Source organism: Aythya fuligula, chromosome 14 (assembly GCF_009819795.1).
Source record: "Aythya fuligula isolate bAytFul2 chromosome 14, bAytFul2.pri, whole genome shotgun sequence".
Lineage (NCBI taxonomy): Eukaryota > Metazoa > Chordata > Aves > Anseriformes > Anatidae > Aythya > Aythya fuligula.
In genome coordinates, this window is record NC_045572.1 from 11,200,205 (window position 1) to 11,254,521 (window position 54,317).

Here is a 54,317-nt window from a genome sequence, read left to right on the forward strand (position 1 = left end):
AGAGGACGCTACTTGTGACAGCCTCTCCAGGCTATAGGAAGAACTACTCTGTTGGTGTAAAGCCCCTAGGAGGTGTTGGCCAAACTGTTCCCTAAATGGCAGGTGTGCCCTAATGGAAGGGCAGCACCTGGGGCTCTGGGTGAGATTTAAGTCAGAGGTGGAAAGCTGATGAGAGAGCACCTGCCCAGACAGCCATTATTGCGGGAGGGATAGCTTAATTCCAGTTAGGTCCTAAAGCAGAATTCAGTACAGTAAGGCACTGCAAAACCATAGCTCTTAAGCTAGGACAGTTGTCTGCTGAAAAGGGACAGGTTGCTTATTTTCTTGTCACTCCATTGCTTATATCCTCTGCTTGCTAAGTATGCCCTGTCATTTACAATGCAAATGACCTGATTTAAATGGTCTAGTTAAATCTTGGAGCTGTGCTGATGAAAGACAGCACAAGAATATGACCATGCAAAGCATCTTTTCACTTAGGTTCACTTAATCTGGTAAATGCTGAGGCTAGAAGTGAAAAATGAAACTCACAGAGAAGTCAAGTTCACAGATGTCCTGGAGTTATTCTAGCATCTGGAGAGCTGTTCTTTATTCAGATCAGGGGCACTCACTTTCCCACATCTCTTCAGTTTCCTCTTTGTTTTTTGATGCTTTTGAGAGCTGTGTTTAGTCTTGCTTATTAATCCTGTTTGCTGCAGTGATGCCACAGGGAGCCACCGCCGCTGGCATGAAGAGCTTTCAGTCTAATTTGAAACAAGATGTAACAAGGGAACACAACCCAGAGTGGGAGGCAGAGGGTGTAATGAGATCCCAGGTTTGATAGCCTGTGTGTTGCACAACATGGTGTGTTTGAGCGCCTTGTTTGCAAACTTTGGGTGTCTTTTCTAAATTTTAGGGAATAATATCAACCTGAAGGTCAAGAGCAATACGAAAAGAGTAACCGTGTTTTGGTTTCAACTGGCCCTGAACTATTAATTTGCCTGTATTTTTGGAGATAGAGAAGTGCAGCAGAAGTGTTTTTAGATCTAGGGCACGAAGAGTTTAAGAGTGGTGCTTATGGGAGAAATTACCAAAAGGAGCTTCCAAGGCCACCAGTATAGCTGAAGTTGAGTAGTATCTTGCAGAATAAAGCAAGAGTAGCCAAGGCAAGAGGCTGCAGCTCTGGGAAACTTTAAAGGTGAGGAGGGCAGCACACTGGTTTTAATGAGAACACAGGGAGTTATTAAAGGAAGGATGAGGAATAAGCAAGGATGGATCTCATCAGCTGCTTTTAAAATGTGGGACGTGGGAAAACTGGGGGGAAAGTGTTGGCATGCATCCCAGGCTGCACTGATTTATTTTTAAGCAAGGAATCTATCATTATGAGATGCAGAGACTTAGAGCAGCTGTTCTCAGTACAGGGATGCGAAAGTCCTTGGGCATCCTGGGAGTGAAGTGAAAGTGGATCTTTCGTCTCGGTCTTTATTCCTCCACAGTAAAAGTTGATGAGTCCTTCCCTGTCGAAAGTGAAGTGCCAAATATTTCCCTTTGATTTATTCCTTTTACAACTAGCTTCCTTCTGCCCTTGCGGCTTGTTCTGGTTGAAAATGTCTGCAGTTGCCATAGTTCTGGGGATTTGGCAATGATGGTGACTCATGAGGTTCAACCTTGTCAGCTCAGGGCAGCCAGCCAGCAAGAAGGCCCTCGGTAGCTCGGAGTCAGGAAGCAGGGGTTGCTTCAGGAGCTGTTGTACTCTTGAAGGGTGTCTTTGGGCTCCCCCCTTCAACCTGTAAAACAGGTGCAAGTGGAATTGCAGCAGGAGGGGATAATGAGAGCTCCCTTGGGTGGAGGACAAGGCACAAGTTTGCCAACAGAGACCATCTAGGGCAGATCTGATGGGCTTTAGGGTTGGATCCTCATATCTCTTTCCAACCTTGGTGGTTGGAGCTCAGGTAAAAGCAGAGTGTATGACGTTGGCAGGTGGCAGAGAGAAGGTGCTGGGCCCCAGCTGTAGGCTCTGCTCTGGCTCCCAGTCCAGCAGTATTTTGCTTGGGTGCTGGGTTCAGTTCTCCCAGACACCAGGCGAAGAGATTATTTCTACCATGCATAAAAAGATTGCAGGGTTTGGCATCTGCTTTGAGGCTTTTGCTGGCAGGCTTAGTAAAGAGGCTTAGGACTGCTCAACCCAGGGAAGTAAATCTGCTGCATCTCTCCTCACATAATGGAGAGCAGGCTTCAAAGGAGGAGGAAAACCTTTGCTTTGTAGCCTGTGTACGTGTTTGGTCTCGCTGATCCTCAACCTTGTCTCTTTGCACTGGTGTAACAGTGGGGAAAAGAAATAGAAACTGATATGTCTAGGAATAGATCCAGTGGGTGGGACACCTCCAGTGCTGGCTGGGGGAGGCTCTTCAAAGAGCGGGGATGTCTGTCTCCTCCTGGGCTGCGGGCTGCCAAGGGGCAGGGCTGCGGTGCTGCACTCACCTGCATCACACGCGGCCGCCCGAGGGGGATTTTTATGGAGCAATCATGGTAATTAGCGAGCACAAGTTTTTCCACGTACCAAACATTGTCGAGGGCAGTCATTCAGCCCTGTGCTTGTTATTGCACTGAGTGTTGGGCAGGAGTGTCCTGGGAATTTGTCACATCCCAAGGAGGAAGGGGGGGGAGCCCCATCAAAGTGTCCTCGACTTGCTGATGTTGGCTTGCCACCCTGAAACAAAGGGCTGATGAAATAGCATTAGCCAAGCTGGTCGCTAATGAGGGCAGAACATCTGGAGCCAGGATTTGTTTATACCTCTTTGTTTTGTCATTGTTGGGGAGACAGAAGAGGAAGTGTCACTCAGAATATAAATCGTGACATTCAAACAAAGGGCTGACATCTGGGTGTGATTTTGGACTTCATGTGTGCGGGATCTCCTGAGGTTTAAGCCCAAAATTTTAGCCCAAGATGTTGGCAGTCCATTCTGTTTTCAGAAGGTTCAGTGTCACTTCAGGACGGGGACTAAGGAGGCATTCCAACCTCCAGGCTGCAGTTGGCATGTGCTGAAACCTGGGAATGTCCACATCAACTCCGACACTTCAGCAGCTGGGGGGAGCAAACCCCAAACCTGAGTGCTGGTCTGACTATGGCTGGTTGTGGATATTGAGGGGAATAAACAGGGCGAGCACAAAGCAATTCTTCCTGTGATAAAGCTTCCTGTGGCTTGGGGACTCACCAGCCAGAGGCTGCATCTCCATCATCATCATGTTTAATAGCCACTGATGGACCAGTCCATGAGTTTAATTGACTTTTGACTCCCTTGATGTGTTTGGCATCCACAACATCCTGAGGCAATGAGTTCCACAACGCAATTAGATTGTATGGGAAGGGGGAAAAAACTTCCTTTTGTTTGTTTAAACCTACTATACGATAATTTCATTTGCTATCATTTGTTTTGAGTGCTGTGAGTAATCTTAGACATCTCCTGTTCATTTTCTCTGGGCATTCCTTATTTTAGACTGTCATACTCCTATTCTCTTTGTAGCCTGCCTTCCACTATAGGTGTTCTGGTAAGTTTAATCCTTCTCTGGACAAAAGCCCTTCCTACCTGTGTTCCTCTAGGTGGCCAGGGCAGGGGCTTTCTGTGGCTTCCTACAGCCCTGCTGTAGGAAGCTGCAGAATTATCATAGTAATAATTTTTCTTTTCTCCCTCTTAATGGTTCCAATCAGGTGCTAGATCTTTCTGGCTGCTGAACTCCGGCCTGATGTCTACTTGTGGCCTTACCTACAATATCTCCATGATAAACCCCTGAGGGAGCTCTAATAGGCAACTAGAGTGTAGCTAGCTAATTTCCCCTTCTACATCTTTCAATACTGAAATTCGTCTGCCATTTTCTTGTCCAGCCACTGTGTCATGAGTGACTTATGCTTTTCTCTTGGGTGATTTGGAGCTTTGAACTTTTCTGAATCATTCCAATAGTCCCCTTGCTAATCCCCTTTTCCGAGTCATTTATAATAACTTGAGCTGCGGAGATTCCTGTTGGGTCCCACCTCCACTGGGACAGCTGTCCTGTCATTACTGCTTTCTTTTTTAACCACTTCTTAACTCACAGAAGCTTCTCCTTTACTCTATGGTACCTTAGTTTCCTAAGAAGCCTTTAGAGGAGGGATCTCAAGATTGGATTAGAAGTAAAAGTCAGTTGTGTCAAACAATGCCATTGTCTATGCTTGGTGGAACTCTCATGTATGACAAGACAGGACTTTCCTCCCCAAAACCTGTCATGAGTCTTCCCTGGTCTGTCCTTTCTCTGTCCTTACTGCATTATTCTGTTTGTATGAGCTTTTCTCCCTTTACTGCAGAAGTGCAGTGCAGAGCTTGGGCTGGATGATCATTTTTTGAGTTCCTTCAGTGCTGCTGAAGGACTTAGTCCCTGTATGTGACCCTGTGTTAATGGGATTTATCCATTTATTGTGAATAAATAAGTTAATTTAGCTTTTCTGCTATGGTGTTATCTTCCTTGGAGGCTCCCTTAGCCCTCTGATCATGGACACTCAAATTTGTTATTAGTGCCTGTGACTTGAAAAGTTCTGCTCAGAATATTTGTAGTATATTTTGGCACAGCAGGAGGCTTTATATTTTAGATTGTTTTTAATTTCATTATTTGGACAGTACTTCTTAGCCTTGTCTTAGTGCTGTTTGTACCATTTTCTGCTAAGCACACTAACTTTTTTTAGAAAATAAATCCCTTAGGAGATACGTACTTACACTAATCGTTTCTTCAAATGGTCTTCTTGCCTCTGGGGCATGTTTTTTCCCTATTGACTCTTCCTTTCTAACTAACTTTAAACAAGTGTCTGTATTTTTAGTCAGCTTCCTGTTTTTAAGTGAAGCTTACAGTAGCAGGGTTGTAAGGCTTCTTCAGGACTGTTGGTTTTAAGCATGTCACTAGTGGCTCCTTGCTTCTTGAAATCCAAGGAAGTGGTGCTCCTGGGTGCTGCTCAGAACATGCTGAAGAAGTGACTTAATGCTTCAGAGGTCACTAATTGCTGCTGGAGAAGCAATAGCTTCCGATCTTAAACTTGGACATCTTTCTGTCCTGTTACTTACACCATCTGTATGCGAAGATGGATATCTTCCATTGCTTGTGCTTGCTTCCTGATATTTTCATCACAGCCTCATCTTAAGTTTCGTGGTCATTGCCCTGTTCTTGACGGGTGATGGAGTAACCTTAATATTATAATGTCTGGGCATGGGACTGCAATCCTAGGGACTCTGGCACTTGTTGATACAGTTAACTTGGTTGTGCTCTTTGATCAGCTCTCCTTTAATGTACAGCTCAGCTCCTCCACCTGCCCAGCCTACTCCCATTCCTGTATAATTTGTTGCCACTCATTACCATGTCCCGCTGCTTATCTTCCTTCCACCAGATTTCTAAGGTGCTGGTTATGTTAATAGTCCCATCTGAAATCAGGGCACTGCTGTTCACTCATCCTGCTTTTAGACCATTGGCACTGGGATAGAAATGCGTACATGGTGTTGTCTTACTCTGTTCTCTGGCTCTGCATGCCTGAGAGGGCTGTTGTCTGCTGGGGCTGCAGTCTGCTGTTTCCTCCCTGACTGTTTTTGGCAACTCTCCTATCCTTTTATTCAAGGATGCAAAATTTTCATGACTTCTCCACTGGAGACTGCGTTTTCCCAAACCACATGTCTTGTCAAACTCTTGGCTCTCCTACAATATTTAGTTTAAAAGACCTTCTTTATGTGCCAGCAGCCTTGATCTATTTTCATTTGGATTTAATATTTAGATCCTTGCCGCATGATCTGTGCCTATTCAAGCCTGTCCTCAAGGTACTATTTCCTGAACCTTGCGATGTCTCTGGATTTTTCCACAGGGCACTGGAAGGAGCTTTTCTGAGCATGTAACTGAGTTGGTCCTGGCCTTTAGCCTGCTAGCTACCAGCTAAATCTTGCCTTCAAGATTGTTCTCCTCCTCCATCCTGTGTTGGTGGAGACCATGTGGACCACACCACAAGTTCTTCCCCAGCTCACTGAGTAGGGGGCAGTCCAGATGTGAGACCACCCTCTTAGCATTTAGCAGGCAAGTGATGTTCTACTCCTCAGCTGTTTCTATTGCAATAGCCTTTCTCATCCTTTTCACTGAATTCCTCATCTTCAGAGGGATGTCAACAGAATGGATCTCCTTCCTCAGGCAATTTTGGAACTGCTGGTCTAAATAAGTTTTCCCCAGCATCCTTAAAGGTGTCACTGTTGTGTCTTAGTCCCAGCAAGCCTCTAGCCTGATCGTTCTTGCTACGAGGCATGGCACTTTATCTTTGAGGTCTGTGGGCTTTCTTCACCATGTACAGACCTGGGTGACCTGCCCATGGCCAGCCATAACTCGTGCACCTTGCTGTTCAGCTGTGCAAGTCTAACAGCTCAAATCCTCAGCATTCATCCTCAGCTCAACCCTTGTGATACCATTAGGAGGGACTGAATGGAATGATCTGAAAAGGGTCTTCAGATGCCCACTAAACAGACTGGATAAATTATTCACATGAATAATATCATGATCAGATGTAAACACTTGGACGTTTTTATTTTGATAAGGTTTTGGCACTTGTCTCAAGGCTGTTGAGGCTGTTGCTTTTTGAGAGCTCCTACAAACATCCAGCACAAAACTACAGAGATGTCTTCCATGCTGGGCAAAACGTGGTTGTTTGTCCTGTTGCTCAGAGGCAAGGTGAATTCGTGTTCTGTCACTTAGTGATTCAAACACGCACCTCCCTCCATTCCCACTGCATATGCAGGATTCCTTAAGCAGAATTTGCTGTGCGTTTTGGGCAATTCCATTATTCATAACCTTACACCTGGCTGAAAAGTACCCCAAATGCAATGGAAGCATTAATTCTGAATGTGTTTTGAATGTTAGTGATTTGCTATCTAAACTACACATTGATCTGGCATATTATGATTTTGTGAAATATGAAGCACAGAAAGATTAAGAATGTAGAAAACACTATTTGACCTAACATTATTTTATCCGTTTAAGTTTATTTTTCCCCAGAATTGACAGTGAACAGTGTGTGTACTAACACCGTTATAACCATGATGAAATGTATACCTGTTCAGTTAGGAGAAAATATTACAACAAAAAATTCCCCAGGTCTCTTAGTAAATGAGACTTATTTGTTTATTAATTAAATCTCTAGCCTGAAGATATGCTAATTATCTTAGATGTCAGCCTAATCTCTAGGAGAGCATCTTCAAAAGCATGTGGAAAAAAGCCCAGGGCATATGGATGCAGTACTTTTCAATTTTATTTTCTTACCTTGAAAACAAACAAATTCCAGCTAACTGCTTTCTTTTGGAAGCCTGGTGATGGGTGCAGCTCTTAGGGTGGGATTTAAACCAGTTAACTGTAGCAAGAGAATTGCTTTGAGTTAATTCTTGTTTCAATGGGAGCAGTGATTTTTTAAAACCTTTTTCAGCTTGTGGATTCCTATGGTTCTCTCCAGGAAGGTGAAATTCCCACTGAGTGTACTATTATGGAGCTGGTGGGAAAGGCTTTACTTTGCCTTTTGCAAACCTTGTATCAGTAGTCCAAAGACATGTAAAGTTGAGGCAGAAAGCCACTGGATAATACTGTATTGGTAAAACATTCAGACTAGACTGAAAATTTGCAGGTGATGCAGGATGTCCCGGACCGCTGCTCTTCTGCACAAACCTGACACCATTAAATGGAGTAACCCCTTGTTGCCAGCCTGACTTCACCTAGGTGCAGCTTCCAGACTTTGCATCCTTTATTCCTCTGCCAGACCAAGGAGCCCATTAGCTGTGACAGGCCAATCAACCTTTTCCTAATTGATCTAGTGATGTGGTTACTAGTGACGACAGGCAGATGAACTTGATGACCCAGGAGGTTCTTTCCACTTCTGCGCTCCATGGAGGTAGTGCAGTGTTTGATGCCAGGGTGAATCACAGGTGTATCTGTCCTACATCTTTGGAAGCAGGCTCCATGGCATTGCCGACAACAGTGATTAACAAGGCAAAACGTGTTCCCTAAAGCCAATACACCAGGTAAAACAGCCAAACGTGTAGGGCAATGAATACAAGAAAATAGCTTTTTGGATGCAGCATCTGGTACTGAGTCAGTCTGCAGCAAGTGATGGGTGGACAGCTTCTGGAGAGATAAGGACTTGCTCAGGGATGGACCTCTGCACCACCAGCAGTTGGGTGGTGTGATTGTGCTGCAGAAGGACAAGCAGCAGCAGAAGCCATGTAAACATGTGGGAAAAAAAAAAATGATGCAGAAGGGAGAGAAATGAAAAGGGCTCTTCAAATGCAGGAGACTTACCTTGCTACAAGCAGAAATTTCTAAAAATGAAGGGGGGATTCCTGAGGTAGCAGCTCAGTTGCTGCTCCCTGTTTCTGTCTGGCAGTGGCAATGTCTCCTTTTTGGCTTGTAGCTGTGTGTACAGGTGTACTCAAGTGCAATAGCTCATCTGTGGCATCCTTTGTCCCATGCCTTGTTCCTACAAACGGTGCAAATGCAAGAATTACAGAAACTTACTAAATCCTATTTGGAAGACTCTGTTTCTGCAGCCTAAATGTTGGATCATGGCCTTATTTTCAGCTGGGAAACAAATGGCAAATGGAAGCCCAGTACTGGAAGGGATCACAGGCTCAGATTCCAGAAGTCTGCCAGCAAAGACAATATTGCTATTGGTCTCTCACCAACACAGACAAACACATAGAGCACACTCAGCCAAGACACTGGATGTTTTAATACAAAGGTGAGTGCCCACAGGAGCTTGGCTCCATGGTTGGATAGCACCCATATGATGTTTTATGGGTGTAGCCCTTCTGCCAGGCACTGACTGGTGAAGAACAAGGCCAGGTCATGTTCTAAATGTTCCTAGAAAAACTTTGAAATAGCTTTGACTTGGGTATTTCCCTGGCCTTGTTTCAGCTCTGGGGTGCTGTTGGTGTTCGCCAGGTGCTGATCCCAGTAGCGAGTTTTCTAATTGATCCCCACTGGTGAACGTGCTCCTGCCACTGCTGTCATTAGGCATTTGTTAACCTCTCTGCTTCTCCACCAGACTGGTGACCTGGTTGCAATGGGATGCTTATTAAGTTGGACATGGGTACACAGGCTAGTGTGTTGTGTGGAATGGTGTTATTAAACGCAAGGGAAAAGCCACAGGTAGTTAAAGGTAATCAGGTAAACCTCAGGGCTCTGTGGTGAGGACATTCCTGCTGCAGGTATAACAGAACTGTGTGTGGATGAGTGCCCATGGAAAAGAGTGGTTTATAACAGTCCCTTGGGGAAAGTGGTTGGGTTAAATGTGTGCTGAGCTGCCATGGAGTGCATATGCTTGACAAGTTGACAAAAGCGCTCTGATTTTCTAGTGGTTAGGAGAGTGCTTTGGACCACCAAATAAGATGAAAAAGCCTGAAAGGTCCAGGAATTCTTTAGGAAAAGTTCTTTCCCTATCTTTGATGGTGTAAGTGGGAGGTCAGAGACATGGAACAAAAAAGAGCCAACAGCACAGGTACGGTCTCTTGTGCTGTTGAGAAGGAAGATGGCTTATTCCCTTCTCTGTCTTCCAGAAGAGGAGATGGATGGAAAAAATAATAATAAAAAAACACTGCCATGGCAATCAGCTGTGTCTGCTGGAGATGTTCTGGAGATGTTGGAAGGTACCCGTAGCACAGCAGATGACCAGTTGGTGAGCATTTAGCACTCCTGCTGCGTGGTCTGATCCATGCCTATGCCTGGGGGAGCCCAGAGGCAACCTTCATCCTACCTGCAGGATGGGCAGGGCCTGAAGTGTCCTGTATATGGTGTGCCCCAGCTCACTGGCCACATGGACAGCTTGTTGGGATGTCTCCACAACATTTATGTGGCTCAGATCAAGCTCTGTACTCAGCACAAACAGAACTGTCTGGCCAGAAGGTATTGTGTGGAAAAGTTCTGGCTCTCCAACACAAAGGAGAGCTTTACTGTGGGATGCTAATGCCAGAAGTCTCACATCTGCATGTATGCTAGCTGGAAATGCTCAGTGTCCTAGTACAGTTGCTAGAAAGGGCCTGGTGAACACTCCCAACAGAAAACAGGGATTATTTTTCAGTAGCAAGCATATTAGCTGGGAATCAGGTACAAACTTGCAACTTTAAATACCCACATGAAACCCAGATTTTGGCACATGGATACACAGCTGAGTAATGAGGATGGAATGAAGATTTCTTTGTGTTAGACCTGATGTGATTCCTGAAAATCCTGGTGCATTTCTGATGCTTTGCCTCTCTCCTAAAGTATCAAGGACTGTGCCATCAGCTTTGGCAAGGATGAACCAGATGTGATTGAAAGTAATGATGCTATTTGACAACATGCCTCCCTTTTCAGCTGTTTAAACCTTTATGCACCTCACAAAGGAACAAGTTTTGTCTTACCCAGGTATTGCCACACCATCATCAGATTGGGGAAATGTGGCACAGTGTCTGAAATGCAAGCTATGGGTGCCTTGAAGATGTCTTGTACCTCTTAATTTCAAAACAGGGTTTTCCACAACATGCAAATCTGTGTAATTTGTGTGCTTTCACCTAAGCTGGAAGAATACAGAAAGACAGAAGATTATGAAAAATCCATAGGTCTCATGCACACACTTCACTTCTTCAGATGTGACTATTTTTCAGAGTAAAATTGATAGTTTTCTTTGGAGAACTTTCAAGCAGTTCTAGTCACAAACCATGGCATCAGGTACTTCTAGTAGTGTCACTATTGTCTTCCCCATCCTTAGTCTTTTGTGTGTATGGAAATGCCGTATTCTCAATTACCTCCTACAAGGGAAAGAAAGGGGGAGCCTTCCTGCAGGTTCCCCCAGAGGAACGACCAGTGTTGTGATGGATCACGTGCATGGCTAAAAGTAGTGGCACTGGCATATGGTGGAGATCTGAGTTTCATGCTGCAATTAGCAGAGTGGGGTGTGGTGATACTATAATCTGAGAGCAACCAACACCCACACAGGGCATGTTTTGGCCTCCTGCTGTTGCTGTGCTGATGGGTACTGGCACTTAGGCCACCACACCCTGTGGCCAATTCCAACATTATAGAGCCTTTGCCACTAATAAAACATAAATAATAATTTTGTAGAGAGAAAAACACCGTGTTCTTGTCCCTCCTTGTTCAGGTGGGGATGGCTGGTGATGAGGGTTGCTGGAGGACATGGAAGAGCCTGGTCCGCTCTGGAGGGCAGCTTATTGATACCCCTCAGTGGAGCAGTGCTTATAGGGTCCAGCTGGTAACAAGGGAGGGGGCAATGTTACTCAAATGGGTTATTTCATGTTGCATAATCCTTTGTGAGCTGCGCTTGTGGGCTCGCTGCTGCTGTTCTTACTGTCCACAGGAAACTAATCTCAGGATGGATTTTTCTTCCTCTGTTGAAATTCTGCTGTTTCAGCAGCCCACTGACAGTCATTGTCTTTTATTTCCATATGTGAGCTGAAGCCAGAATCAGAAACATCCTACTTTGTCTCCAAACAATGGGGTTGGGATTTTTTTTGCATGATGACTTCGGCTTTTCAGCCGGTGTGCTGTGCTTCGCTTCTAGCTGTGGCCCATGGCTGGTGCTCAGCAGAAGCTGGAAAATACCCACAATGAATCCAGGCAGTTATGCAATGCTGCACATGAAGTAAAATTCCTTTCTAACCCCTGCAGGCGATCAGTTTACGCCCTGAATGATGAGATTTTGATTACCCTTATCTAAGCTACAAATACTGTTAACGGCCACGAAATCAGCTAGCTCTGGTAGGGCCCATCAAAGTGCAGATCTTGGTGGCCTTCCGAGCCTGCAAGTCCTTTGCAGCTCCATGGGATGTCAGGGTGGGAAGTCCTTTCACTGTGCAGCTGTTATTTGCTGAGGCCTTGTAGATCAAAACCCAGCTCCCACCACTTCCAGCACAGCCACTTTTAATGAGCGAATACTGCCCTGGAAAGCGTTGACATCAGGATCCGCAGGCTGCTTCCCCAGAGCTGGCAGGGAGAGCTTGTTGCTTCCATGCTGGATCTCTCCTGAATGCAGAGGCTGGTTCCAGCATCCTGTTGCCCCAGCCCCACATGGTATTGCTTATAGCTTGGGGAGCAGTTTTGCTCTCTCAAGGAGCCCACTTCCCAGGGCAGCTTCATTCTTCTGCGAACAAAAGCTGTTGAGCTGTGGGGAGGCTCCTGGCTGGAAGGTGGGACCTTTCTGTGGGCCAGGCTGAGACTGCTGCCTCAGTCGAGGCTGGGTGGTATGTTAGATGCTCCCAGATGCATCTCTCCCTTGGTTTTCTGTCATATTTCACATCAAGAAAGACAAATATTAAAAGCATCAAAGCCAGCAATGAGGCAGAACTCCTTTGTACCTTCAGCCTGGTAGGAGGGGAGAATTGATTAACTGGTAGGTTTTCAAGGCCAAGAGAGATCAATAGGACCAGTCAGCCCAGCGTGCTGTGCAAATCAGACCATAGATCATACTAGTGATTCCCACACCAAGCCTGTCTGAGAGATAGCATTGTTGTTTTGACTGGTGGGAGGATCTCTCACACCACAGGGATGAATACCAGTATAAGACCAGAGATGAATAGTCTGAAATAGGTGTGACCCAGAGGATAATGTGGCCTTCTGCATCTTAATATACCCATCTGTGAAATGCAAATAATAACAGGGGAACCTTGTAGGGATTCATTAGTGCTTTGAAGATGGCATGTGTTACACGCTGTTATTGTGATCTTCCAAAGTTAGCCTCATCCCTGCCTTTCAGACATACACCTCTCACGGTTGCTCACTTCCTGATTCATTTCCCCCTCCTCCCCAGCATCGTCAAGCCAAGTCAGCAGTGGCAGAGGCCTGTCCAGAAGAGTCAGCCACATGTCATGGTGGCTCATGGCCTAAGAAGGATTGCAAAGGCAAGGCTGGCTCGAGCACAGAATGCTGGAAGTTGCTGTGATTGTACTGCAGACGTGACGCGGGGACCTGGTGTGTGTCACGACCTTTCCGCGCTGGAGTTTGTGCAAATGACATGTAAGAGTCCATAACCAAAGATGCTTTTTGCAATTTTAGTGTTGATCGGAGCTAAAAGGTAGATTTGGGCAGGAAAGGACATGGTGACAAGGAAGGGCATGACTGATGAGATCCTGGGTCTGGAGGAGGATGCAGTAGGTGCTGGGTTTAGACAAAGCTGTTAGAGGCTCTCTGTGCAAAGAGGTTTATACAACTGCAGGTCCAAATTAAGCTCATCCTTATTCTTTCCCTTTGAAGCAGTGAGTCCACTTGACACACAGTTTTTTGTTGGTGAAGCTTACTGCCGTGCTCCAGATGTGCTTCTGAAACATTTTGCTGAAGCTCTGTGCACTCTAGGATGTGCAAGACTTGCTCTGCAACCGAAATTCTCAGAGGTGGATGGAGTCAGGAAATTCCTGTCATTCTCCTCCTGGCCTCTAGCAATTCACTCTCCTTTGTGATCCGCTCCAGAGGGAATAGTGCTCCAGGATGCTGAGAGTTAACACAACTAGCCATTGCAGCAATGCAGCCAGGTGGTGTGCTGCTGGGCTGAATTGCATACACAACAACAGGGTTGGAAATGAGAAGCTACTTGAAGGAAGTTTCACTGGGTCGGGCTGGTGGGTCTCAATTTTGGACTCATAAGGTTCATCCTACTCAAAGGAAGAGGACTGTGGTATAGATCTTGGGTGACTGTGCTGTAATTTGGATTTCAGAATGACTGAGACTTGCTTCCCTGGAGGTCTGGGCAGAGCTTGCCTGAGAGCTGTGGCAGCAGCAGGTATGAACAAGGGAGCGCTGAGGCACATAGCTATTGCAGTCTGGAAACTCAGACTCCGTTAGTTTGGGGCTGACTGGCTTGTTGGCTGATCAGCTACTGGATTTCAGCCATAGAAGTGGGTGCAAGCTAAAGAGGTTTGTCTGCTGTCATAAACCTTGTCTTGCATGGGATGTGTGCAGGTGAGGTGCCTCCCAAATTGTGCTGAGGAGATGGGTAAGACTCGTGGCTCTTGCAGCACGGGGTGGGTGAATAACCGGGTATCCCTGGAGGGGAGGAAATGGTACTGATGTTGTTGACAGAAAAGATGAGTCCTTTTCCAAGGCACTAAGCAAGGCAACAGGATGCAAAGAATGGGGACTCTCTCTGTGCGCAACACCCACATAGCTGCAGCCCAAAAGACTGTTAGCTTGCAATGTTAGTGTGGCAGCATGGTGCTCTACCCTTTATTTTCTATTTGAGAGCTGCAGATGAGCCCAAAGGAGCTGCAAGGGGCCTCTTGTGCTGAGAGGCTGATTAAAAATAGGAAAGTGCCTTTGAAGTCCTTCGGTTTTGAAATATCTCACTCTGGAGGTGCAACTCATGTAGCACTACTGACGTTGAGAGCTCTGGACTCTGCTTCTCTGGGAAGCAAAATACCATCTACTCTACATTTCCTTTGCTAAATATGCCAAACAACCATGTCCCTTCTCGTTTAGCCCTGAGGGTTGCTGGTTTGAGAGAGATGTAGTGGTGGGCTGGAAAAGAAGTTTTAGAGAAACAAGCATCAGGTGTTGCTGTGGACAGAGTTGCTCTGAGAATGGAAGAAGGGAGGGAGGTAAAAAGCATGCCAATCAGGACAGAAAAGAATATCTCTGGTGGGAATAATGGGTAGCTCTATTAAACATCGGATTATTTCACTCCTCATGTTATTTCTTGCTGGGCATGAAGGAGTTTATTTCCCTGGAACGTGAGAGCAGCAGAGGGCAGGTGTCACAGGTTGCATGCCCTAGTGAGAAGGGGGTGCCTGGAGAGGTGACAGAGCACGAGCTGCCCAAGGGAGCACCCTGAGACCAGTGAGGCTGTGCTAAGGTGAGCTCGGCTGGTGCTCAGCAGGAAAAGCAAGGAGCCCTAGGCTCTGCAGGTGAGCAGGGCTAGCAGCTCATGGAATCGTGTGTTAGTTTTTCAGTTTGATCTGAGGACCCAGCAGCGGCACTGGGCAAAGTCCCCTTTTGTCACTGGGAGTCACAGTTACGGTGCTGGAGTCACAGAACTGATCGCAGGGATGTGGGGCTTCCTGTGGAAAACAAGAGGCAAACTTAGCGCTGCAAAGGGGACAGTCCCCGGCAGAATACCAAAGTAGATGAAATGTGGGCTTGTTCTTGTTGGGGTCACTTTGTTCTTATGTGGTGCCTTTAGAGATCTGAGCCAAAACACTGCATTGCTCTGGGGTGAGAATGGGGCACTGCTCCTGCTCCATGCTCTCAAACATGGAGCATGCCCTTGGAGCTGCTTGGGGTGGAGGCTGGCATCTGACCAGTGAGGAACTACCAAGGCAGAGAAGTTGAACAGTTATACTGTCAGGGACTGAAACATCCCCAGGTGATGCTGAACCCATCAGAAAGGAGGTGATTCCATATACAAAATGGGATAGTGCCATGTCATGAAAGGAAGGAAAATGATGAAAGGATAAGGCATTTAAATTATTTGTTTGTGAACTATTTGGCTGTTTATTGGACTCTTTCCTGAACTTTTTATGGGCTCTGAATGAGGAAGAGGTAAATGTCTCTGCCTGTGTCCTGCCCACGCTGGGGCTGTCCCAGTTTGATTGCTGTTCTGTTTTGTCCCTAGGATTCCTTACAGCCTGTTGGATTTCTGCCTCACAAGTTTGCCTAAATTTCACATTATTCTCCATCCCCATCCCCTGCATTTTCCCAGTTGCTCCTCCATGATTATTTTTATCCCATTCTCCAATTTTTCTAGCAGAGTGCGTAGGAAATTGGACTCTGTGAGAGCTGTCCTACCTAGCACCGTTTTATACGCTCTTTACTTCTCTTCTAAATTTGAAATGGAGAAAAGAACAAAAGGGTCTTTGCAGCATCTCTTGCTTCCAGCTGCTTTCCTCAATGGCACATCGCTCTTCAGATGTTTGGCATTATCTTTAAATCAAGATTAGCAAGGTGCTGTACCAAATTCATTGCTAAAAGATCAGGAACATCTCTTCTACAGCAGATTAGATCCTGCAATACAAAATCCCACAGAAATTAGTGGGTTGACTGGATTCCAGTGCAGGATGGAGACTTTATTGTGTAAATCCATCAATAAAGGCAATCAAGTGAGTCAGGCAAGGTTTGTTTAATACTCTTGCTGTCATCCTTCGTTATTGTGACTGGGTTTCCTCTTGTAAGTCAAGTACACAGGACCAAATCCTTCAAATCCTATGGCTTTGTAGGATTCTCCCCATCCCCTCACATCACTTTTCATACCATTGATTGTTTTTATTATTTTTTTTTTTTCAGGAGATTGTAATTATGTGGTAGTAATTAGAAGTAAATCTTTCTCTTTTTTGGAGAGATTTAGTACTGAAAGTGGCTCTGGCTTTGGTCTCGATGGACTTTTGGGGTATTCTGGCCTTCTCCCACACATTGGTGTGGGTTTGGCTGGTGGATGGGGTGCAAGGGTGCGAGGATGGGAGTGAGATGCAGCAGTCACAGGGTTGGTCTGGAGTTGGGGTCTGGGTCTCTTCCCTCTTCCTTGACCTGAGGTGTGTTGTCAGGGCTGCAATTTGTTCTCACTTGGCCAGTCTGACCGGGTGCAGGACCCACAGTACCTCCTTCAGGAATGAGGTGGTCAGCCAGCTGTCTGAAATCAGGGCGTTCTTTCACTTTATGGGAATGGAACTTTTAGTGGAAAAAACAATCTTTAAAATAAAACCCATCTAAAAATGCATCTCCCTTACTACCCTGTGACTGACTCATGGGAAGACACCTCAGTAGCCAAGAATGTCTTTTGTTTTTGTGCTCCAGAAAGGCTTCCAGCTCTATGTAGTTCTAAATTACCGTACATTTTGGCTTTTTCCATCATAGTTCTTTTCCAGTTTCTCCCAAGAATTTACTGAGACATGCTATATCAGGTTAGTTATTTTCTTTTCCTGTTGGTCTCCCCTCTAATTCCATGCCCAAATACGTGTACAGAAATGATGTCATGGTTCAGGGCAACACACAGCTCTTCCAATCTACCACTAAGCATCTGTGTGACCTCGGGCAGTTTCATTTTCCAAATTCACCACTGTGAACCTGCATATGACTTAATTTTTTGACTGGAAAAGCAACATTAGGGATGACCACATACCAAATTAGGACTTTCTACTCGTTTGGCTTTGGCTCCAGTTGTAAACAGTAGCAACTATTCTGATTTGGGAAACATGTGGCAGCAATTTATTATGAGAGTTTATACTTGAGCTGAGCTGCGTTGGCCTCTCTGGCCAAGTGTATACGTCATGCGAAAATATGTTTTCTTCCTTCTTCAGATGGAGCTGACTTGCCTCTCTGGTGCGGCCTCTGCCTGCTTGCCTGTGTTCAAGTATCTTGCAGCTCTGGTCTGCTGGATTGCCATTTATCCACCTTCAAACCTTACAAATGACTTTTCTCTCCAAATTCTCCTATTCTTCCCAGTGAACAAGCTGCACAGCTTCTTCCTGTGTAAATCATATTCCAAAACTTTGACGTTAACCTTATTTTCTTTTCTTGCATCTTCTGATAAACTCTGTCCCCTGGAACAACCACCTTCATTATTTCACCTTTTCTTTGGGAGAGACTTAAGCGAGGCCACTTTGCTGAACCCTTTAGCATCAATAACGTCACACCTCTGTGAGCACTGATCTGCTTGAGGAGCAGTATCTATATGGTCTGCCAGGTCCCAGGTGGGCTGAGGAAAGGTTTTTCACTAATAACACTGCCCTTTCTTCCAAAGATAATGGAGAAAAACAGGGAAGGGATGAATGAGGATCTTGCAATAAGGTTTTCTCGTTAACGCAGCACTATGTGAATTGTAGGAACAAATTCAAAGTCTTTCAACACTGCCTCAAGCCTGGTGTTTTTCAAACTTGCCTGGATGCTTACTATTTGGCTTCAAACTTAGGTGCTTTAATGAAAGCCGACGGACTTGCAGAGGTCTTGAGTGACCCTGTCTTCCCGTTGTCTGCTGAAAAAAAATAATTAAAATAAACCCCTTTCAGCTATTTTGTTGAGATATGAAAAGCAATTAGTGGTATGCTCTGAAATACCTCTGTCTTATAAACCACCCTGAAGGTGGTAAGAATTCCCCCGGCCATGTGGGTAAAATGAAATGATCCATTTATAATTTTCTTACTTTGACAAAATGCAGGGAGTGACTCAAATATGTCCCATCCTTATGGAAATTAATTGTGTTAATGGGATGATTAGAATTTAAAGCTACTGTCATCAAACTGGTTTTTGCGGCTAATGATGGTTCTTGGGAAGATTATGTCATAACGAAGGCGGAGAATCTGCTCATCTATATATACGTGATCTGACCTGAGCCCTTTCTTTGGGTCTCATTGAGCAATGCACTAATAGAGTCAACACAGGCAAACAGTCGCCACCCTCACCATGAAAACAGAAGGTGCCTCGGTGGTCCTTGCTCTGGCATTTTTCTGCTTCTTCTCAGGTTAGTAAACTCTGTTCTTTGTGCTGAAATCTGGGCCTGGTACAGCACTTAAAGACAGCGAAATAGAGGATTAGAGAGCCCTTGCTCTTTAAAAGGAGCAACAGAAGACCTTTTTTTCTGTACCACTTATGGGATTGATTTTTATTTAACACATTCTTGATAATTGCTTTTTCTTTTGCACTTGAGAATGGTAAAGTTCCACCAATAGACGGAAATATATTTAGTAGGGTTAACAGTTTAAAAATAATAAAACAAACCCTAAAACCAATCACCCCAGTTGTTTATGTGGAAGAATACAAATTTCCAACCTGGCTGGACTTTCACGTAAAATGTTTAATTTTGAACAAAAGTATATTTTGGTGAATTCAGAAAAATAGGAATTTTTTGTCAAAGTTCTTGCTAGTGAATGCATTTTCATAGGGCTGCAGTAGAGAAACTTCAGCAGGAGTTCAGACTTGATGTAATGGTCTTTCACTTTGCTGCCCATTTATACTGAAAAAGAGCTGATGGAGGATTTTTTGATGGTTCCCTGTGATGCCACAGATGATGCAAGAGAAAAGGATGAAATATATATTATACTTGCTCTAAATGGCTTAGTAGAAAGAAACATATCAGCGACTCATCTACTGACTCATTAATTTGGTAATTTATAAGAAATACTGCGAATGGAATGGGCCTTGAAAAGGAATTTGAAGGTTTGGATAAACAATGATATTATGGGCTGGCTCTAGTGTCCCAGTTTTATGTGAAGATGAAGAAAGCTAAAAGTATTTGTGTAAGGTTGATGCCACTACCAAGGCAGTGGAGTAGAATAATAGAGAAACTCTTATCAAACAATCCTTGAAATTGGGATTTTAATACTCTGAAAAGTAACACAGTGAAGGGGGGCACAAAAAAGGATTTGTTTTTGCATTTGAATCGCAAAAAAAAGCAATCTTCCAGAAAGTCTCTAATGCCCAGTCCTTTCTATCAATGTACAATAATGTATTGGATTAGTTTTTATTTAGAGGTATTTGAGTGGATTATGAAACTGCATCAAGTATTTTAATTAAAGGCTTTTGATTTTAAAAATTTCCTTTCAAAGACTTTGTATGGTTTCATTGTTTGTTTTTTTTTTTTTTTTTTTTCTCCACAGATGTTGCCAGCCAAGCTTCGATTAAGGCGAGTCCAACCTTTTCTATTTTGGTTCTTCTTTTGTTTTGACAACTACGCTGCTTAATGCACGCTTTAAGCAAAGTCATTCAGACAAACTGTACTGAGAGATCACTCTGTTGTTCTAGGGCTGAAAACAGGGATTGAATTTCACCATGTTTAGAGACAACATGCTTATAATCAGCAATGGCTCTAGCTGACAGTGTGTGTTCAGATATGTGTTCAGCATAGTGCACCAAACTGCTCAGAGCTGGAAGTCTTATGGGATGAAGTTAGAAATGGCATGAGCTATATTTCTAATGATATTTGCTTCTGATTCAGCAGAAACCCCCCTTTTCTGAGTCTGATAATTAAAAGAATTAAGCAAAGTCCTTTGAGATTCAGAAAATGATCTGATTCAATGACCGAGAAGTCAGCTCTATTCATGTTTTAATCAAACAAGCTTGTCTCTCCCTAGCAAAGACCCATTTAGAAAATATAGTAGACAAAAAACAAAACTAAATGCTTCGTTCATTCTCCCTAACCTGCATCTCCAGTTCCCCAGCAGAAGAGGCAACTGGCTGATGCCACATGAGACAATGTTGGTGCTCCGCTCCCTGAGAAGATTGTACTTCTCTGTGGCTCATCCCTTGCACCCGAATCTCTCCTCACTCTGCTCTGGCCAATTCATTGCTTTCACATCCCGCTGGCACTTCTAGGGCTTTATTTGCTGCTCTTGAATTACTTTATAATATACAGTCCTCCCCTGCAGTGGGTAGCAATTTGCAGCTGTATGCAAATTAAATGTGTATTCCTTTTCTCATGAATAATGGCCCTTGCAGCGGGCTTTGAACTTTCTTCTTGTCTCTTCTGCCTCGGGAGCCACAAGAGGGGCTCCTGGCACAGCCTGTGGTGAGGGATGGGGGCAAGGAGTGTGGTAGCCACCCTGGTGTGGAAAGCTCATTGTTGTCCAGAGAACACGGACCACCCCAAAAATGAAATGTGAATGAACTGTCCTCAGGATCTCGATGGCCTCCGAGGGAACCCTCCGCTGACTACCCTCTTCCGCACGTTTCAGAATGAGTGCATGAAAATTTGGTCCCTCCTTCGCAGCGGCAAGTTTTCCTGCCCCACCAACAAGCAGCCCATCAACGGCCCGGATGGCAAGAGGGACCTCAACAAGTGCCTGATGTGCCAGAGGCTGCTGTGAGTATCGGCCGCCCGGCCCCTTTGGGTGCCTTCTCTCATCCCATAGCGAAGTGCCTGCTCCTGGGAGGCTCCATCTGAGTGCTGCAGCCCTGGGCCAGGCAGATCTGTCCATAGATTTTCAGCAAACCTGTGTGCCTGTTAGTGCTCTGGAGCTGATAGCACAGAGGGCAGGGGGGACAGGCTGTGAGGAACAAGCCCACGGGCGAGAAAAAAACACGTGGATTTCATTTCTTGTTCCTGTAGATGATGTTGAATGGGATGGAACACTTGGGTGTTAGGCAGAGAGAAAGGATGGCAAAATGCCACTGATGAGGAGATGCTAAATACCCTGAGCATGTCTCATGGGGCTGGAGCCCCGAGTCCTGGGCCATCCCGCTGCGTTGCACAACGGAGAGGTGGGGTTGGCAGGGCTGGCCTTTAATCACCCCTTATTTTGGTTTTACGTCTGAGGGCTGCATGCTGCTCTGTCGCTCACACCTCCCTTTCTTGCAGGGAAAGAGACTCAAAAAACAAAGGGAGTGGTGGAGAAGTGAACAGAGACGTGAGCTCCGGAGAGGTGAGGTGAAGCATCGCTACTTCTGGTGGGACACCAGCAGCGGGGCAATGCCGTGGCATGGCCTTGTCAGTCTCCAACCCACTCATTGTGTGCTTCCTTGCCTGCAGTCCCTATCAGGCAGTTACCAACACAGTGCATATGTTCTGTGTAGAGTGTAGGCTAAGGAAGATGTCTCCTGCTTATAAAGCACACTGCTGGCATTTGGCAAATAATTAATAGCAGTGGTGGTGCATGTGAGCTCTGACTAGGGCAGGGTGTGGGACAGGCTGGCTCTAATTGTGCCTTGTTTATCTTGTTGATGCACCTGGATGGTTTCTTTTTTACCCACAGCTGTTTTTCTAGACAGCATGTCTTTACATAGAGGGACTTGTTTTTTCCAGCCTTGGGTTTTCATTCTGTGTAGGAGAGAGTTGGTGTTCATCAGATAGCGTTGGTTACAGGGATTTAATTTTTTATACCTCCTGGTTAAGTAGGATAGCTTTCTTGCTCTGGTCTGTCCAGGTAATTGAAATGATTTGTAAAACATAGCTGATTGAAGGGAAATCTTTTTTAAACATCAGGCTTGCTAGTGTGTGGCAAAAGGACTGCTCCAGGGTGTCAGGCAGAGACCTACCCTGAATTTCGTTTTTCAGCCACAGATTCAGTGTGGCTTTTGGCAAGTAATTTTCTGGGCTTTCCTATCGGCAGATCTGGGATAAGCTGCAATACCGTCTCCTCCAAATGCACTGTGAGGGGAAAAAACTGTTACAGACCACATGGCAGATAACCTTAAAAGTGCTGCATAAAGGATCCTAAAGACTTGCACATAGCGTGTGCTGCTGGTGCTGCAGGCCTATTCGTGTGTCCCAAAAGCCATAGGAAAGCTGCTCAGAAGAAAGTAAAGGCCAGGCTGAAATGCTTAAGCAGGTTTTGCTACAAAAATATTGTTGTGGAAGAGTGCTTTGCTTAAATTAATACAGTGTCATTCTATGTAGAGGGTAAAAATGTCCCCCTATTTTTCCTTTGTGCCTGGAAGTGTGAGCTCTACAAGAATTTTTTTTTTAATGCCTGCAGCTTCATCCGTCTACTGTCCACTGCTTTTTAAAATTCTCGGTAGCGTGTTTACTCGCTAGCAATAGGAAAACTAACAAAATTGTTGCTTTTATACATAGAGCAGAACTTAGGTTCTTCAGGCAAGCTCTTGCATGTCTTCTCTATTAGAAGTAGAAATAAGACTACCCTGGATGGAGATGATAAATGTGCTCATCTAAGAATACAGATTTTTATGCTGCATGCTACAGTTTAAGAAATGGTGCATCAGGCAAACAATTTATGGTTTGCCAGTGAGTTTTATGCTTCAAGGAAACAAGTTGTGTTTGAAATGTAATTGATTGGATGCGTGATGCTTTGTGGATTTGTGGGAGATGCATTGCGGTCAGCATGTCTATGTGAAACCATGTTTCTGGCACTTCTACAGGATGAGTGCCGGGAGTTTCGGGATCTGTTCAAGAAAGGGAAACTTTCTTGTACAAGAGAGAATGACCCTGTCCGGGATTCCTCAGGGAAGCAGCACAGCAATAAGTGCATCATGTGTGCAGAGAAGTTGTGAGTAGAGAAAACCACTGTTTCTGTTACTGGGGCTCCCTGGAGCAATATTTCTTCACTTTCTCATCCTGTTTCTCTTTCAGCAAAAGGGAGAATGAGCATAAAGCAACTACAACCAGAGGAAGAAATGATAAGGTGAGATTTAAGTATTAGGTCAATAGACAACTCTTTTGGATTTTCATTCAAGATAAAGAGGCAGCATTACTGTACTCAGTTGCTCTGTCTCTACTGATTTCACTTGGAGATCCACTTTGCTTTCCCTGCTTGTTTCTTGTTGATGCTCTTAATCCTCTGAGTAAATAGTTTCTGTTCGAATGTTATGGTCTATCTCACTGACCCACAGATCTAATGACACAGACAAATCCCATGAGAATAAAAAGTGTGCTGTACTGTCCTGACATCTGGCAAAGGATGGGGAAGCCAGTGCTACTGAAGGTGTTAATTAGGTTAAAAAGAAAAGCTGGGTGAAAAGCTTTAAATCTGTGCTCTGAGATGCTCCAAAGATCATTATGTTGTGGGAGGAGAGCTCAGCCCTGTGCAGTCTCTAGGGTAGCTCAGTTTTTAGCTTTCCCCATTGGAAACTTTGCTCTCATAATGCAGCCACTGTGGTGTTGTGCACTGATGCTTTCCTGGTGAAAGCAATTCAGTAACGAAAAAAAGAGGTACTTATCGATGCTTACCTTTTGATTTCTGCCATACTGGGGACTAGTGCGGTCCCCTTAAGCCTCAGTCTTGGGGATAATCCTGTTTTAGTGCTTTTCCTAATGACATTGGCACAAAAAAATGGAAGTGTGAGTGAAACTTGCTGATGGCAAAGCTGGGAGGCAGCATCAGCAGAGAAGGATCAGCAGATCACTCAGGACTAATTGGATAGTGCTGAGGCCTGGAGCAATAGAAACAAGATAAAATGTAATAACAGAGTGCAAGATCACACAGGCAGTGATTAACGAGAATTCCTGCTCATCAATTAGAAATGACAAAGGATAAGAAAGCCCTGCATTTATTAGTGGGTCAAGGATGCGACAGACCCATGAAAAAGGCAAATTTATGTCTCAGCAAGGCTTTTGCAGCAGAGGTCAGGCTGTGAACAAAGCTCCAGAAATACTGGCTCAAAGGGAGAGAGTTTGAGAGAGGCTGCTAGGGGAAAAGCAGATCAGTCTCTGAGGCAACAGCAGGCCCAGGGGTCACCTGGAGCTTGGTTCACCTGGTGTCAGGTTGGGCCTCTGCTCCCCACAGCTGGTTTGGCACTAGGAAGGTGTGGGTTTGTGTGCTCTGAGTGTTTTGCTTGGTGGCTGCCAGTGGCAGTCCAGTAGCAAAGCTGAGGAGTGGGAGGCTGAGGGATCTGGGGTGTGCTGCTGGGGAAATCCTCCCTGGGCACAGACAACTGGTGACTTCTAGGCAAAGGAGGAGGCACTGACCTGCTAAGGACCTTAATGCAAGCTGGCCAAAACCTCTTGTGTACTAAGTGAGCAGAAAATAGCAAATGTTAAAACCTATTTGTAAGATGTAAGTGGGATCTAGGTATGCATCTTCAATATCTGTTATTTGGCATCAGCTGTTGCAGGATCTCCAGTAGCTGAAATTGGAGGGACCAAATGCTTCCCTCCAGGTTACATAATGGGGGCAAATTAGCATGGTTTCTGTGCAGTGACGTTCAGCAGGGAACAAATTAATCATCTTCTCTCCAAACAGCCTTCCACAGCTCAGGGACTTTTAAGGATGTTTGCATTGTGCTTTTGTCCCAGAGTGTGGTTGGTGGTGGAGGGTAGTACTGCTTTGTACATGGAATTATCTAAGCTAAGATCTGGGATAAAAGCTGTAGCTGTGTGCTAAGGATGGTGGGAGAAGTGGGATGGCTTTGTTACCTATCGGCCACATCACTGGCGTGCTTTGGATAGCCCAACACGGAGCACAATAATTAGTCAGGCTGTAGTAGAAAACTCCTGACACGTGCTGTGCAGGCAGAAGCACCCATCATTTTTCTGACTCACTCTGTTTATATACTAAGTGGCTGATACTGCACACCCTCTTCTCTCGTTCGCACCCAGCCTTCCCTGTGATGCATTTGTGATGGTTCAGTGCTTTCCTGGCAGGAAACCCCAGGTTTCTAAGAATCAGGTCAACAAGGCAGGGAGGACGGGTTGCCCTAACCGCTGCCCTCCTTCCACAGGATGACTGCAGTGAGTATCGCTCCCAGTTCGAGGCTGGAGGACGGCTGTCCTGCACGCGGGAGAACGACCCTGTTCGGGATTCCTCTGGCAAGCAGCATACCAACAAGTGTCTCATGTGTGCAGAGAAGTTGTGAGTATAGCTTCCAGCAACGGCAAAGAGGAAAACCTTGTGCTGTGAAACTGCAGCTTCTGCACCTGGGTGACGCCTGGGGGAGTCCTGAATCCCAGTTGCCCTCCGAGAGATGCTCTTGCCGTAGGGCTTTGGCTATTGCCCCTCTTTCTACCTCCCTTTTGGTGAGAAGGGCCCAAGGGCAGGTGAGAAGCAGCGGGGAGTAGAAGAGAAGCAGGGTTGATAGAGGGCAACCCCTTCCCCAGGGGCTGTCGGCCGCGGGTAGCTCCCGAGGAGTTTCCCATGCGTGTACTTTGCCTTCCAGATGCTCTCTCTCTACTCCCATAGAGCATATGCAGAAGCAGCCCTGATATGAAAGCAGCCACCCGGACCCAGGATGTAGCGTACAGTGGGAATGGTGAGGAGAAGGGAGAAGGTTTAGGGGAGGGAATTAGGAGCAGGGCCACCAGGAACAGGGTCTGTGGATGGGGAGCTGGTGCCTGATGGCATGACATGGGTTTGTGGGGCAGCCCCAGGTCCTGGTGGCACTTGCACTGCCATAGCACTCTCTCTTTTCTTGTATCTTCTTCTTCAGCAAAAAAGAAGCCCAAAGAGGAGGCCAGTCTGGTGGAACTGCCCAGCGCAACAAACCGCTCACTGCAGAGTGTGCAAACCAGGTGAGACCGAGCTCAAAGCCTCCCCTGAGCTCAGGGAAGGGGCTGGGGGGTTCTGAGGGATCCTCATGGCCAGGGACTGCCCACGCTCAGCCCTTGGTGACCCCAGGGCTCAGGATGTTGGAGCCAGCTGATGGTGGGGGAGAAGCAGGTTCTATTGCAAGCCCTGCAGTGGGATGGATGTGTGTGAACATACAAAAAGTGGCCAGGTTTGGACCTGGCAGAACAGGCCCTTTTGCTGTCCTGGTGGCATGATGCTACATGGGAGATAAAGGGAAGGTTTGGGATCTCCATGGTTCTGCCAGATCATTTGGTGGGAATGAAACCCTGTATGGAGCAAGCTTCAGAGCTGCTTCTTCAGGAAGAGCCCCACAGTTCCCTGGGTCTGGGAGGAGGATGGGGCAGGACAGGAGCTGATTTAACTTCCTGCATCCCTGCTCATATGAAAGACTTTTCTGTTTCTGGTTGACAAATGTGCTCCTGCCCCTTTTGCAGAAGAGCTGCAGTGGCTCAGGGTCTCAGGGCGTGAACAACAGACGGCCCTTCTCCACGAACAGAGGGTGAGCATGGCAGCCTGGCCCCACAAATCCTGGCACCAGTTTCTGCCCCCTTCCACACGTGTGGTGTGCTTTCTCCTAGGGGTGGTTTGGAGGTTAATCAGGGTGGGAGCGGTTCAGCTGCACCCAAGAGCACCACCTGGGATGGAGAAGTGAGAGCTGAGGTTCTCAGCACAGCACTCATCAGTGATGGGGAAGCTAGACATAGAGCAGGGCACGTTTCTTGTGCAAACCTTGCTCCTTTTTAAAGGCATTCTTGCTGCTCCTGTACACAAAGCAATGATTGCTGTGCTCAAAATCTCTCAAGACAGCTTGCCCAGCAAAGCCTGCCTCCTGGCAGCCAGCCCTGCTGCTTGGCCCCAGCACATCCTCACCTGCTGGCTGGGAGGCAGTGCCTGATGCCCCACATGCTCTCTGGGCACTGGTCAGTCCCCCTGGATTTTAGGGCTGCCAGGCTTGAGCAGGGATCAGTTGCTGCTTTTTCAATGCTTTTGCTGAGGAGCTCTGAGATTTCTTGGTTTTGGCTGCTGCAGTCCCTTCGTTTCCCCCAGCGCAGCAGTGTCAGCGGGCAGACAGGGTGTAGAGCCCTCTCTGTAGCAGCAATTGCTGTAGAAAGCTGGTTCCCTGGCTCTCCTGGGATAATCTCTGTAATGGGGACCTGCTGCTGACTTCCACGCAGACAGGTGGGGGGGGGAGTCCTGTTGCAGGGACTGCCTGTGCTGTATGGCAAGCCAAGCTCCCTGTTAAAAAAGTGACGAATAATGGCAATGGACATTAAATTGATCTAGTTAAGCCCCCAGGGTGGTAATGTGGCTGGGCTGAGTGCAGGGCACGGTTTTGGTACATGGCCAGGGGCTGCTTGACCTCCTCTGCCTTGGCACAAGCAGCTCTGTGGGGACTGGTGGGGAGGGTGGGTCTGCACTGGGCTCCCAATGCACTGCAGGGGCTGTGCCATGAGCAGCTTCTGTGCTCTTTCTCCCTGCCAGCCCGCAAGGAAACTCAGCCCAGAGCGGTAGGGACTGCAGCCCGGCGCCTGGCCGCACAGGACAGCGTGGAGGCCCCGACACCTACCAGCCGGTACGCCCAGCTCCCTTTCTCAGCAGCTCCTCCTGTTCTCAACATCACCCCGAAACCTCACGCTGGGACCTGTGTGCTCGAAAGGGCTTGAGTTGGGTGGCAAAGTCTGTACCCTGCTGCTGTCCCTTGGCACAGGAGGGGTGTGAGGCTGGATGTGGCCATTTGGGAGCCTCTAAGGCCAGTTCTGCTGCTGGAATTGGTTTGTTATAGGCGTATGTCAGGTATGGGGGTGGTGGTGGTGGCCTGGAGCTCAGGGAAGTGATGGTGGTGTCCCCCCTGAGTGCTGAGAAGATATCGAGTCAAAGACCCTGAGCAGGGTTGGGGCTGACCAGGGGACAAGGACAAGGCTGACACAGGGAGGGAGCGCTGGAGGAGGGCACACAGAGCCATAGGTAATGACTGCATGGAGTAACGTGGGAGGAAGAAGGGGGTGTGTGCTCTCCCTGTCTCCGCAAAAAGAAAATGCATTAGTTTCAATGAAGCTAAAGTGGAAATTATGAAACTAATAAGAGAAAATAAGTTACTATAAAAAGGATGACTAACCTGTGGATCTTGCTGTCACAGGGTGTTGCCAAGAGCTAGGGTGATTAAAAAAAAATGACCTGCCACTTATAGTCAATGCAGCAATTTAAATAACATTTTGGAAAGGATAGGAAATGCTTTTCTGTGGGGCTGGAGGGACCTGATTATGGACTCCCCTAACTCTCTGAACCCTCTGTCACTGACTGCTATTAGAAAAAAGACACCTGAACCAGCTCCTGTTTTTTTTTTTCTATTCTGGTATGGCAGTTTTAATGCATTCCAGAGGAAGCATCAGGCATAATAACACCAGTCTGCTTCAGGGCTTAGTGGTATTTCCTGGTAGCTCCAGAGGAGGAGCAGATGCTGATCAGCCTGACTGACGAGAGGTGATTCAGAGAGCAAACCTGCCCCTCTCCTCTCTCCAGGGCCATCTGTGGGGTTTGTCACAGGGAGCTCCAGTTCCCAGAGCTGAAGAAGGGGCAGCACTCGATGCTGGTCCCTGTGTGATGTGGGGCTGCCGGCGAGGTGGTGGTGGCACACGCGTGGGTCGCACCACAGGCAGCGGTGTCTGATGCGTAGGAAGGCATCTGGCAGGGAATTGCAAAGGTCAGCGCTGTCTGTCTTCACGTCATCGTTGATTACCCAGATGAGGGAGGAAGCAGCACATTAATGAAATTAGCAAGTGACGTTTAACCAGAGGGTGTTGCTGCAGCACCCCGATATCACCGAACCCACTGTGCCGCCCAGCAAGAAGCCTTCCTTCTGCACGGTGCTTCCCCCTCTGTAGTGCTGTTGACTCCAGAGAGGCAATAAATGATCTCTTTGTGCCAAATGGCACAGGGACAGGAGGTGAGATGCCCTCCCTGTCCTGGCTGCAGATCTCCTCCGATTGCGCCATTTGCAGTCATTGCGACACATGTGTATAGGACCTGGAGAAAGAAAGGGGATGGGAACACGTTAGTCACTCCTTTGTCTTGGACTTTTTTTCAGCTCCTGGTGCAGAGGTGGACAGTAAGGCTGGGAAAGGGTCTATGTGTGAGGGAGCAGGCTGCAGGATCTCTGATGAAACTTGCCATGACTCTGCAAACGTCTGTGCTGGTGTGCTTGTAGGATAATGACCTAAGCATGAGAGGTCTTGTTCTTTCTGCTCTGAGTTTTTCCTGGCTGTGCCACGTGTGCTTTGTAGGAAAAACTGTGTTTAGATGCTTCTGCTGTCATGCTTAAGAAGAAACAGGAGGGCACACTTAGTCATAGCTGTTCATACGTGCTTGCGTCTCCTCATTCCATGGGTGTCAAGTCGCACAGTGTTGCACCACCCTCAGGCGGCTGGACTCCTTCATCAAGGATTTTCCTTCATTTTTGGCAATGAGTGTCTGCTGTCTTGCAGAAGAAACAGGCATGAAAGCCCTAATAAAGAAGGATTAGGGACAGGTAGCAGAATTTTTTTGTATTCTCATGGTTCCTCAGAGAAGTAAATGTGCCCTGGACCAAAGTGTCAGGGCAGATCAGACGAGCAGCTCTAGGTCTGTGCCTGGCAGGGGTGCTCTGGCCCCCAGATTTTGGCTGCTTGGTCCAACAGGAGGTGTTACCTCTTTGCAAACCTGGCTTTGCCAAAGGTGTGATGGATATGCCGCAGGGCAGAGGGGCCTCAGGGCAATGCCTGGCTTGTGAGCACTGTTAAGTAGCATAAAGGAGGGTCTTGCAAGAGAACCAGCACCAAATGTGATTTCTTTCTCTCTTCAGCTGGACTGTGATCGAATTCTGCACGGGGTAAAGGGTGGAAGGATTTTCTGCAACAAATCCTCACAACCCGTCTGTGGCACTGATGGGAAAACATACAAAAATGAATGTGACTTGTGTTCAGCTGCCATGTGAGTAGGCGGAGAGATTTCAGTAATACAGGGCCATCCACCATTCCCGAGTGTCTTTTGCAGCACAGTGTTTGTTTTGATACATCATGACTCACTATCAAGTGTGTCCTTGGTGCCTTGCTGTTAAGCAAACATAGATCAAAATGCTTGAGATTAATCTGATGACAGCTAATTAAGATACACAACTTTCCAGAGTCCCCTGTTCCCCTTCTACCCGATCATAAGATTGCTTGGGGAGTAATAAATGCCATCAAATTGGAAGTAGCATCAAAGTATTAAGGAGTCCACAGAGGACCATCATGCCGATGGCAGAGAGCTGTGGCATTGCAAGTGAATAATAAGCAGTGTCTTGTCCTCCCATTGCAGGAGAGCGTCAGTCTACATCACAGTAAACTATCGAGGTGAATGCCGAAACCCTGTCCCTGAAATGGTAAGCAGCGTGTCACTGTCAGGCTGGGAGAGCATCAGTCTTTTATTTTCCCTTGTGAAAGTCCTCTGCTGGCACTGTGTGAGCTTTTGGGGCCCTGATCCATGTTTGTGGTGGAGAGGTTGTCGAGACAGAGTGAAAAATAAGAAGCTGTGGCCATTGGTGACGACCTGGCCTGCTGTGCTCACCTAGCAAGAGCCAGGAGTCCACATGTTGACCTTCTAGGCAGGTTAATTAACAGGTTAACTGAACTAACAGGTTAGCTGAACTAACGGCTTAATTAAAACCATGCTCTGGGGATGCACTTCTGCCATGTGGCACAACAAGCTAGGGAGTTAGGCTCAGAGGGGCAACAGAGCCCCCTATCTCCTCCTTTTTTTTCCTTTCTTTCTGTCCTTGCTGGAGTGGGTGGTTGGGAGCTGGAGAAAATGGCCACCCAAAATGCCTCCCTGCTGTGGCACCCTCATTCCAGGTTGTGTGCTGGGGTCCCAGCCTGCACACTGTGTCTGTGGTGAAAGCACCAGAGCCTTGGGAGTGGGGTGCTCATGTTCAAGATGCATTCAGATAGGTTCAGACTTGGATTTAACTGAGGCATGATCCCCGTATTTTTATCTAGACCATATGGTAGGACAGTGACACAACATCTGGGAAACCATCTGGCTTTTTTCCTGAGACTTTGGTGATACCAAAAAGTCCAGAATTGCATAAACCATAGAAGCCTCATTTCCCAAATAAAATCCATGAAGACGGTTGGGAAGTGAAAATTGTTCATGAGGTGACGTACTTTTGGGAAAGGTCTTGAACCTTGTGTGATTTTCCCCCTAGCAGATGACTCAAAGACTTCTCAGTAGCAGCTCAACAGCCCTCAGAGCTTTGTTCTACAGCCAAGGTCTCTTGATTTGCGTGTCCTGGGTGTGCAGGACTGATCTTAGTGTTGGCATGAATTCTTGAGAAAATGAATATTCATCCCTAGGGAAATGTTGATATTTGTTCCCACTCTAAACCTGGAGCGAATCAAAATATCAAGACACACTGACAAGTTGTATAAATTTTTGGATGTGAACTTTGGCTTCTTATTATGAATTTGCTATTGATGTTTCTGTAGGCAAAACAGTATCACCCTTGGAATAAAGGGCTTTATAATGCAAAACAGCCATCACAGGGGTTTTACCCTCCTTTGCTCAGAGCCAGGATGCCTGTAGATCCCCAACATGTTAAAAGTGAAGCATCCCAGCTTGTATTCTTCTGTGAAACAGCATAATGCTCTCAACACCATTTAAATCTGAAGAAACTATAGTGCAGAGAAAAATTTTGCCTGTGATTGTAGTGGAGGTCTCTGTGTCTCGCCCGTCATTGTGATGAAGTCAGTGTTGGCTCCTGTACACTGGGAGCGGAGGCACTACGCAAACCTGCCAGGGGCTTTGCTCACATTGCTGGGGACGGCCAGGACTGGGTGTACCATGGCAACTGAAAAACACAGAGGATCCCCTCTGAGCTGTGTCTGGATTGGGATTCCTTACCATTTTGTGCTTTACCAAGCTGTGCTAAGCTTTCAAGTCTTTGCAATTAGAGGAATACGCCATATACTGAAAGTCAGACAATTTTAGCTATGTTAAAATTATTCCAAGGAGGGTTGGAAGCAATTAAAAGGAAAATGATAAGATTTTCCACTGAAAAAGGCCAAAACACCCCTCTGAACAATGAGTTATTCTTTCCTTATGTATATTGTGTCACTTGAAGAATCAGATTGGAAATTGATGGAAGCTCATTTCCTTAGGAAACCTCTTGTGTCCATCAAAGACTTCCCTTATTTTTCAGTTGGAAGCTTATGAAAAATACCCTGATCAATGTTATTCTTCACCACTGAAATTCATGGTAATATGTGTTTTAATGCGTGAAGACCCAGGTACTTGCTACTTGCTACAAAAACCTGGAGACCAGCTCCAGCCGTGCCTTCATAAGAAATGGTTTTAGACAGCTGCAATATGCAGAATGAAAATGCAAAGGACCAAAGTTGTCTTTAAACTTCAGAAAAGATAATATTACATTTTTAGTAGCAATTTTCCTTGCGTTTTATTTTGAAATTAGCTGTGGAGGTGCTGTGTTGCCTGACAAAATGTGTGTCCAAGCTGCCTGATCTCTTCCCAGCTCAGTGCCTGCAGCCACTCCTGCCAGCAGAGCTCCTGCTGAATTTCCAGGAGTTGCTGGCAACGCTCCCTTGATGTTGGCTAGATTGCCATCAGGGAGGGGTGGCTGTAGGAAGGGATGGGAGCAGTGTGGTTTGAGAGAGATCCAACATTAAAGGGTACATCTGGACAGTGTGCACTGATGTGGTGGAAAACCTTCCTGCAGAGAGAGCCCTGGGGCTGTCTGGCATCAGGGCTCCTGCCTTCCATGCAAGGTCTGTGCCATAACCAAATTCCTTTGATCTGGTTCTGCTTTAGTGCAGAGTAGCTGAGCCCAGGGCTTAGATATTTTTTTAGCAGACCAGCTGGCCACTATGTCCTGCTATGCTGTGTCATGTGGGTTTATTAATTGTAGATCTTTCCAGAATGTTTCGCTTTTAATGCTCTCTTGCAATTCAATTTCTTGTTCAAAGGCTTTCTCCTCTTTCTCCTAAATCTCCCATGCACTAGACACCAGCCTGCCCATATTAGTTAGCAGGCCAGGCAAAAAGGGGATGTCCATTTTTAATTTGTTTCCTAAAGAACAAACAGACAAATTCCAGGTTTTCAACAGGCTACTCCATTTATTTACAGTGCTCTTTTTGTCATGCCTCTCTTTAAGAAGGCAGAAGAAGGAGGAAAAAAAAAACAACAAGCAGGACCTTTCTCTGCTAGATAGTGGGTATGGAAAGCACCTAGCTTCAGGCTGAAATTTGTCGTGTTTTCTAGTCTGGCAGTGACCCAACTTGCCTACCACAGTGCCACACTCTGCCCCAGCTGAATTGTGCAGCCTCTGAGCAGGCCGGAGGGGCTGTCATGCAGATCCTAATGCTCTGCCAGTGTAACAACGGTGTTGTGCTTGGGGATGAGCTTATTGCTTGCTCTTTTTTTTCCAGAAGTAATGGAGTTCAGACTGCCAGCAAATACCAGGGATCAGCTGTGACCAAAGGTACAGAGAAACAGTAATTTACTCCCTTTTGGCCAGCCTGTCCTCTGGGGGTGGCATGTCACAAGGGTTTGGGTGTCAAACCTTGCCTGGGCAGGTGGCAGGGCTGGGGCAAAGGGCTCTGCAATGTGCTCTTTCCCCCTCACCACAGCCTGGGAGCAAGGTGTGGGTCCTTTGCAGAATCAGAGGGGTGAAGGGAAGCCCCTGCCAAGGGGGCTGAGCCCATGGGAGTGTGCAGACTTCATGAGGACTTCCCAGTGCCTGCAGTGGTGGGCTCTGCCCATTCCCTAGCTGTCCCTGCAGGGGCGAGAGGATGCTGGCAGAACTTATTGCTGTTGTCCCCCCATCACAAGGAGGCAGGGATGGCACGGGGTCCTTGAGAGTATCCCAGCTTGGAGCTTTCCTGGTGGTCCTTACAGGTCCTTTGCCTTCTGGGGCTACAGTAATAAACTGCCTCTCCCTGTCTCCCTAGGGCAAGTAAAGGAAGAGTTGACGTCAAGCATCAGGGGAGCTGCGGAGTTCCCAGCGCTGTTGGAGTCACCTTTGTCCCCTTCTGCAGCAAATGGGCCTGTCCTTGCTCAGGTGGAGGGCGAAGAGTTGTGGGGACCCAGCGGTGGCTTCCCAAGTTGGCCCCACGCGTGCTGTTGCGGTTGCTGCTCGGCTCGGGCTCTGCCACCTCGCTGTGTCTTAGCGTGCTTCTACAATAAAGATAACTCCACAGCGTCCTGTCACTTTTCTTCACTGAGCCTCGTGGGAGGGATGTGCAAGTCCCTGCTCCGGCTTGTCACCAGGCGTCCCTTGGGCAGTAAGCATGCACGGAGGCCCCAGGGGTGCATCTGCTGCCGTAAATGCCAAGCGAAGATGTCAGACCCAGAAAGGAAGAGTGTGGTCTGGGTTTCATGAGGAGGGGCCAGGGGTTGGGTTCTCTGAGATGTGAGGCCTTTGATAAATTCCTTCACCCCCCCCCCCCCCCCCGGCCCTTTTCTCTTGCCTGTAAAATGGACATTAAAAGATGCTTACCTACCTCAGAGGGTTGTTTTGAGATTTTAATTGGTTTACATGTGGAAGCCTGCAGAGGGAAATCTGTTTTAAAACACTAAACCTGGTGTGCAGGCAGTTTAACTGCTGGAGTAAGTGCCTTCTTCCAGCCCTTTCGGCTTTGAGAAGCGCTGGGGAGCAGATGCACCTGATGGGTCATGTCAGATGGACATGAGGCTTCTGGATCATGGGCATGGCTGGGAAGGTCTCTGGGATCCACAGTGTCCATCTGGCCTGTGGCACATCTGAGGCTGTGCTGGCCAAGCAGAGAGCTCAGCAGCCCACCGTGGTGGCCTGTGGACCGCCACCACGTGCTTCTGGGTCACCTTTCTGCCTTGGCTTGTTTGTGCAAAGCAGGTCCTGTGCCGCTGTCTGATGTCCCGGAGGGCACGTGGGCTCAGCCAGTGCAGGAGGGGGAAGAGGGGAGAGAAGCTCCATGACTGTTGAACGGTTTAAATTATTTAAGGAAAGAAAAATGTCACTTGGAGATTTAGCTGTTTTGCAGTTAGATCTAGTTCATCTATATTCTGAAACTATTTTGAGATGAAGTTGGGTCTTTGAGCTAAATGCTCCCGGGGCTAGCTAGGGGTCTATTAGCGCCATGCACCTGAAAATTGGGTGGGATTTGCAAAGGAGGAAAATGTGATAGTGGATTAACAGAAACCTATTGGTGGTTTGCATGCCTTTCCTGTACTTTTATAGCTGTTACTTAAAGCAAATATGTTCTTATTTGTATAAACTTTATTGCAGGACGTTTCCAGAAGACCTTGAGTGAACACGCAGTGTTTGAGTCCACTTTAGCTGTGACCTGATCTGTAAATATGCTCTGTTGCAGATAAGGCTGGAGTAACTTTCTTTCAGATTTTGGCAAGATTTCACTCAGTGCCAATTAATTTGGCTCTCCTCACAGATATTGATTTTTTTTTCAATTAAGTTATCACAATTCTTTTTTTTTTTCCTTAATGCAGCTAATGAAAATTGATTTTTACTCTCATAAAGTACTTCCGCATGTATTGCATTTATCAGTCTATGACTTTATTATCAGCAGATTCTGACACAAACAATGGTTAATATTTTGTATGCTGATTTTTAACATGTGCAAACACTATTGTTTAGAAATAAATTATCACTGATTATTTCTACATGGAAAATCCCACCACGTATAGTTATGCAGGGAAAAGTCACTGGTTTCATCCTATTTAGCTGTTTCTGGAGGTCCAAAATTTGTCTGTCTTTGAGCTGATGAAACAGGTGAACCCTTGAATGTTATTTATGCAGCTTGAGAAGGTTGAATATGAGGCAGTAAAAATGTTCGCTGATGATGTCTGCTCACTGATTCCAGCTAAAATCATGTGCAGGAACTTCTGTGTGATATTTTTTTAAAAGCAGTACACAGTTTGAGGTTTAAAATAAATTCTTGCAGATGAAAATCAGTGCACTTGAAAGCGCTATTATAACTTGTAGTGATTTCATGCATTCAGATTTTGAAATAATCACCCATAAAACCTGCATTAACTGTGTTCCAAAACCAATGAACTGATGAGGAGGGTGCCCTACTAGCCTCTTCTGCCAGGGCTTGAGCACCTTCTGAATTTCTCCTGCTACCAGCAGAAATGATCATTCACAGGAATCATAGCTGGCAATAAGGGTTTATTAATCAGATTACAAAACTGCTAAGAAGGCCCACAGCAGTGACTTGCTAATTCTGCCTTTGCTGTTGTTAGTGAGCCTACCAGAGGTAGCAATGGCAACTCTTTCTTGCTTTCAGCAGCCCTCCTTCTTGTCATTCAGCCTCCCTTTGCAGATCAGTCCAAGGACTTACGCACCCCAGTAGCACCATATGCAGCAGAGCTCCAGGTGGGACTCCACATGAGTGATGCCAGGTGTTATTTCCATGGGGGTCCTGGGGAGGAGGCAAAAACCTCAAGAGGTGTTATGAATATATTACTCTCTCCTTTTATTTTGCTCTTGGTTACCCTTGGTGTTGCCCTCTAATGCTGTAATGAGACCAAAAGAGCTCTCGATGAACCTGGAAAGGTACTAATACTCTGGGACATCTTCATTTTGCTGTAAATTGCACGTTATTGAGGGTGTCTTACTGCCAATGGGCATGGCCCCCATGTGGTTCACAGCATTTCCTGAAGCTTGGCAGGACTGGCACTACAAATTGGCAGCTCTAGGCTGTTCACGAGTCTCCTGCCTTCTCACACAGCGTTTCCTCAAGTTCTCCCAAACGTTGCTGGGGTTTTGAGCTCAATTGCTCCCTGCAGGGGCCTTGAGCCACTTGCTTTTTTTTGCATGGAAGGTGTCAGGTACTTACATAACCTGCAGGGATATGCAAATGCTGCTCAGGCTTTATACTGAGGACTGTTGACTCTGGCAGAATCCTTCGCAGACCTTGTACTCCTGTGCTGTTTACCAATCCCCTGTGGCCTGTCCTTTTGGAGCCTGGCAGTGCTGCCCGCCACCTTTCATGGCCACCACAGCAGCAGGGCCTGTGCACAGTGGCAGGGCCTCTGCATGAGCCTCATGCCAGTCTGCAGGAGGGCCCTCTGTTGCAGAGCCATCTCTTCTGACTGCCTGGGTGTCCCCCTGATGCTGTACCCTCCAAGCAACTGCTGTGTATGGGTTTCAGCCTTATCTCCCTTGATTATCACAGGCTGTGCTCCATGGTCCACCTGCTTTGTCTCAAGGACTGGTGAATGGGCCTCTCCTCTCTTTAAGGTTCCTATTTAGCACCCATTGGCATACGCCTCCTGTCGTGCAAAAGTCTCCCTGGTACATGGAGCTCTTGTCCAGGCCCTGGGAGCTGCCCTGCTCCAGTCTGCTGCAGGGGTTCTCCTGCTGGCCAGCCATCCAGCCAGGACTGCAGAACAAGACAGGGAGCTGGAAGAGCTCTCCAAAACTTTCCTCAAAATGAAGGTATGAGCAACTCCACTTGAGTGTGTCACTCAAAATAGTAAGATGTAGATGCAACTTGTTGCAAGTTAAAAAAAAAAAAAAAAAAACACAACAGCAAACGCATGAAAATTCAGACTTTCCCTTGATGCTGAAGGTCCTAAAAGAAATACTTCAGTGTTAGCACAGGTATATTGATATCTGCACTCTTGGTTTGTAGATAGGAAACAGAAAAAAAATCTGCATATATTTCTGAAAAACAGGTGGGTTGGCTTCATTGTCTTCTAGCCTCAAAGGGGTCACATTCTTTCTTGGCCCATGTGGGTGAACAAGCACTGTGTTGCAGCTGAGGTGGGGGGTGGCAGACATGGGCTATGGCTGTGGTGTTGTTTTCTAGATCCCAGTTCCTCCTCTAGATCACTGACAGGTGTTTTTTATTTGCCCCTTTAATCCATCTCCTATTGCAAACATTCCCTGAATTTAATAACTTAGCTAGAAGACAATTTCTGTGATCTTGACAGAACATGCTGAGTCAATCTATTTTAACTGCAGATTTGGTTTGCAAATAATGTCTCCTCGCCAATAAGGTTCAGGTGTCATCTTTGTGGACATTGGCAGGGATTTGCTTGACCGTGACAGCTTTTACGGAGTCTGGCAATTAAGTTGTCAAGTTGCATTTTCCTCTGACAGGCAGCATTAATTGATGATAGACTTGGCTTCAATAAGCACTGAGAAAGATAGATATTGTGATCAGGGTGAATAGAGGTCCTTATACTTGAGAGCTGTGTTGGTCCAAAGCTCTGGAGTCCTTGACACTTGGTGTTGTTGAGATAAGGGACAGGGCAAGAGATATCTAGGCTGAATTTCGGGGAAGTAACGAAAGCAAGATATGTGAATAGAGACCTCTGTAATATCACTAGGCATCGACATAGCTGGAAATGTTGGTATCTGGGGAGACTTTAACTTTGTAGATGCACACTGCAAACTACTAATGTTAGCAGAGCTTCTGGATATGAGGAGCAAACAGAATTTTTGATTAAGTAATCCCCCAAATCATGTCATTGTGGATTTGCTTTTCATGTGAGAAGGGTGTTGATGTCCTCCTCTTAGAAAAACAATACTCGGATGATTCAACCTGAACTCACTCTGTTTAAATCATGCCAAAAATATATTTGCAAATAAGGATTTTTACTACTGAGTACAGAATATGAAAGATTAAAACTTAGAAACTTGGAGAATCTAGGAGCCCAACTGAGGAGACTTGTTTTGAGACTAATGTATAGAATTGACAAAAATCTGCTTAAAGAAAGGAGAAAAACATGTTCAGGACTGATCTAAGCTGCGTTACTTTAATGCTGGGCAAACCTTCAGCTGAAGCTTGAAGAAAACTAAAGACATGAAGTGTAAAGGAATGATTAATGTACACTATGAATGTGCCGGAAGGTAATCGTGTATGAGCTAATATCAATCTTTACAAAGTTAGCTGACTTCCTAGATAAAGGAAGTACAGTAGATCTAGTCTATCCAGACAGCAAAGTGTTTGACCTGTTGCCCTGTGGGATGGTGTCATTTAGGCTTGGCGAGGTGGGTCAGGAACGGGCAACAGGGGAGGTGGTAGTGTGTGAACAGAGGGTACGACAGGAGTTATCAGTGAACAGCCAAAAAGATGGATTTGGGGACCAAACGTCATGGTTTTGTTCCTTGCCTTAATACAGAGAAAGCTGGTACATGGAGCAGATCTCTTCTGAGTTTGTTTTTTTTAAAGGCAGAAGAACAGTATTTCTTCCAGAGGGAATGGGGTAACCTTCTGGGCTGCAAGTGCCCAGGCTCAAACTGATGTGAAATGTAGTGGTGAAGGTGCAAAATCATGCCCCAAGGTGAAATAACGAGGGTTTTGTCTACCAGCTAGGAGCTTGGTTGAAAACTACAGCGGAGGAGAAAAATCTAATTGCATTTATTCCATTGTAGGGCAAATGAGAGCCTGCAATGTGCTGGGGCAGATCCGGGAGCGGAGGGGCCCTGGTACGCTCTCCACTTGCTGGCTCCCCTCAAGCCACACAAAAGGCCCCTTCCTGGCATACGTGCCTGCGTCAATCATTAGCTAGAAATCCAGAGCTGGGTAAATACATTTTGGTTTCCCGTGTTGATGACAGATTGGGTGTTACATCATAAGGTGGGACCATTTGACATGACAGTTCGCTATATATTCCCGCTCCTAGCTGTGCCCTTCCTCTCCCACACTGAGAGCGAGCGGGCTGTAGTGGCACGGCTGCTGTCTGCCATGAAGACCACCGGGCTCTTTGTGAGAGTGGCTCTAGCCCTCTGCTGCTTCTTAGGTGAGTGTTTCCCATCCAATTGCATAGGTTGCTTTAGCTGAACCAGTGGCCGGGTGATCAGCAAAAGTATTGGGGTCTTGTAATGTGCAGGAGAGCCTTATTCCATGAAGGAATATTCTTCCTGAGAGTGTAGCAAAGAATTAAACTGAAAGAACCAGGTTTCAACAAACCTCATGCAGATAACTGCTTTCATCTTGGTTTATAGGAGGAAATTGCTGAGGCAGCAGTCTTAGTGCAGGGCAGGAGCTTGCATGTGGAACTGCTGGGTATAAGGGCAAAGCAAGGCTGTTTGCAATGGCATCCATGTCCATGTGAGCAACATAAGTGCTAACTTTAATGGCTAGAATCGCTCTGTAAACTTTTCTGTGCTGTTCCTGGTAACTGAGAAGTTTGTGTCTTGGGATGGATAGTGCTCAACAGCCATCTTAAATGCACGTCTGAGCTTCTCGAAATCAAACACAAAGTCTTTTAGAAGAGGTTAAACTCAGAGTGCAGAATTGAAAATGCCTATATCGCTTCCCTGTAATGTCTTAGGAACTGATTAATACATATGGTCTCCCCCATTCTATCTGCCATCAAAAGTGGAATGAAACTTTATTTAGTAACTTTTAATTCATCTTATGAGCACTTACTAACATAATGTAAGACTGCATTTTCTTAAACCCAATAAACCAATCAACAAGTCACTGAATTTAATTGTTTTGTAGGAAGATTTGCATGTCATCTCTGCACATCAATATATATATATATATTTGTTTTCTCTCTCTACTTTTCTTTTAGATACTACCTTTGGAATTGAGGTGAGTTACAGATTTTTCCATTTATTCTGTTCTATTCTGAGCTTCTGGTAAAATAGAAACAGTATATAATTACCTGATGAGCAAGTGGATTAAATCTAATGAAATCCTGGCTGTTCAAATAACATTTGCCAGTGCATGATTGAATGATATTGCCAAATCATGAGAAAGTAAAACACCCCCCCATTTATACTATTTTCAGTTCATTAAGTAAAATGAAGAAAGCAAGAAGTAATTATACAATCCTATTATAATGACTCTTAAATATAATTGAGTTACTCCGAGTCAAAGGGCAGTATATTACCTCCTCAAGAGGAAAGCTGTCTTAAGATGATATGCTTGAACACATCAAAGACCATGATTCTGATATTTTTTCTATACATTAAGACCCATAGTATTGTGTTCTTTTCTATCCCTATATTGGGTTGAGGAAAACAGCGGGGTCTGTGTGATGGATTTGTCTGCAGGTTCTTCCCACACAGTTATGAGACTCCTGTAACTCACCAGAGACTGTAGCATGATTGGAAACGATCAGATTTGAGCTGAGGGACTCTGGAGTACGGCCAGGCTCCCAATTATCAGATGCCTTCATTAGGCACTGTCTCTCCCACAGCTATCCTTCCTCTATGTCGTACCTCCCCCGGCCCCCAGCAGGAAGGCGTAATCAAAAACTTCTGTAGAGAAGTTTCCCTGCTCCTGACAGCCTGAGCAGGTTCAAAATGATACCTCTGGGTTTCCTCCCGGCTGGAGCTGCGGGCACTGCTGCGGGAGGTGGGAGGCTGTGTGGCTTGTCCTTTCTGGGCAGGAGCTGACCTTGGGGCCGATGTTGTGCTGCTTTCCCAGGTTGATTGCAGCCAGTATTCCAGCGGCATTGGCAAGGATGGGACCCTCTGGGTGGCCTGCCCAAGGAACCTGCAGCCAGTCTGCGGCACCGATGGCTCCACGTACAGCAACGAGTGTGGGATCTGCCTCCACAACAGGTGAGATTTTCTGGAAACCCCATAGAAGCAGCAAGGTATGGAATTGGGGTAAGGGTGGCAGCTCCGTCCCCCAAAGGTGGGCTGTGCAGAGGAACATGTGAGTTAGCACCAAGGTGTTGACACTGCCAGCAGGGAGGTGATGACTGCTCTGCACGATTCCTTACACAGGTCTACTTTCTTCTAGGGAGCACAGGACAAATGTAGAGAAGGACTATGATGGAGAGTGCAGGCCAGAGCACGTTACGGTAGGCATAACAGTAAGACAATGTCTTGCTCTGCTGTTGTCCATGAAGACTTAATTTTATTTAATTCTTTTTTTATTTTTTTTCTCTATTCCTACTATTTTTACAGATTGATTGCAGCAAATTCCAGCGAACTGTAAGAGGTGGTAGTGTTCTGGTAGCCTGCCCAAGGATTCTGAAACCAGTCTGTGGCTCAGATAGCTTCACTTATGACAACGAATGTGGGATTTGTGCCTATAACGCGTAAGTCTTTTCTGCAGAACATCCTTCTGGATAGTTAGTAGTAGCTAAGGCTCTTGGAAACACTTCTGTAAAACACCAGGATTTCTTAAGGCAGGTGTCTCGGTGGGTCTCTTTGAAGCTGGCTACTTGTAATTCTCCAGCCAACTTCAGTTTTCGGCTACTTGTAATTCTCCAGCCAACTTCAGTTTTCGGCTACTTGTAATTCTCCAGCCAACTTCAGTTTTCTTCTCCATTCTCTCTCTGCGCTCGTGAGGGGGATCACAAAAGAGCCAGAGCAGAACCATGAACGGATCAAACTGTTGCTCCTAATACCATGTAATATGGAAATACCGTGCATTTTCTGCTCAGTAAGTGGTTGCTACTATCTGTAGGGTGCATCCAGACAACTCAGCCAGGTGCTGTGCCCTACATGACGGGTGGGGCCTTTCTTGTTCCAGTGGCTAGAGGGAGATAGGAAAAGTTATTCTCAAGGCTCCCTAACCAAAGAACCTCTTTCTTCCAGAGAACATCACACCAACATTACCAAAATGCATGATGGAGAATGCAAGCTGGATGTTGTCTCAGTAAGTGCAATAGAAATCAAAATCTCTCTCTTAGGGCTGTTTAACAGAGAAAATCGCAGTGATTTTTCTAGGAAACTGCAAGAGGATGATATGACAGGACTTGCAAGGGTCATGGTCCATCCTCTGGCTTTCTGTCCAGTGAGGGTATTTTTTGCATCTTCCCTGTCCCAAAGAGAGGGTCATTCCATACATTCCACACCAAAGGGACAAAAAAGGAGGTCCAAGATTTTCCTGGCATTGTGCTGTACAGGTTGGCAGCTTTCTCTCTGAAGATTCCTCCCTTTGCATTTCCACCCTTTGCAACAAGCATTCAAATTCCCATCCTGGTTGCTTTCACAGACATAGTGAGATTCATAAGAGCAATGAGCGTACATATTTATAGGGTATAGCTCATTTTGTATTTATACAGGGCCAAGAGCCCAGTGCCTCAGGAAGAAAAGCTTATATATTTCAGCACAAAAATCTGGAGATGCAGAAAGTTCATTCTCCAACTGACAGATAGCCATTCTTTAGCCCTTCAAATCCCATGCTTAACTACAGGGAATTAGAATTAATAAGTAATCATGGTGCTGGAGAACTGGAGAGAAAACTAACACAAACCAAAACAAAATTAGTTGGATTTCTTGCGAGTGAAAAATGTTTTCACAACCATTTTGTTGATGAGAAGGGATCCTACAATTTTATATATGTTCCTCTGCCTGAAGAATTCATTCTCCAAGATAGGTCCTTTTTCCCAGCTCCTAAAGAATTAGGATAATATTCAGCCTATTTCTGATACAGTTTAATTTAAGTATTTTGGTGGCTTTGTTCTGTCACAGAAACTACAATGGCTGTGTGTTTTTTTTTTTTTTTTCCCATTCAGGTGGGATACCAAATGAAAAGGTTTTGCATTGACTTTTCTCACATTCCTAGGGCTCCACCGGGGCTAACTCTCCTTATTTTGGCAGATTGACTGCAGTAAATACCCATCAACAGTCGCTGAAGATGGCAGAAAATTAATAGCCTGTCCCAGGATCCTGAATCCAGTTTGTGGCACAGATGGCTTCACCTATGATAACGAGTGCGGGATCTGCGCCCACAACGTGTAAGTGCCATACGTACCCCACTCTTTCAAAGTAGCCAGCAGTGCTTCACAGTCCTGGGAACCTCCCTTCTACGTTGCTGCTTATGCCTATGTCTTAAAGTGTGTTTAAAAAACGGATTATTTGGGGGTTCATAGTGAGTTTCCTTCTGTGACCCCCTCTTCGTGCTCATGAGAGGAAACCTGCAAGAGTCAGAACATGGCTCCTTGGATTAGTCTGTAGGCTGGGCAGTGACTGAGCAGAGGAAGGAATAGTTCAGAATATTGCTTTAAATTAGATGTTATGAGAAGACGTGAGGAGCTTGTTAATGTGCAGAGTAATGCAGCTATCTTGATACAACCTTGTAGAGAGGCTGAAGCCCTGTTTTTTTAGGTACCTGCTTTAAGCTATGTCTGGTTCATTTTGCATGTGAGTGGGACTAAGAGTTTAAGCATTTACTTACTCAACTCGATTGTCTCCCTCTTCCAGAGAGCAGAGGACCCATGTCAGCAAGAAGCACAATGGAAAATGCAAGCAGGAGGCTCCTGAGGTGAGTATACAATACAAGGCATATTTCTCCCCTTGTCTCTACCTACTGAAATATTTCCTGAGGCTACATCTACTCTGAAAGTGAGCATACTTGAAGCCTGGTTCTCTTTACACGTCCTTTAAGTCTTGTCAGTCCCCCCTGTGTAAGGATGCCTACATATTCCAATCCATCCTGGTGCATGTGTCCTTTGGGTCCTCCTTGCTTGCACAACCCTGGCATATGAGAGCTAGACACAGAGTTTACATTACGTAAATTTGTACCTACACCAACCTTTGGGCTGAGGATGTATTCTAGACTATGGAACTCACCTGAAATTCTGGACTGAGACAATGGGTCCCAGACCTGGCATCTAGGACATGCCAACATATGTACAATATGCAAACAAAATGAAACGTGGTCAGTGGGGGGTTTAGAGCTTCCTTTGAAGATGACCTCCAGATTCATCACCAGCAAAGTCCAACTTGCTTTACTATTTTGTTTGCCTTTGTTTGTTTGTTTCGATAGTGCGGAATGAAAAAGATACTTTTTCTTTTTCCTTTTCTTTTCTGGCATATCTTGCAAACATTTTCAGTCAAAATGTAAACTCCTTGGGTCAGAAGTGGAGTTGGATGGCATTTGGGACTGACTGAGCTACTTGCCCTAGTGATTTGGCATCTTGCAGACTATACAGTGCTGTGTAGTTCCTTCTGGGAATGAGAGGATTCATGCAGAACTGACTCATGCTGGTTCTGAGAGAACTGAAGTACAGCAGAAGTGTTGTTCCAGCATCCCAGTATAAAAGATATGGAGACAAGCATGAGATGATGCTAGGGTTTGTCTTGGAGAACAAAGGTTTCCCCAGGGCCAACACTTCTGCTTTTTGCAGATCGACTGCAGTCAATACCCAGCAAGAACATTTAATGGTGGTAAACGTATGGTGCGCTGCCCACGGATCCTGCTCCCAGTCTGCGGCACAGACGGATTTACTTATGACAACGAGTGTGGCATCTGTGCCCATAACGTGTAAGTACTGCAGATAGGACTTACTTTTGGAGTGACTAGCCATGGTTAGTACTCCAGGTGGCTTCCCTTTTGATACTGGCAAGTCTGTGTGTCTCTTTCTGTTCCTTTTTCAAACTCCTGAAGCTCTGTCACCTCCATTTCCTTTCCTGATGTGCTCCTCAGGGAGCTGTGGGGGAGCCAGCCACCAGCCTGAGCACCCTGTGAGGGCTGTGGGATTTGGGCAGAGGAAAAAGTGGATGGGACTGCTATGAGTAGACCTTAATGGTCTGTTACTGCTTAGGATTAGGTTTGGTAATGACAGGTAGAAGCTGGTTAATTAAGCTGTCAGATGCCTCCTCTAACATGCGCTGGTTAAGATTTTGATCTGCTCTGTGACTGCTGGATGTTACAGGGTTCAGCTGGTGCGCAAGCTAACGCTGGCCTCTTCCTTTCAGACAATACGGGACTGACGTTAGGAAGAGCCACGATGGAAGATGCAAGGAGAAGAGCGTTGCAGTAAGTGTAAATAGATGTAAAACGAGTGCTTTCTCCTGCGCTCCCCAGTCTCCAGGAGGAGCCGGGGGGTGCTTGTGCCTTGTGCTGGTGCTGCAGTGCTCCCTATCCACTTGCAGCAGCTGCAGCCAAGAGGCTGTACGTTTGGGCAGCACAGGAGGGAAGTAGGCTAGGGCTTGGGAAACAAAATTTCTCTGAACAGAAACTACCAAAGGCAGCCCAAGAACCATGCAGCCCATTTTAGCACAGTAGGAGAGGACAGAAAGCTGTGCTAGATGTCTGTGTTTTCATTCAGTGCTAGGATTTCCATTGCAGTAGACAGGCTAAAAAATCCTCATGCTGTGGTCAGCCAAGAAAAATCTGCTTCCAGGTATGCATACAGAAATAGCTGTATAAACATGCACAGTAACAATATGTGCTGATAACATCTCAGCACATTTATTCTGCTTATGCAGAGCAGCTCTAAAACACTGAAAATAACTTCATGCATCCCCAGGGAATGAGATATATTTTCTATAGTAAAGACATGATGTTACAGTGCTGTCTTTGCTATAATTTGCTCTTGGACTGTGTAGGAAATATGGGTAATAAGAGAGACTACACTGGGGAAAATATGCAAAATGACTGTGATGTGTCAGATGTTTAGCTAGTGTAGACTGACTTCCACAGCCATCAATAGATATTTGCCTATTTATCCTCAAATACTTGAACCAGTTGTAAAGATTTTTGCAACAGGAGCTGGTGAACAGTTTATTGTTGCTGTTTTGAAAATTCTGAAACAAAACCTCAGGTTTAGTTAAGTCAGGCTGGACCTAATGTCAAACTCCTTAAATCAGGTTCCTATGGTCAAATGCTTGTTTTGAATCTTATACACTTCCTAATCCAGGAAAACGATCTTTTTGGTCCACTATTCCTTTCTTCCCTCTGTTAGCAGGCAATACCAAACCCAACTACAATTACATAATTCATTTCTAATGGAAGACCAAACTTAAAACAGACCCTGATTTTCCTCTGGCAGAAGCTTTCAAAATCTGGAGGACAAGAGCAGGCAGACTGTAGCTGAGGCACGTTCCCAGCTCCCAGCAGCTGGCCCAGCATTGTTACTTTTTCTCCCCAGCTTGATTGCTCCACATACCTGAGAGAGACCCCAAGCGGTGAAGCCATTGCAGCCTGCCCCTTCATCCTGCAGGAGGTCTGTGGTTCTGACGGTGTCACCTACAGCAACGACTGCGCACTGTGTGCCCACAACATGTAAGCCCTGCAGGTCACCCACTCAGAGATCACCAAAGTTGCTTGCTGAGCTTTTAAAACTACTTTCTCTCTCTCTTTTTTTTTTTTTTTCAGTGAATTTGGAACCAGTGTTGCCAAGAAGCACGATGGAAGGTGTGTAGAGGAAGTTCCTCAGGTAAGTGAGACCCAAAGAAAAATAAGAGCTTGAGGTGGTGCTTGTTGCCTAATTGTAGAAGTGCTGGTTGGTTTTCATGGTGTAGCCTCCACTGGGTCATGCAGCTCTTGCTGCCCTTTTTCCTGCGGGTGAACATCACCCTCTGGCAGCAGGAACTTCCTGCAGTCGGTCATGGAATGAAAGAGAAGAGAGCAGGTGAGGAATGATTTATGAAACAGGTAGCATAAATGATTTAAAGCATTACAAGGAAAAATTTGCTTTACCACAGCAGTCTATCATAGCCGCCGCAGGAACTTAGCAGCCTGTTTTGGCAGTATGGGAAGGGGACGCAGGTGACCCCAGCTACCTGGTGCCTTCTAGATACTTGTGCTTTGCAAAAGGATGTGCTGCAAAAATTAGAAAATTACCTACTTTTTGAATTCCCATACCTAATGTACCAGAGGATTCAAACTCCTCTGTTGTTTTTTTTTTTTTCTCTTCTTTCCTTTTTTTTTTTTTTGTGTGTTTGTAAAAACAATATAATCCAGTGTATACCAACAATGAATTTTGTAAAAATGCTGGATTAAATATATTTGGCCAGCTATAAACTATTTACAGTCACTGGGGAATAGAAAAACAAAGCCATCTCATTATCATGTGTTTGAAAGAGTCAACATCCTGAGTCAGATATTTCATTTCTATACAAACAGACTATGAAATGTCATTCCTTTGTTTCCTGGGTACACTCTGTGCTCAGGCCGGGTGAGATACATAAATCAGCAAGGAAGAGCTCACACTGGAGAAACTGGGACTGCTGAAACACAAGGCCAGTTCTTCAACCGGTGTAAATCATTTTCAACTGCTGTCAGTCCTTCTGGCAGATTTCAACACTCGGAGCCAGCCCCTTGCAACAAAAGGCCTGTCAGCACATCTCCCCTCAATTCTTGTGGGCCGTGAAACACTCCTTGGTCACATTCAGCTTCTCTTGCAGGAAGTGCATAAATCATGCCATTTTGATTTGTTGATTATTTATGAGCTTCATTTTGCAATATCCCAGTAGGTTCAGCAAGGCATAAGGGCATCATGATAAATACAGAGCTGAATGAGTGATGTGCACCTTCAAGCCTTGATTCAGTCTTCTCCAGCATAAGGCTATGAAATGAAATTGCTAGCTTTCAATGAAGAATGAGTTAATAAATAACCATAATCTGTCCTGTGGCAGATCCTAAAAGGCAGAGGCATAAACAGGGGTTTGTGTCTGGGCACCATGGCACAGAGCATTTGCTGTCTTTGTTTCACAGCTTGACTGCAGCAAGTACCCAACTTCCACGCTGAAGGATGGCAGACAGCTGATGGCCTGCACCATGATCTACGATCCTGTCTGTGCTACCAACGGTGTCACTTATGCCAGCGAGTGCACACTGTGTTCCCACAACCTGTAAGTACTTGCCCTTCTCCTTTGGGGAACCCACAGTGGCTGTGGTTGGACCATGTCCTTGAGGGCTGAATAACGCACATGGACTCTATCTGAAACACTGTGCTGGATGGGTCCCCTCTTTCAACCCTGTTGTCCTGTTTGCCATGGTTGGCATTTGAGATGGGCATTTAGCAAGGCCGATTGCCCCCAGAACTCCACAAAGAGTGTTCATTGACTGGGAGACCATTATTCCAAAAGATACATCCCCACTCTGTAAAGGCACACTCTTGCTAATGCTATGCAGCCAATGCTAAACTAATATTTCTGAAAATCTGTGTGCTATGCAGAAATGAGGCTGTGCTCTTACACCATGGTTCTAACAGTAAAGGTTGCCTCTAATGTTTTCCTTCATTCTTCCAGGGAGCATCGGACCAATCTTGGCAAAAGAAAGAATGGACGCTGTGAAGAGGATGTTACAAGAGTGAGTGGGAAAAGATGGGGACAAAGAGCAAGGTCCAGTATCTGTTATAGCTATGGGGAGCTGTGCCCTGCTCTGGGTCACAAACCGGAGAAGCAGCATGCAGCCTTTGGGAATTTCACATTGGTCATAGAACAGCTGCTCTCCATCCCATCGCTCTGTAACAGTGTGGGAAAAGGATGTGGCCGTGGGTAGGAATAGTATGAGGTCACATCTGCCACCAGGAGGGAGCTGAGTTGGTTATTGTCATAATTTTCCAGGCAGTTTCATTTCTCAGTGGGGTGTCCTTGCTCGTGGTGGGGGGACATGGTTTGCTCTCAGGCAGAGCCTCATGTCCTCTTTGTGTGTGCAGGATTTTTGCCGTGGCTTCACAGAAATCTCTCCCATCTGCACCATGGAATACATGCCCCACTGCGGCTCTGATGGCATAACATACAGCAACAAATGCACTTTCTGCAATGCATACCTGTACGTACAGAAGTAAAACCCTTCCTCTCCTCATTTAATTCCTGTACCTGCTACAAATGTAGGGCTGTTTTTGTAAGGCATTTTTGACTAAGTGCTTCTGGGTGTGTGAAGGACATTTCTGGTGCACCATGACTTCTGCAGGGAGGTGGGGTGTTTGCTTTTTAATGGAAAATGCAAAGCGCTCACTTCTGGCAATCTGTGTGTGGCTTCCTGTTGTGTGGTGGTGTGGTGTCTTTTTTTTTTTTTTTTTTTTTTTTTTTTTTAACTTCAAAGACAGTTTGCTTAATTTCACCAGCGTGCAGTTTGTCCCGCAAGCTCATCAGAGCATGAGAGAAGTACTTCACCAAACTAGCTGGATTATATCAAATGTTTAGAACCTGTCATCGTTCCTTTAATGATAATAATGAAAGTAAATATTTGGGCTTTTGAGACTGTTCTTTACCTTCTGTCAACATTAAGCCAACATTTGGGCTAGTGACAAGAGAAATACGGCTTCAGCACCGAATACAGTCTTTGTCTAATCCTTCTCTCCTCTTTTCACCAGGAAGAGCAACAGGACTCTCAACCTCATGAGCAGGTCCTCATGCTAACTCTGCAGTGGAGTCCAGCACGGGAAGACAAACTGCCTTGTATGTGACTTTTTGTGGGCTGATCTTCCCCAACAGCTTTCCTTCAGCTTGTTTTGTCTCCTTAAGCTCCTGAAACACGTTTTGGTCAATAAACTCACTTGGCAACATTTATATGTCTCCGTGCCACGTTTCATACCTTTTCACCCTTCTCCTCCCCAGCATGGTACTTGTACTGGTGCTCATTGATTCACCTATTGATGTTCTGCTCTACCAAACAATGTGGGTAAAGACTTTCCTGCCAGGCGTCCATGCCATTCCCCCCTCCAAAGAGGGGCCTGGGCTCCCTTTGGAGCTCTCTGGCATTTCCTTATGCCTCACAGTCTCCTTTCACCCAAGTTTTAACATCCTGGTGTGACCTGATCGTGGTCTTCCTCTCTGTAGTTGGAGGGAGACATTCACCTCAAGGGTGGTGTGGTCCTTCTCCTCCACAGGGCAATGTCTAAGGTGGGGTGGATGGTTTGCTCTCACAAAGAGTATTCTCTTGCTGTTGGCTAGAAAGGGAAACTCACGGAGTAGCTGACAGGTGCCCCTGACCTGGCTCCCGCTGCCTCCACTGCCTGTGCAGCCTGTCCTGTGGAAGAGGCAGCAACTGCTGTCACAGGAGGTGATCCCAGCCTGTCTCCACTGAACTGACCTTAGTGCCATGTGCTGTGTAAGATATAAGCTCCAGGAGGGGAATATCAAGCTTCTGTCAGGGTCGCAGAGCAGGAGTGTCCATGCATGAAGTAAATACCTTGATTTATTAATGCTACAGGACAGCTTCAGTCCTGGTCCCTGATGGGCAGGAATCTCCCATGCAGTGGGGGACAGGTCACAGTAAATCACTGCAGCCGCCTGCCTTCTAAAGCCATTTGGGAAGGAAAAGGATGCAGGGGATTGCCTGTGACCAGATTTAACTGAATATGTAGCAAGTCAGAGGAAAGCGTTTCCGCACGACAATTTTTTCACCTACTTTTTTTCAGCCCAAGGAGCTTGGTATGCAGTGATACAGTTGCTGTCACTTGTGTCTGTGTGGATGTCAGGGGGGTAGGAAGACCTGGGGGCCACCCCCAACCAGCTCTGCTCTGGTTCCCCCAGCCTAGGGCTATTGAAATTCCAATGTTTTGGGGTTAAAGGATTTATTTTGGGCTATAGCTAAAGCCTCCCTCCTTCAATGTCCCATTGTAGTTTACCAGAGGAACACAATTATTTGGACCAGTTTGGAAAGTCGCTCTTTGAATTGTCAGGCTAGATTAATAGGCTGAAGGCAAATGTTCCTGACTTGGAGATACTGTGGGTATTGTATCAGGGAACGAGGCCATAGTACCTCCATGCTATTAGATTCCATGGCTGGCATGTACTTTTCAAGATGATTTGTAACTAACAATGGCTTATTGTGCTTTTCTTGAGTCTGCGTCCTAATGTAAACGTTCCTTTGGTTTATATAACCTTCTTGCCATTTGCTGTTAAGGTGTTTTTGCAGAACATATGTTGCTTTAATCTAGTTTAACTGTTACTTGGTTATCCTGAGGGATAAGACCTGAACAAAGTTTTTGTGGATTTGGCAGGCTTTCACTTGGACTTAGCTCCGATACTGGCTTTTATAGGCCTTTTCAGTAAAGCTGTCAGGATCCAACTGAATGACATTAGTCAGGCACAGACGTGCCAAATCCTTCTCTGTGGAACTCATTGTTTGATGACACCAAAGGCAAACATAGACAGGCACAAAGTCGGGGAGAAGTCAGGGCAATCCAGGGCAGAAGCCAAAGTGGTCATTAGACGCAGTTGCCATGCAGTATTTGCCAGTAGGTTTCGTGTAAAAGTACAAAATGGAATAAACCACAAAAAAATGGCAAAAGCCTGATATTGGAGTTTAAATATTCACCCAGGCTCAGGGGGTGTTTTATGAAGCAATATCACTCTATAAAAGTAGGGCAGCTGCCGTCTCATGGACAGAGATGTTTTCTGTGCTGCACTGCTGTTTTTCAGCTGTTCCAGGGTCACTTACTGAGGGTCTGTTAGTTAAATGATTTCTTTTTGTTTCATGGTGATACAGAAGCAACGGCCAGGCAGAGATGAGCACATTCAAGAGGAAGGATTGAATTCTGTTGGCACGGGAGAGAGGTAGAACAATACCAGGTCAACAGAGTCACGAAGAGACCTGAAAGATGGTTTTAAGGTACAGTTGACTTGGCTGGATGTCTGCTCGGCCATAGATAGCCAGAGGTTCCTGTGCTGGGGAGCACCAAGAGATCATCTCCTGAGTTCAGTGCTTGGCAGCCTGTGAGATAGGAAGGAGCAATGAGGGTGCTGAGCTGCTCAGCCTCCTGCCCCTTGCTTCTCAGATGCACGATGCTGCAGACCTTCAGGTCTGAAAGGCTGACTTTCTTACTCACCTGGGGCAAAAACCTGGGCAGTTTCAGAGCGGTCAGGTTACTCTCAAAGACCTTTCAATTGTCAAGCTAAGCTTTTATTTATTTATGTATTTATTAAACTTGGAAAGAGGTGCTAAAGGATCGGATGCAAGGGCAGGGTTTAGTGGACTATTATTTTTGCACTCTTTCCATGAACAGCAGTAGTTGCAGGTGTAGCCTCATGTGCTCAGGCAAGAATACAGTGAAGGAAAAAAAAACAGTACTGACTTCCCAGTGCCTTTTGCAAGTGCAATATCAGGCACCTAAAATTTGCTGCTAAAACACAGCAGGTCTGGCTCTGCACAGCGCCTGGCAGCTGCTCTGGCTCTGGGGACCAAGCTCCTGAGCAGCACTGGAGCTGATGAACTCCCATGTGTTTCACACTGAGAATGGTCCAGCTTCAGGAATCGTGACTTGTAAATGCATATTGCAGAGATATTGTAAAATTATAAATGTTTTCTCCCCTTCCTTATTTGTCAAAGTTGTCTTTACAGCCTTATCAATGTTTTCAGAGACTGTAGTCATTTTTCTTACAACAAAAAACGAGGAGGAAGAATGAGGGGAATCATTTAATTTCTTGATTGATAAGTGGGATTTAGAAAACAGTACTTAACATAGTCTTTTTATATTGAGCTGTAAGATTTTTTTGATCATTTATCAGCATGGTGTATATCAGCACTCACCCATCTGACTTGAAAAAAACCCTTTTCACTGACAGCCTCTGTACCTAAACATCATTCAAACTCTTTACCAAAAAAAGCTATAGGTTTCGAAACTGTTTGCTGATAATCTGCCTTGTTTTAGCTTTTCTTCCATATGTTGCATTTGCTAGAGGCGTGTGGATGGGCCTAAATTCTCTGTTGCTGATCTTGAGGGGTGCTTGAGAATGACGCAGCTCATCCCACTGATTTTTTAAACTGTTCTCCTGGCACAAAAATATTTCAATGATATTGTTTTTACCACTTTTATAACTAGATGTTGCTCAGGTAAAGGAAATACAGAAATAATTATACAAACTCAGTGCATCAGTTGCAAAGGTCTATTTAACCGTCTGCTAGTAAAGGAAATAATTTGGGGGACTAAAAAAATATTTCCTCAGCCCTTTATACTTAAGAGTACATAGTTCTGGTACCCATTTATTTTGTCCATCAGCATGTTGATACTCAGAACCATCCATTCTCTTACTGTTATCATTTGATACAACTGTATTTGATTCCTTGCCATGCTCTGGACTCTGGTTGCGTGCTCTCCACCGATCAAGATGTAGATAAGAAAAAAGCAGCACAGGGAGGGAGCTGATCTCCAGCTGGCACACAGCCACCCAGCCTGGGAGGGCTTTCCAGATTTCCACCAGCTGAGGTGCAGCCCCATAAGTTTAAACATACTGTGAATTTGCAAACAAAGAGAGTTTGCATAGCATATTCTTTTCTGCCTATTTTTCATTCATAGAAGCAAAACTTTAATTCCCTTCAACTCCTCTGAAGGATGAGGAGTATTTGGAAACGTATTGCTTGAAACTTGTTTTGTCTGTTTCCTTTAAGGCTTAGCCACAAGGGCACTGCTGAGGACGGCAGTCAGGGCCCCCTGGCCAAGCGCCAGACCAGGACCAGATCTGTGGCACAGATGGTTTCACTTACATCAATGAATGTGGGATCCGTGCCTATAATGTGTCAGCCTGACAGAAAGAGCATGCCTTCCGAGTGACAGTCCCCTAGCCCCTGGCTTCTCCCTGTGCTTTTCCGATTCATTCTCCTTCATCTCCACTTGCTGTTTGTGCTCAGGGGGATATCATGAAGATTTAGAAGAGAAAACAAAATAGCCGGAGTGGAAATCCAAGTGATGCAGCTTATTCAGCTGTCATAGTTTTGTTGACTGATAGGATTATAGCAGAAATGCTCAAACGAC

The 54,317-nt window shown here is 45.8% G+C and overlaps 2 protein-coding genes and 1 long non-coding RNA gene across 3 annotated transcripts; all 3 read left to right on the forward strand.

The window, feature by feature from the left end:
* The first annotated feature begins 20,579 nt into the window (after window positions 1-20,579).
* LOC116494981 (serine protease inhibitor Kazal-type 5-like) lies at window positions 20,580-26,440 on the forward strand. Its single transcript, XM_032197153.1, has 7 exons — window positions 20,580-20,779; window positions 21,275-21,338; window positions 22,795-22,922; window positions 23,006-23,057; window positions 25,093-25,223; window positions 25,798-25,879; window positions 26,372-26,440. The coding sequence occupies exons 1-7, from the start codon at window positions 20,580-20,582 to the stop codon at window positions 26,438-26,440; spliced, it is 726 nt and encodes a 241-aa protein (XP_032053044.1).
* A 3,419-nt stretch (window positions 26,441-29,859) lies between these two features.
* Window positions 29,860-33,966, forward strand: LOC116494666. Its single transcript, XR_004253894.1, has 4 exons — window positions 29,860-29,903; window positions 30,270-30,333; window positions 33,392-33,444; window positions 33,914-33,966. It is a non-coding gene; the product is annotated as an uncharacterized LOC116494666 (long non-coding RNA).
* A 5,692-nt stretch (window positions 33,967-39,658) lies between these two features.
* LOC116494923 (ovoinhibitor-like) lies at window positions 39,659-49,980 on the forward strand. Its single transcript, XM_032197066.1, has 16 exons — window positions 39,659-39,713; window positions 40,494-40,513; window positions 41,354-41,490; window positions 41,675-41,735; window positions 41,842-41,975; window positions 42,478-42,538; window positions 43,486-43,622; window positions 44,089-44,149; window positions 45,015-45,151; window positions 45,586-45,646; window positions 46,761-46,894; window positions 46,988-47,048; window positions 48,329-48,465; window positions 48,865-48,925; window positions 49,275-49,390; window positions 49,935-49,980. Exons 1-16 carry the CDS (start codon window positions 39,659-39,661, stop codon window positions 49,978-49,980), a joined length of 1,419 nt encoding a protein of 472 aa, XP_032052957.1.
* The last annotated feature ends 4,337 nt before the right edge of the window (window positions 49,981-54,317 follow it).

Bases quoted from the DNA above. Each gene is read 5' to 3' on its own strand.
- LOC116494981 (XM_032197153.1), top strand. From the start codon at position 20,580: ATGAACTGTCCTCAGGATCTCGATGGCCTCCGAGGGAACCCTCCGCTG. The intron at 20,780-21,274 runs GTGAGTATCGGC...CCTTTCTTGCAG, and splicing joins CTGATGTGCCAGAGGCTGCT to GGAAAGAGACTCAAAAAACA. The intron at 25,880-26,371 runs GTGAGACCGAGC...CCCCTTTTGCAG, and splicing joins CTGCAGAGTGTGCAAACCAG to AAGAGCTGCAGTGGCTCAGG.
- LOC116494923 (XM_032197066.1), top strand. From the start codon at position 39,659: ATGAAGACCACCGGGCTCTTTGTGAGAGTGGCTCTAGCCCTCTGCTGC. The intron at 41,491-41,674 runs GTGAGATTTTCT...ACTTTCTTCTAG, and splicing joins GGGATCTGCCTCCACAACAG to GGAGCACAGGACAAATGTAG. The intron at 41,736-41,841 runs GTAGGCATAACA...CTATTTTTACAG, and splicing joins GCAGGCCAGAGCACGTTACG to ATTGATTGCAGCAAATTCCA.